Here is a 71,894-nt window from a genome sequence, read left to right as displayed (position 1 = left end):
TCTTTATACAGAAATACGTGAAATAAGTTACCTGGAGTATGGAATGCGAGGACATGAAATGAAGGGGTCTACAAACATTACATTGGTGACATACTGAGATAGTAACAGGCACGCGGTTATTGCCCGCGCTCCATCCATTTACTGAGAGATTGCGCAATCAGAGGGGAGGCTGAGCGTGTCGCTGCCTCACCCCTCGTCTCTTCCTGTATTTGCAGCAGAGCTCCTCAAATTTGGCGATTTAGACTATAAAAATGATTGGAATCGTACAGAAATTACATTTATAACAGATCAGTGGAAAAATCTTAATATTTATTTCATTAGATTTTTAGTTTTTTTTACCTTTTTTATTATTTCACATCACTGTGAAATAACACACAAAGTTATCAACTCCAGCAAGATTAATTTATCTTAAAAAAATATAAACAATTAAAAGTCGCCCATCTTCCAAGCAACATACTGCAATGCATTTTGTTTGACAATTGTGTGTTGAGTGGGACATCATTGAACGAGAGGTATAAGCATTGTAATCAGGTACAGGCGATATCCCTCGAATCACAAACGTTTCGGTTAACGAAGTTTCGCGTGAACGCGATTGAGAAATGACAGACGCTGTTTTGGTTTTTTGAGTAATACGAAACCATTTATTTAATATTTTAACCAGGTGTTGGGCCCCACTACTGAACTGGTGTAGCTTACACTTTCTCCGGTCATTCCAACATGCAGCAATTTGTTTTATTAATAGTTCTTTAAAACATATTGTTATTATTTAATCGTTGTAATATGCACGTTTTTTTATAAATTTATTACACATTTTTTGCATCCTCAAAAGTTACGAAGATTTATTGCATTTTTTTTTCGATTTGGAATGACTGTCCGATACACCCCACCCGAAGTTTAAGTATTGAACCAAACGGGTAAAGCCGTTGCGAATTACAAATTTAGTTTTACGCGAGTGAGTCTGTTTTTTTAGATGTTCGAGAAACGCATCCCATTCGGTAAATTGAGCGGAACCTTGTACATGTCATTGGTAAGGGTCACACAAATCTGCTACCCCACCCACCACCCCAACCTTGAGTATAGGACTTCCTTTCACCCCCCAATCATCCGCACACTCTCTGAACACCCTACGTGACCTGTTCCCAGTCCAGGTTAAAGACCTTCCCATTATCTTCTGCCATACAGGATCCACTGTCTAGCTCTATATAAGTGATGGTATATCATTCCCCACTTGGGTAACTGTATGATGAGTCTCTGGGTCTCTGTGTAATGAGTCTTTGAGTCCCGGTGTGATGAGTCTACTCATTTCGATGTATTTGTACATTGAACTTCTTTAGCAGCATAATGCAACAATCTAGACGATTTAAACGTTGTACAGCTCCAATGGTGGAAGCGTTGTGAGACAACCGAGTGGAAGGGGAAAGTGATTGGACCGAACCCAGGCACGTGGGGGGGGTGCGGTTGTGACGTCACGACCTACACCAGAGCCCTGCTGACCACGACGCTGATGGCCACGCCCATCAGGGCCAGGGTCACGTGAGCTGCGCCCAGCGGGCGAGGGGCGGCGTTGCCGTTGCAGCCGTCGCTCTGGCAGCACATGGTTCTCAGCGTAGCTCCGTTGTAGTCGTTATCGAGTAATTTGATGGCGTCGCAATAGACCTTGGGGAGGCAACTCTTGAGGAGGACGTAGGCTGGGCAGAAGGGAAAGCATGCGGGTCTCATTGTAAGAAAAACACATATCATTAAAAACAAGTGAAAATGTATTTTAATTGTTATTTTACCAGGTGTATGACCCGTTGAGCTTCCATGTAGCCCTTTCTCAGAAGTGACCTGTACGTGTGTGTTGAACTTCTTTCGTGCCGTACGTAGCCAACCGTGCTAATCTATAGGTGTCTATAGGTCTGTTATGGTTGTTTGTAGGACTCTATATTCGTATGCGTGTATGTTGAACTTCTTTCGCACCATACATAGCCCACCATACTAACTGCAAGTGCGCGGGGAAGGAAAACAAACTAAAACACAAAAAGCAGTTTTAAGAAATGGGTGTCAATCGAGGTGATGATTTAAAAGTGCATAGCTCTCAGTGGCTTCCTAATATTGGAAGGAAGAGCGTTCCAGATGGCCGCAGAAGCAACGCATCCGAAAGCCAAAAGCCGCAACTACAAATGGTGGCTGACATCATCATCATTATCATCACGTGAAATGTATAGCAGCAGCCGAATACTCCGAACGCCATAACGTCAAATCAAAAATGTGAAGGGGGAAAAACCGGATGACCCCAGAGAAAAATGAAAACATTGGGGAAGAGCCTCCGATGGGGATGCAGAAACCCATGAACTCATCACGTAAATAAACCCATAGACTCACCAGACGGAGACCCCATAGATTCACCACACAGAGACCCACAGACTCACCATACAGAGACCCATTGACTCAACACACAAAGACCCAATAGACTCATCAAACACAGAGACCCATATACTCACCAAACAAAGACATATAAACTCATCACACACAGAGACCCATAGACACGCCACGCAGATACCTATAGACTCATCACACAGAGTTCCATAGTCCCATCACACACAGAGAACCCTAGAATCATCACACACACATAGACCCACAGAAGCATCACACACATGGACCCATAGACTCACCAAACAGAGACCCACAGACTCACCACACAGAGACCCATATAAACATAATACACATAGACCCATAGACTCTCCACACAGAGACCCCATAGACTCATCACCCACAGAAACCCATAGAGTCATCACACACAGAGACACATAGACTCACCACACAGTGACCCATAGGCTCACCACACAGAGACCCATCCATATAATCAATACACAGAGACCCATAGACTCATCACCACACAGATACCCCATACACTCATCACACACAGAGACCCATAAACGCACTACACAAATACCCATAGACTCACCACAAAGAGACACATTGACTCAATACACAAGTACCCATAAACTCATTACACACAGAGCCCCATAGACTCACCACCCAGAGACCCCATAAACTCATCACATACGGAGACCCATAGAATCATCACACAGAAACCCTTAGACTCACCACACACACAAAGACCCATATAAACATCACACACAGAGACCGATAGACTCTTTACACAGAGAGATGCATTGACTCACTATACAGATGTAATGTAGTAACTTGGCGGGAGACGACCTTACGGGTAGCACACTCTTTATTAACACCAACTTATATTACACGGGTGGCTAACTGCAGCCTTAACCCACGGGGTTCCCCTGGCTACACCCACACGGCCTCTTACGCCCCGTAGCCTCTCGGAACCCACCCGGCTGGGGTGTCCGTCTCGACTCTGGGTCCCACAGTCTCGCCCCACATGGACGTCAGACCACGGGTCCCACAGTCTCGCCTCCGAGCCACACAGGGTCCCGGCCCTTACAAGGACAGCGGGACTAGGGGTCTCAGGGCCCTACCTCTTCAACTCCGTCTTCGATCTTCCACTGGTTATCAACTCCCAGAGTGCTCCCGCGCGTCCCCCTTTATAGTCCTTCATGCGGACGTCGCTGAGAGCACCCACCCCAGTTGACCAATCACTGCGCGCTGCCCACGATCTTATTTCCCACCTTGTGTCAGCGTGCACAACCACGCACCCCGCGCCGCCCCGTGATCTATCACTGTCGTCGCGCGTCAACACCACCACTACATCACCCCCTACCACATAGCTCGCAGCCGACCCGGCTGCTATAAAAAAAAAATATTACCCCCCCCCCCCGTGTGTGCCCCGTAACACAAGCAACAATCAAAACAACACAACAAGAACTCCGCCATCCGCAAGAATCAGAACATTATGTACAACCCGGCGAGCGACAACAATAAATGTGTATGCAAAGCAAAAAAAAATGTCTCGTGCAGCGTCCCGTCATTTCCGAGCGCCCCTTGAACGGGACATTATACCGGGCAGAAGGGGAACGCGGCGACGAGCTGCAACCTCGGGCCCCCCCTCTTTTTTTTTTTTCATGAAAAGTGTCGTGTCTTAGCACGAGTCCGCCTGGCCGGTCCGTCGTACGGCACCAGACGCGGTTGACCGTCCGGTGGCGGCGGCAGTCCAGGAAGGCACGGGCCAGGCATCGGAAATCCGCGCGTGCCTCGGGGTTCCGGTTCACGACGGTCAACAGCCGTCAGGTCCGAGACACCTGAGAGTGGGTTAGGTGGAGACACGTGAGGATCAGACTGCGACACATCCCTCCCCGAGTCGACGGCCACATCACACGCTCGGTCGTTACGGCACAAAGGGAGGCCATGTGGTGCCGCGAAGTGTTTCAGCCGGGAGGGGTGTACGTACCAACGGCGTTTTTCCCATTTAATCTGGATACTCTGGGGTCGCGCAATATGCACGATTTCCACCGGTCCCCTCCATGGTCTCAACAATTTAGGGGACGGAGCCAACGGTGCATGTGGGCAGTGCAGCCAGGCCTTATCGCCTGGTTTCCAATCGTGCGTATACACCTTTCGTGCATGCAATCTTTCGTTAGCGATCTGGCGAGACCTTGAATTCAACCTCGCAGCCTCTCGCGCTTCAGCCAGTTTGGCAATATTAAATTTGATGTGGTCGGCCAATTTCGATTTCGCACGTGGCTGGGAAATCCCCAGTTGGACATCCATGGCCGGATCGGCATCCCGCCCATACATGAGAAAAAATGGGGAAAACCCCGTCGCCGCATGGGGGGCCATTTGATAGGCCGCGAGTACCCCAGGTACCTGTAAGTCCCAATCAACCTGATCGTTGCAGACCTGTTGGCACAGCATAGAAGTAATCGTCCTGTTTAGACGTTCAACCATTCCATCAGTCTTCGTACCCAACAGGTCGCACACCTCGCGCAACAAAATGCTCGAAAAAAGATTTCCTTGGTCCGTCATCAAGCGTTCGGGGGCGCCTTTGTCCAAAACATAGCCCTGGACAAAGGCGTCCGCCACTGCCGCAGCCGACTGGTTGGCGAGTGGCCACACCATGGGCCATCGGGTGAAGTATTCTACGCCAACCAGCAGGTACTTGTTACCCCTAGGTGTAGCGGGAAAGGGCCCCAAGATGTCGAGCGCAACCAGTTCGTTCGTGCGCGAAACTTGAATGGATTGTAGCGGTGGATTAGCCGCTATTGGTGGCGGTTTTCTTTGAGCGCACCCCACACATCCCTTGAGGATGTTTGCCACGTCGCTGCCCATACCCGGCCAATAATAGTCCCGTTGGAGTAGGGCGAGCGTTTTATGAAATCCCAAATGCATGAGTCGTTCGTGAGCAGCCAGAACGACCCTACCCCGCATTGCAGACGGCACAACGAGCGTATGACGCCGGGACATATTGTCCCACTTCATCAGGAGGCCCTGTCTGACCACCCAGGAACCGACCCGCGTCTCCCCCCCCCCGGGAGCGTCTGCCTTCCGACGCAACGTGAGTAGGGAGCTGTCGGCCATTTGGAGACGGCCCCACTCGATAAGAGGCAAGGCGAGTAACGAGTCCCCGCCCGTGGGAGCGGCGGGCGCGTCGACCCCCGGAGCGTCAGTGGCGGCGAGCAAAACTTCCGCGGGGACGGCGACAGGGGGTTTACACCGCGCCGATCCCAGAAGATATGCGCATTCCGAGCGAGGCGACAACCGCGACAAGGCATCTGCATTTGAGTGCCGCAATCCCTTACGGTAAATCGTCGTGAATTGGTAGTCTTGGAGGACCTCCAGCCATCGGGACAATTGGCCGGAGGGTTGCGCCACCCGCATAGCGTATTGGAGAGCCGCGTGGTCCGTACGAACAGTAAAATGACGGCCGTAGAGATACGGCCTAAATTGCTGTATAAAAAAACTATCGCTAGCAATTCACGACGTGTCACACAGTAGCGTTGTTCCGCAGGTGACAAAACTCTGCTACCGTAGGCGACCACCCGTTCGACCCCCCCGACCACCTGTGAGAGCACTCCCCCGATACCCGTGTTACTGGCATCCGTGTCAAGCAGGAACGGTTGCGTGAAATCGGGGTAACACAAGGGAGGAGCCCGCACCAAGGCGTCCCGAAGGGAGCAGAACGCAGCCTCCTCTTCCGGCCCCCAGTGAAACCTTACCCCTTTAGCCGTCAAAGCGTGTAGGGGCCTGGCTATGGTGGCAAAATGTTCGACAAAACGGCGGTAGTAGGAGGCGAATCCTATGAAGCTGCGGACTTCAGTGACTGAGGTTGGCGTTGGCCATGAGCTTACGCAGTGCGTCTTAGCAGGGTCTGTAGAGATCCCTGAACGGCCAACGATATGCCCCAAGTACCTGACCAATTCCCGAAGCAGGTGACATTTAGCCGGTTTAAATTTTAATTTAGCGGAACGCATCCTGAGGAACACCCCTCTCAATCGCTGGAGGTGCTCCTCGAAAGTCCGGCTGAAAACGATGATATCATCGAGGTAAATCAAACAGGTGTCCCATTGGAGTGCTGACAAAACCAATTCCATGAGCCTCTGGAACGTGGCGGGAGCGGAATGTAAGCCCATGGGCAATCGATTGAATTCAAATAGGCCTCCTGGTGTCCGGAAAGCGGTCTTTGGTTTCGATTCCTCATCGAGGGGCAATTGCCAAAATCCCGAAAGCAGGTCAAGCGTCGAAAAAAACAGTGCTCCCGCCAAGGCATCCAGCGACTCATCCATCCTGGGGAGTGGATACGCGTCGGCCATCGAGATTTTATTTAGGCGGCGGAAATCCACACAAAACCGCAAGGACCCGTCCTGTTTTTTAACAAGGACGATGGGAGCACCCCACGGACTGGAAGAGGGCGAAATGATGTCGGTAGCCAACATGTCATTAACAGCCGACTGCACATGCTCCTTCTCGGCTGGGCTGAGCCGGAAGGGATTCTGCCGAATAGGGGCCGCGTCACCCGTCGCTATGTGGTGGCGCAACAGGTCCATGCAGCCAATATCGTACTTGTGTCTGCTAAACACGTCAGCGAATTCGAGTAGCAGGCCCCTAAACGCTCCCAACTGCACACTAGACAAGTTACTAGACCCAGCACACAACGAGTCCAACCATTCTGTCCCCTCTTCCAATGGAGGATGCGTATCGAGGCTAGAATCCGCATGTGCAACGAGCTGTTCATCAACGGGTAGCGGCGCCACGTGAGCCAGCATCGTACCCTGTGTAATTACAGCTGGCCGCGACCCCGTATTCAGAACCATAACGAACGGATCCCTGTCCGCCCGCACCATGGTCTGAGCTACCGCTAAGTCGAGGCCCCCAACAGCTCTGTTTGACGGCCCCAACAGAACACCTTGTTCCGCCGCATCCACCCGAGGGGTTTTCGCAATCGAAGGGGTACCAACATTTGCGATCCCGGGGGCACCCGCACAGTCTGAGTTGCCAGCGCCTGAACCGTTGCACAAACCGTGCGTATTTTGGTAGGACTCGTTAAAAATGCAACCCGCCGACCCGAGGGAAGCTCAATGCAGGCCTGATCGACGAGAATTTTAATGGGCATTTTAGCCAGAAAGTCCGTACCCAGTAAACAAGGAACTGCCAGAGATGATGACACAAAAATAGGACCCGCCAATTTGATATCGCCAATACAAATAGTCGCCCGAATCTGTCCGATGATTCCCAAAGATCCCCCATTCGCCGCGTAAAACGGTACGTCCACCAGAAGAAGGGGTCGACATTGGACGGGGAGGATGTTATAAATAAGGTCCGAAATGATAGTGGCCGACGCACCCGTGTCCACCAGCACCCGGACCTCAACCCCGTCAATAAAACCCGTTACTACGGACGACCCGGCCGACGCAGCCACTATGCTGTGGGCCAACTCGGACCATTTGACTGCTCCCGGGCCGTGTACGAACCCCCCTCGCCGAACCGAATCCCCGGTACCCATACGCGGCGACCCGAGTGTGCCGTGTCTTGCCGGGGTTAGCTGGGACGACTTGGGGCCTTGGTCGTCGTCCGGACGTGGTCCCGTGGCGCGCTAACGCGGAGCCCGGCACCCGGACGCGACGTGACCCCGAAGGCCGCAGTTTTAACACATGACGAGGGACGTCGTAGGTTTCGGTTGCTCCAGCTTGCGGGACGATTGTATGGGCGAACGACCTCCCGATCTCCATTCCCTCGGTCTCGACATGGTGAAGGCCTCCTCCCGAGCCGTAGCAGTCTGAGGCTCGGCGACCGTCGCGGCAGGTGTCGCGATCCCCGCCGATGCACAGACGACCGTCCGCTTGCGCTTGAGGACCTCGTGTGCGTGGATACTTGTAGCAATCCCCAAGGAGCAGATGTCCATTTCGTCCGCCGTATTGATGGGGACTCCCAGGTCGTGAGCCAACGCCAGCAGCTGCTCTGTCACCATGGCGTCCTTCCCCTCCTTGTCCATGCGGGGAAAAGCGGCGTCCACCAGGGCGAGCAGCGACGTGCGATAGGCGAGCGTAGTTTCTCCATCCATCTTACATCGTTCGTAGAACTGGTGGCGACAGGTCGAGGGCGGTCCGAACACCTTAGCCATGAGATGTAGCGCGGCCTGAAGCGTTGAGAGGGACGACCTTGGGGCGGATGTGAAGGCCGCAAGTGCGTCGTCGTCGAGCGTCGCCGGCAGCACGCGTAGGGCAGTGGTGTCGGACCACCCCGACATCTCTTGATGTGCGAGGAACCCCCAGTCGCCCCCGTCCGCCTTGAACGCCGTCAGCGCGGGCAGTCTTTGTTGGAAGACCTGGTTGTCGTCCTCCGATGAATGCTTTTCCCGCGCGCCGCTGTGGTTGACGAAAATGTCGGCTCCGTCGGCAGGCGCCTGGTGGAGAGTTTTGGCGCGCGCCGATGACGCGGGCTGTGTAGAGTGGAGGTCTCCGACCACGTGGTGTCCACGCTTCCCGCCAATCGATGGTGGACCCTCAAAGATGGCGCCAATTTCAAAACTTTCGGCGCGGAGCGCGTTCTGGCGGGATCCCTCCGGCCGCGCTCCCTCCTCCAACCTCGTAGTCGTCCTCCCGCCTCCTGAAGCGGTGATTTCTGCCAAAATTGAAGCGGCGGCGAGCAGTAACTCCGCCAGGCGGGAGTGTGCATCCTGGAGGCCGGTGTCGGAGGCGAGCGGAGCGTCGGCCATCGCCGCGAAGTGCTGCATCGGCGGCATCTCTTCGTCCTCGCCTTCCGAGGCTTGTGGCTCCGGTACGCCGTCGTCTTCCCGATCTCGCTCGTGGGTACGGGTAGTCTTCCTAGTATCCATCCTTTTGAAGACAGGTTTACTTCTGACGCCAGTTGTAATGTAGTAACTTGGCGGGAGACGACCTTACGGGTAGCACACTCTTTATTAACACCAACTTATATTACACGGGTGGCTAACTGCAGCCTTAACCCACGGGGTTCCCCTCGCTACACCCACACGGGCTCTTACGCCCCGTAGCCTCTCGGAACCCACCCGGCTGGGGTGTTCGTCTCGACTCTGGGTCCCACAGTCTCGCCCCACATGGACGTCAGACCACGGGTCCCACAGTCTCACCTCCGAGCCACACAGGGTCCCGGCCCTTACAAGGACAGCGGGACTAGGGGTCTCAGGGCCCTACCTCTTCAACTCCGTCTTCGATCTTCCACTGGTTATCAACTCCCAGAGTGCTTCCGCGCGTCCCCCTTTATAGTCCTTCATGCGGACGTCGCTGAGAGCACCCACCCCAGTTGACCAATCACTGCGCGCTGCCCACGATCCTATTTCCCACCTTGTGTCAGCGCGCACAACCACGCACCCCGCGCCACCCCGTGATCTATCACTGTCGGCGCGCGTCAACACCACCACTACACAGAGATCCGCAGCCTCACTACACAGATACTCCATAGACTCAACGCAGAGAGACCTCATAGACTCATAACCACACAGAGACCCCACAGACTCATCACACACAGAGACCCGCCACACACAGACTCCATAGACTCAAAGCACAGAGATACCATAGACTCATCACCACACAGAGACCCATAGACTAGCCACACAGAGACTCTATAGACTCAAAGCACATTGAGATCGGACGCTCGTCTTGTGAGTGCATCATGGGCCTGGGAGTCATTTCTGGACACAAGGGGTCCACCCCCAACCCGCACTTTGCGAGAATAAGCAACACGCTTACTGGAGCCGTGGTATACTAGAATTGTCGCGCAGGTGTCCAGCGATGCGAGGGGACACGTGGTGGGGCCGCCCGCGTCGCACGCCGTATTGTTGGTGCTCGTGCTGCACGAGTAGCAGTTGAGGCTGTGCCCTGTATATCCACAGACACAAGACACAAGATCAACACCGATCATCATGATCATCACGGGAGACGATCATCATTATCATCACGCAGACGATCACCACCATCATCATCATCACAGCAGACAATCACCACCATCATCATAACGCTGCTGCACTACGAACCGGGCGACCCGAGTTTGATTCCCGCTCCCGGCCGCCAACACCGCAGGTGGCGATCATCTGAAGCGGTACCCTGGGGCCTTCTCCCACGAGGTCGACTCATCCTCAAATGGGTTCCTGGTGCAGTGGTGGTGTGTAGTAAACATCGCCACTGGGGAAACAAAGGTGGCCGGGCGTGGGGCTGGCCACCCACCACCTGGTGTTTCCTTGCCGGCCTTCGTAGGCGCTGCTACTCGCTAATGGCGCTTGCCTCAACAATCTGTTCAGGCTAAACGGGGGATTTGTGTCTTTGTACGCGGTGTGTGCAAGGTTTGTGCAGGAGGCTCGTGAAGGACGCTCCTACTTTGGCAGCTGGAGGCAGTCGCCCATCCAACAACAAGGGAGGGCAGGTGAAGCGATGCTCACAACGGCGAGCGGAGCATCGGGTGGATAAAATGTTTGCGCAGTTTGGGGGCACAGGTGGTGCATCTGCACAGTCATCTCAGTCGGTCAACCCATGGCACCTGCAGGGTCTGACCCCTGACCTCCCCCTTCACCTGGCTTGGCACAGAAGTCAACTTATGGCACCTGCAGGGTCTGTCCATTGACCTCCCCCTGCTCCTGGCCTGGCACAGCAGTCAACCCACGGCACCTGCTGGGTCTAACCCGAGACCTCCAGTCAGCGAGCCATCGACACTTCACGTGATAGCCTCAAAGTGCACCTAGTCTGGCACAGGCTGCCATCACCGCCGCTTAATGGCTTTCGCGAACAAATTTTCGCAACTCGCCGCCTGATGAATCTGCTGGTTGTTGTTGTTGTTGCTGTTGTTGTTGTGGCTGTTTTGGTTGTTGTGGTTGTTGTTGGTGTGGTTGATGAAGACGGCTTGTGTTGCGAAACGTCGTGTGTTTTTTTGCTTTTTTTATTATCAATTTATTATATTGTTTTTTACTTTAATATTTGTATTTGATCCTATTATTTTTATTTTAAATGTTTTGTTTTCTATTTACGTGACTTTACCGAAAGAACCAAGAATATGAACTTCTCTTTTCGTTAAAGAGTACAAGTTCAAGTGTTGAAACATTCATCAATTGTGTTTCGTCTCGAATCAATCACAGTCCGTTTTTATTTTTACATCTTGTCATATTAACGAACTCTTCACTTCACTAACTATTTTTGTTTTTAATTGTACCAGGGGTAAGGCGCCACTGAGGCTACGTGTGTAACTCAGTGTGTGTTGTTAAACTCTCCACCACCACCGCCACCTGACACAGCCAATCAGTAAAGGGGAGGTTTGTGCCACGTCACGCAACACGTGCCGATGTGGTTGACTAGTACAGCGCTAATTCAGACGCTGTATTTCCGACAGACCTGTTCTTCACCTGAGGACGGCTGCTTGCGTTGTGGCCGAAACGTCGTGAGAATTGTATTTTATTACGTTTTATTTTTATTTCATCATTTCCCTTCAACGTGACTTTAACGAAAGAACCAAGAAGATAAAGCGCTAACCCGGTTGTTCTGTTGTTGTGTGTTGGAGAGTTAAACGCACAACACGCCTTTATACACTCCTGTCACCATGATGTTCCGCTCGGTGTGATTACAATAAGAATCACAACCTAGATTTGAAGTTTTCGTGACTGCAGGGATCCATACTATTCAGTTCTTTCGGTAAAGTCACGTAGGTATAAAATTTACTTTATATTTTATATCTACGTGACTTTACCGAAAGAAGCAAAGAGTAAGAATCACAACAGCAACCACAACAACATCCACAACAACAACTACAACCACAACAACCACTTTTCTCTCCGCCTGATGAAGATCGCTTGTGTTGCGATCGAAACGTCATGGGTTTTTTTGCTTTTATTATTTTAAATTTACTATCTTTTTTATTTACTTTAATTATTTTTACTTGATCTTATTATTTTTATAAAATAATTTTTACGTTACTTTACCGAAAGAACCAAGAGTATGAATTTCTTCAGTCACGAAAGTTTTAAGTTGAAAAGAGAAATCAACTTAATTTCACAAGGGAATGCAAGTGTAATAAAAGACTCCGTCAGGCGATGCTGGTCTCCGTTTGTCTTTTATTTAGGTTCTTCTCCGCACCCCCCACTGGCCTCCTCTCGGACCAGTGTCGTCTCACGCGCGCCCCGCGCACACTCCCTCTCGCGTGCCACGCACGCTCCTCCGTTAGCTCCTCTATTCCCGCACTCCGCACACCGCTGGCCGACGGCGTGCTGAGGTCCTTCGGCCACATGGCCGATGGCGCGGATCTTTCCTCACCACCCAACATGGCTCAGCCTCTTAACTTCCCCGACTGCCCCGATCTCTTCCGGGCTCCCACTTATATACATTCCCCCCACGTGACCCTGACTCCTCCCCTTCCCATACTACCCCGCTGGCTCCGCCCCCATTCACCTCGTCTCCCATTGGAGCCGAGGTGAACGGTGGCCCCTCCCACACGCCCCGCAGACCAGGCACCGCCCCCCAATACCCCGGGCCGTGTGATTGGACCCGAGCACAGCAACAACCCCATTTACGCTCGCATTACACAAGCGTGCATACGCAGCACCAAACACGTCCAACACACAGGGTGTACCGAATAGGTCTTAACGATTTGGGGAAAATATCTCATTGCGATTTTTCTGACAGATATTGCGATTAGATTTGCGATGAAACTTATTTGAGTCAAGCTTCAGTTCAATATTCACTGTGTAATAGATTTAAAACATGTGATGGAGCATTACCAGATGATACCATCAAAATATGAACTGCTCTATATATTCTCATGCAAGGATGATAACTTAAAAGGTATGAATTGCTTTCAACATGTATTGATTTAAAAAAAATTGAAATATAAAAATCAAACAGAGAACAATTGTTAAGTTCAATAAATAAAGTTACAATAAAAATAAATAAACAAGAAAAATAAGAAAGTAATAGGACTTTTCAAATCGCAAAAAATCGCAGCCTTTGCGATTTGCTAATCGTATTGTTTCAAATAGCGATTTGGATTTGAAATCGATTAATCGTTCAGCCCCTGGATTACCGAAACTAAACAAACCAAAACATTAAAACGTGAAATAGCTGTTGATGCTGGAAATGCTGCGGTGACATCGATGTAAATTATACGCGTTAGATTTACTATGTCGTTGTAACTTGTTGTGGAAATTTATTGGGTACTTTCTGTTTCTGATACAAGTCATGTACAGCAGCAGGCATCGTCAGGGTCCGGGATCGATCCCACGTGCTCCTGTATACAAGTCAAGGTAGTTAAATCTCCACGGGGAGAGAGACACACACAGAGACTCCAAATATACAGCAGTAGACATTATCAGAGTCCGTGATCGAAGCCACGACCTCCTGTATACCACGCGAGGTACTTAACATCTATATATATCGCAGTATCGGCGTTGCTTTGGTGTTGTTGCAACAACAAACAACTCGCCACGCAAAAGTTGTCTCACCTCCGCGCACGAACAGCAACGCCACGAGGAGCAGACCCGGCAGGTAGCAAGTCATGGTTAGAGTCGTGGAGCCTGGCGTTGTGGCGCCTTTGGGATGGAAAGTCGGCGAGTTGAGTGAGACAGAGTTGAAGAGTCAGAGAGAGAGATATCCCTGGAGCAGTGAATGCGTCGGCGTGGTGAACTGGTAGACTTTATAAGCCCCAGAGACTAATGAGATAGGGGAAGACACTCCTACAAACATATTTGCATATCCCATAAAAATAGTTACGGGTGGTGTGCAAATATATTTGTCTGAGCTCTTTGCTCAACATCAGCAAATGTAGCTTGCAAGCTAACTGGAGTAGGTCGCAAAGAAACAAACGCATCTGCATATACACACACTCACACTTGAATGTACACACACACGCCTGTACATACACACAAACACACATACACACACACACCTGTACTTACACATACCTACATATACTCACACCTGAATGTACACACACTCACACCTGCACGTAGGCACACCTGCATATACGCCCACACCTGCATGTACACACACACCGGAAAATATATATATATACACACACACCTGCATATGCACACACTCACACCTGTATGTACACACACACCTGCATGTACACACATAGACACCTGCATGAACACACACTTGCATATACACTCACACTTTTAAATACACATACCTGTACCCATACACTCAGACCTTCACGTACACACACCTGTACATACACACACCTGTACATATACAAACATAAAGGCAAATACAAAGATCCCTCGTATAGCCTTGGCAGACTCTCGGGGCAAGTGATATTATCGAGCACCTATGAAGGCCGGAACGGCACGCAAGTGGGTGGTTGTCCAACACCACGTAGCGATATTTATACATCGCTACTGGTCCTCATTTGAGGCTGAGTCAACCGAGGGGAGGCCCAGTACCGGTGTAGATAATTGCCACTGGTGTTGGCCGTGAGCGGGAATCCAACTCGGGACGCCTGGTTCGCAGCGCAGTGTAGCGCAATCTATTGCTCTAACGCTACACACACACAGACCCTATAGACTCACCAGACAGAGACCTATAGACTCATCACACAGAGACCCGTAGACTCATCACATAGAGACCCACAGACTCATCACACAGAGACCCATAGACTCACCACACAGAGACCAATACCCTCACCACACAGAAACCCGTAGACTCACCACACCGAGACCCTTAGACTCATCACACAAAGACACATAGACACACGACACAGACACCCATAAACTCATCAAGCATAGACACATAGACTCACCACACATAGTCCCATAGACACATCACACAGAGACACATAGACTTACCACACACAAATCCATAAACTCATCACACAGACCCCGGCTTATATTTAAGATCTGTTTCGAGAGGTGAGTTGGTGTGACATCGATGGGAGTGGCATAACTCTGATGGGAAGAGAAGTGAACTAATAAAATACCGTGCCTGCAGGTTGGCTTTCAAAGGTTTTTGTGTATGTTGAACTTTGGCAACGTATGTACGTTTAATGGCCTCGAGGGTGTCACCATGGTGTAGCAACAGTGCCGAGTGAGGAGTGGTACTCTAAGGGCGGAGCCCGGGTGTCATTGAGAAAGAGTTCGCGTTAGGACGTGACAGCGAGGTGAACCCGAGAGGGCACGTGACCGGACGAGAGGGGCAGGGGGACCCCCAGTTGGGGGTGAAAGGATCACGTGACGGGGACCTAGAGTCCCCACGAGGGTTTGGGAAGGGGGGCGTGGCCAAGGGCAGGAGCCCGGCCACGCCAGAGAAGTTATAAGCGCGGTCCCGAGAGGGATCCCGGCAGTTCGACTCTGGGAATGATGTTGCCCATAGACTCACCACACAAAGACCCATGTACAGTGAGGGAAAAAGTATTTGATCCCCTGCTGATATTGTACGTTTGCCCACTGACGAAGAAATGATCAGTCTATATTTTAATGGTAGTTTTATTTGAACAGTGAGAGACAAGAATAACAACAACAAAATCCAGAAAAACGCATGTCAAAAATTGAATAAATTGATTTGCATTTTAATGATGGAAATAAGTATTTGACCCCTCTGCAAAACATGACTTAGTACTTGGTGGCAAAACCCTTGTTGGCAATCACAGAGGTCAGACGTTTCTTGTAGTTGGCCACCAGGTTTGCACACATATCAGGAAGGATTTTGTCCCACTCCTCTTTGCAGATCTTCTCCAAGTCATTAAGGTTTCGAGGCTGACGTTTGGCAGCTCGAACCTTCAGCTCCCTCCACAGATTTTCTATGGGATTAAGGTCTGGAGACTAGCTAGGCCACTCCAGGACCTTAATGTGCTTCTTCTTGAGCCACTTTTTTGTTGCATTGGCCGTGTGTTTTGGGTCATTGTCATGCTGGAATACCCATCCACGACCCATTTTCAATGTCCTGGCTGAGGGAAGGAGGTTCTCACCAAAGATTTGACGGTACATGGCTCCGCCCATAGTCCCTTTGATGCGGTGAAGTTGTCCTGTCCCCTTAGCAAAAAAACACCCCCAAAGCATAATGTTTCCACCTCCATGTTTGACGGTGGGGGTGGTGTTCATGGGGTCATAAGCAGCATTCCTCCTCCTCCAAACACGGCGAGTTGAGTTGATGCCAAAGAGCTCCATTTTGGTCTCATCTGACCACAACACTTTTACCCAGTTGTCCTTTGAATCATTCAGATGTTCATTGGCAAACTTCAGACGGGCATGTATATGTGCTTTCTTGAGCAGGGGGACCTTGCTGGCGCTGCAGGATTTCATTCCTTCACGGCGTAGTGTGTTACCAGCTGTTTTCTTGGTGACTATGGTCCCAACTGCCTTGAGATCATTGACAAGATTCTCCCGTGTAGTTCTGGGCTGATTCCTCACCGTTCTCATGGTCATTGCAACTCCACGAGGTGAGATCTTGCATGGAGCCCCAGGCCGAGGGAGATTGACAGTTGTTTTGTGTTTCTTCCATTTGCGAATAATCGCACCAACTGTTGTCACCTTCTCACCAAGCTACTTGGCGATGGTCTTGTAGCCCATTCCAGCCTTGTGTAGGTCTACAATCTTGTCCCTGACATCCTTGGAGAGCTCTTTGGTCTTGGCCATGGTGGAAAGTTTGGTATCTGATTGATTGATTGCTTCTGTGAACAGGTGTCTTTTATACAGGTGTAGTTGAGTTAACTACTCGATGTTCACAAACTGGGAGAGCAAATCGTTGACAAGGTTTTCCCGCTCAAACTAACGGTCAGGGTCTCACAAGCTGTGAGAGCTGACCGTTAACAAGGTTTTCCCGCGCGACCAAACGGTCAGGGTCAGATAGGGTGAATTGGGATCCAAAAGCAGATTGGGAACGACCAATCACAGGGTTCCACAAGGTGGCCGGGGATTGGACAACCCGGCCACGAACAAGTATAAAGCCAGAGCGCTCAGAGCTCTGGGGGAGTTCGGCTACACAAAGACCCAAGACGGCGGAAGAAACCTAGGACCCTGGACCAAGCCCTCCAGCCCTTATAAGGGCTAGGGTTCAGTGTAACCAGTGGTCGGGGAGACATCCCCTAGGTGCAGTCAGAGGACACTGAAAGAGTAGGATATTAAGTAGCCTGTAGGGTGCGGATGCTTGTACCTTCTGAGTGTAACGGGTGAGGGGACCGTATACCCCTCAGTGCATAGGGACTGTGTTCATAAGACAAATAAAGGTGTGTGCTACAAAAGACGTTGAGGAGTCCGTCTGTACAACACTACATTTGGTGTCAGAAGATGGAAACAAGACGAACGAACCGTACGCGAAGTCCCGACGATGCAAGCTCCGACTCACCCGTGGGTGCTGAGGGCAGCGCTGAAGACGCTGGCGTGTCTCCAGCCGTCCCACCACCAGCAGTGCAGCCGACTGCCGCGAACGACGGCATCCAGGCTGCTCACGCCCGTCTCGCCCAGCTACTGCATGCTGCAGCAGCCATCCTGGAGGAAATTACCCTGGGGGCTGCGGGCGGAGCGGAGCGGCCGACAGCGAACGTTTCCGCCATCGCAAGCCCGGAGGAGGTCGGCCTTCCCGCCGATGGGTCACCTGGTTCCGCCGGAGGCGGAAGCCAAGTGCATGCTGGGACCTCCGGGGGCCAATCACGACACACCGCGTCATCAGAGAGCGACCTCTGCAGGACCCTCCAGCAACGCCACGTCATCACGGCTGCGACGCCGTACAGTGCATGTCATCGACCAAGCGATCGCCGCGTTCGGGACCGAGTCCGACCTTGATGAAGACGACGACACAGCTGCTCTACAGCAACGACTGCCTGTCTTTCGCGAATTCTCGTCCACAGGGGGCGACTGGGCGGCATTTCAGCGTCGCTTCCTCAGCCACCAGGAGATGGTGGGCTGGTCGGATGCACAAGCCCTTCGTGCACTGCCAGCCACCTTGGACGACGACTCTCTCACTCCACTCATCTCCATTCCCAAGCGACAAAGAGCGACACTACAAGCAGCACTTCGGCGGCTGTCCGATGTCTACGGACCTCCTTCCGCCACAAGCCACCAGTTCTACGAGAGACGGTGCAAGCCAAGGGAGTCGCCATTGGCATTCCGCACCGCGCTACTCGCCATGGCAAGAGCGGCTTACCCCCGCATGGACGATGAGGGTATCGACGCACTCGTCCTACAGAAGCTGTAGGAGATGGCGAGGGGACTGCGCCTTGTCATCCAGGCCATGGATGATGAGGATATGTGCTCGCTGTGAGCTGCCCGGAGCATTCATGCTCACTTGATGCTCGACCAGGACGAGACCATCACCACATCGGCTACGACAGTGGGGCCTGCCAGCAGGGACAACGCTCGCTCTCCAGATCGAGTCTTCTCGGCGCTCAGCACGACGCTCCAGCGTTCACCGGATCGCATCGGACGCCGCGACGACCGGGAGCGGGGACGGTCCTTCCCCCCCAGCAACGTGACGTGCTTCAACTGTGGCCACCGAGGCCACGTTTCTTCCGACTGCCGTGCACCTCGCCGCCGCTTCTCCGGATCCCGAGACCGGGACTACAGAGCTTCCAGAGCGGCGCAGCATAACCAGGCGAGTCACGCCACCCCTCACGCTCGGTCCTCATACATACCACAACACACCATTGACTTCGCTCGGAATACGGCGTGTGACGCGCGGCGTTCGGGTGACTTTTCGCGACCACTACGACCCGGGCAGTGGTCAGAGCTGGCCCATAGAGTGGTTGCAGCGACGGCGGGTTCCTCGGTGGTTGTTGGTTCGATCGAGTGGGTAGAAGTGCGCGTGCTTGTCGATACCGGTGCATCGGCCACTATCATCTCCGAGTTAATTTACAACATACTGCCCATGCAATGTTGATCATTGGAAAAGGTTTCCGTTCTGTTTTTTGCCGCAAATGGAAGTTCGCTAGGGATTCTCGGGCAAATTCGGGCGCAAATTGCCGTTGGTGATATTAAATTGGCCGGCCCTGTTATTGTGTCTTCTTCCCTTGCGGTGCCGTGCCTTCTGGGAACCGATTTTCTTGCCAAAATGCCCATTAAAATCCTTATCGATCAGGGATGTATTGAACTTCCGTCGTGCCGGCGGATGGCATTTTTACCCGCAAGCACGCATTCACGGACGGAAAATGACTCCGTACAAGCTTTTGCGGCTTGCGCCGTACGCATTCCGCCAGGGGCACAAATGCTCGTACCCTTGCGGTTAAAGAAACCGCTCGCTCCCACCGCCTCGGTAAATGGCATTTTATTGGGACCTTCCAACACAGCAGCTAAGAGCCTATCGTTGGTGGCCGCACAGACTCTTGTAGCGGGTGTTAGGGAGCCATTTATGCAAGTTTTGAATGTCGGTCTGTCCGACACCGTCATTCCGCAGGGGACAGTGCTCGCTCATGCGACGGTGGCGCCCCTGGGGACCGGGGTTGTTGGACACGTAGCGAACAATCAACAGCCTTGCCCTCATAACGTAGACGAGGGATGGATTGACGCTCTTTGCGCTGATGCCAGCGATTTATCCGTGTCACAGCAAAGTAAATTGCGAGCTCTTTTGCGGGAATTCTCGGATGTGTTCAGCAAATCACAATTTGATATTGGCTGCACCAAGCTGCTGCATCACCACATTGACACTGGTGACGCTGCCCCTATCCGCCAAAACCCGTTTCGGCTCAGCCCTGCGGAGAAACAGCATGTTAAATGGGCAGTTGACGACATGCTGGCGTCTGATATCATTTCTCCTTCCAACAGCCCCTGGAGTGCTCCGATAGTGCTGGTCAAAAAGCACGATGGCAGTCTTCGATTCTGTGTAGATTTTCGATGCCTAAATACAATTTCCGTGGCTGACGCATATCCTCTTCCACGTATGGATGAGTCATTGAATGCTCTGGCAGGGGCGCATTATTTTTCCACTTTGGACCTTCTGTCAGGGTTTTGGCAACTCCCCCTCGACGAAGCGTCAAAGCCAAAGACTGCTTTTCGGACACCACAGGGCCTTTTCGAGTTTAATAGATTGCCCATGGGGCTCCACTCGGCTCCAGCGACGTTTCAGAGGCTCAGGGAGCTTTATCTATCTTGATGACGTTATCGTCTTTGGCCGCACGTTCAACGAACACATTGAACGGTTGCGCGCTGTTTTCGAAAAGATGCGAGCTGCGGACCTCAAATTCAAACCACAGAAGTGCCACCTTCTGCGTGAGTCTGTGCGCTATCTAGGCCACATAGTCAGCCGCTCGGGTATTTCCACAGACCCTGAAAAGACTAAATGTGTCAGCCAATGGCCTACCCCCACCTCTGCTGGGGATGTTCGCAGTTTAATCGGGTTCGCGTCGTACTACCGACGCTTTGTGGCTGGTTTCGCAAAAATCGCCAAGCCACTACACGCTCTTACAGCGAAAGGGCTGAAATTTCGTTGGGGAGACGTGGAACAGGCCGCATTTGACTTTTTACGGAACGCTCTAGTAGCAGCACCGCCCCTGGCTTACCCCGATTTCGCAAAGCCGTTTATTCTGGACACCGATGCCAGTAACACCGGGATCGGCGGGGTGCTGTCCTAAATCATGGATGGCGTTGAGAGGGTGGTTGCCTATGGAAGCAGGGTTTTGTCCCCTGCAGAGCAACGTTATTGCATAACCCGACGCGAGCTGCTGGCCATTGTTTACTTTATACAACGATACAGGCCATACCTGTATGATCAACGGTTTACCGTGCGCTCCGATCATTATGCGTTACAATACGCTTTGCGCATTGACCAACCGTCTGGCCAGCTCTCCCGATGGCTTGAAGTCCTCCAGGACTACAATTTTATGGTGTTTTACCGGAAGGGTACACAGCACAATAATGTCGACGCGCTATCTCGCCTCCCGTCAGAGGAATGCGCCTGTTTTACGGGTTCTGGCCGGTGCAAACCGCAAATAGTACGCCCGGTTGCACCTCCTGAAACGGTTTCTGCTGCCCTTCCTTCCGATCCTGCGCCAGGTGCGGACCACGAAAATCCGCCAGCAAGTGACGACTTGCTGGGGATAACGTTGGACGAATGGGGTCGGCACCAAATGAACGATGCGTCATTGTTGCCTCTGCATCGTCGCACATGTGATTCGTCCTCACGTTCAAATAAATCGAACTCTTTTGCCATGCGCCGCGGTCTGCTCATGCATTGGGATGCTGATTCTTGCCAGTACAAAATTGTAGTGCAATCGGCTTTGCGGTGTACGGCTGTGTACGCGGCACACGAGCGATTGTCGCACCTGAGTGTGCACAAAACCATTGGGTTGCTAAGATTACAATTATACTGGCCGGGCATGCTTCGCGACGTAACTGATATTTTAACGGGCTGCACCCAATGTGCGCAACGTAAACCTCCAGCGAAGCCGGCATGCCCACCGCTGCAGCCCATCACGGTATCCCGTGTGAACGAGCTGGTTGCTCTCGACATTTTGGGGCCTTTCCCTACGACGCCTCGTGGTAACAAGTACCTTCTGGTTGGGGTGGAGTATTTTACACGGTGGCCTATGGCCTGGGCCCTCCCCAACCAGTCGGCAGCAGCTGTGGTGGACGCCTTTGTTCAAGGCTATGTGCTGGACAAGGGCACTCCAGAACGGTTGCTGACCGATCAGGGAAGACATTTTTCAAGTACCCTGCTGAGTGAGGTATGCCGCCTGTTGGGCACTAAGAAGGTGCGCACTTCGCCCTATCACCCCCAAACAGATGGCATGGTGGAGCGGTTGCATAGAACCCTCACTTCTATGCTATGCCATCAGGTTGACGAATCCCACGTAGACTGGGACCTGCAGATACCAGGGGTCCTCGCTGCTTACTGCATGGCGCCACATGCAGCGACAGGGTTCTCCCAATTTTTCCTAATGTATGGCAGGGAGGCCATTCCCCCCGCTGACGTGCGGCTTGGGATAGAGCAGCTTCCACGGTCGTCGAAGCTCACTGACCATTTGCGGTTCAACCTACAAAAGCTGTCTGAGGCTCGTGATGCGGCGATCGAAAATTCCGCCTCCCGCCAGCGGGCTAATTCAAGGTTGCAAGCCCCTCGCACGTCCGTGCATCAGTGGGCTCCAGGTGATATGGCGTGGCTTCATTGCCCCCAGGTGCCGGTGTCCACATCGGCTAAACTCCTTAAACCATGGCGGGGTCCGGTTGAGGTGGTCCAGATAATGCGCCCACAATGTGTTAAAATCCGTTGGAGACGACGTCGCTGGTTCGTGCACCCCTGTCGTCTGAAGCCATTTGTTGCTCCGCGCGGCTCTGCGTCATACTCAAAACACGAGGGCCGAGCGTGTGATATGCCCGATGAGCCGGATGTGGCCCCGTTAGTACCTAACCCACAGCGCAGACGTGTCATTCCTCCCGCAGATGATGCGCGACTGAGGGAGCCGGGCGAGCCACGAGTCTCTGCAGAAAGGCCTCTGGGCCCACCCAACATGTTTGCCAGGTTGCCCGACCCACCCAACATGTTTGCCAGGATGCCTGACCCGTCTGCACCAAGAGTCTCTGCAAAGAGACCTTCTGACCCACCCAACATGTTTGCCAGGATGCTGACCCGCCCAACATGTTTGCCAGGCTGCCCGACCCGTCTGCTCCAAGGGTCTCCGCAGAGAGGCCTCCTGCCCCTGCTGACATTTTTGCCAGGACGCCTGGTCAGCCTGCAGCCCGGAAAAGGGCACCCATCCCCTACGACGGGCCCGTGAAATACACACGGGCTAGATCGCGTCGCTTTTCTTGATTGCCCATCATTTTTTTTGGGGCAGCTGAATGCTGCATGCGTTATGCGTCGCGAATGTCGTTAATTGTGATTGGTTCTGACCATGTACATATGTTGCGTTGTTGATGGGGGGGGGGAATTTATAGTGGGTGTTCCTGTTCCTGTTGGTTTTGGCACACACTTTGGTTCATTGATTGCGATTTTTCTGCTTGTAACAGCCTGGACGGCTGAGGCTTCCGAAGGGGAGGGTGATGTAGTAGAGTTAACTACTCGATGTTCACAAACTTGGAGAGCAAATCGTTGACAAGGTTTTCCCACTCAAACTAACGGTCAGGGTCTCACAAGCTGTGAGAGCTGACCGTAAACAAGGTTTTCCCGCGCGACCAAGCGGTCAGGGTCAGATAGGGTGAATTGGGATCCAAAAGCAGATTGGGAACGACCAATCACAGGGTTCCACAAGGTGGCCGGGGATTGGACAACCCGGCCACGAACAAGTATAAAGCCAGAGCGCTCAGAGCTCTGGGGGAGTTCGGCTACACAAAGACCCAAGACGGCGGAAGAAGCCTAGGACCCTGGACCAAGCCCTCCAGCCCTTATAAGGGCTAGGGTTCAGTGTAACCAGTGGTCGGGGAGACATCCCCTAGGTCCAGTCAGAGGACACTCAAAGAGTGGGATATTAAGTAGCCTTAGGGTGTGGAGGCTTGTACCTTCTGAGTGTAACGGGTTAGGGGACCGTATACCCCTCAGTGCATAGGGACTGTGTTCATAATACAAATAAAGGTGTGTGCTACAAAATACGTTGAGAAGTCCGTCTGTACACCACTACACAGGTAACAAGCTGAGATTAGGAGCACTCCCTTTAAGAGTGTGCTCCTAATCTCAGCTCATTACCTGTATTAAAAGACACCTGGCAGCCAGATATCTTTCTGATTGAGAGGGGGTCAAATACGTATTTCCCTCATTAAAATGCAAATCAATAGATAACATTTTTGACATGCGTTTTTCTGGATGTTTTTGTTGTTATTCTGTCTCTCACTGTTCAAATAAACCTACCATTAAATTATAGACTGATCATTTTTTTGTCAGTGGGCAAACGTACAAAATCAGCAGGGGATCAAATATTTTTTCCCTCACTGTACGAACCACACAGATACGCATAGACACACCACGCAGATACCCATAGACTCATCACACAGAGACCCATAAACGCATCACGCAGAGACCCACAGACTCACCACACAGAGACCCATAGTTTCACCACCCAGATACCCAAAGACACACAACGCAGAGATCCATAAACTCATCACATAGAGCCAATGTATTCGGCGAAGAAACGGATGAATACATTGACAGCGTCCATGTATTGTAGGCATGTAAACCATTTTAGGACTGCTAAGGCCATCTAAATTTTTAACTAAAAGATTGCTGATGCAATCTGAAGGCCCATACAATGGTATACGTGACTAATATACCAGACAATAAATCCCGCGTACTGAAGTCAGGTGCATAATCTATACACGGTAGGAGATATATGAGTCAGCAAGCATAACGGTGCTGAGGCAGTGGAAGTCTACACAGAATCTCAGTGACTCGCCTGACTTTTTGACTAGGACCACCGGAGCCTGCCATGGACTTGACGAAGGGGAATTGATGTCGGCCTGCAGCATCTCCTGCACCGCTTGCTGGTTGTGCCCTTTTTCCATCGGGCTAATCCCATATGTGTTTTGGCGCAGGGGTGGGGCACCCCCCGTGCTGATGTTGTGCTGCAGCAGATGCGTGCGTCCCCGGCTGAACACGTCGGAGAACTCGTGGACCAATGAGTGCAGCCAGTGGGCTGCAAATCTGGCCATGGCTCCGCCATCTGGTCCATCCACGCGTCGTCCCCTCTGTCCTCGGATTTGCCAACACTTCCCACGAGCTCTGGCCCCTTCCCAGGGACTCTCATTGACAAGGGACTGACGTGGTCCAGAACCGTTCCCGCCCGCATTGTCGGTTGCCCTGTCCGAGGTGTTCAGCACTTGAATGGACAGATGCTGATTACCCTGGACACAATCGATCCGTGGCAGCTTGTGCTGGAGACACCAGGATGGGGGAGTCCAGTTGGGACAGTCACGATGGGGGACCAATATCGCAGCGGTCTTAGTATCTGGGCTCCCGTGGGAATGGAGACAGATTCACTGACCAGAGGCTGCACGTGCGTGCGGTACCCCCCGGCTGGCTCCTTCCACCTTCAGGAAATGGAGATGCGTTCCTTGGACTTCCATCCGATCATCGATTTTCATCGGCATTTGCCTCAGAAAATCCGTCGCCAACAGGCGGGGCACGGGCAACCTTGTGGAAACAAGTGTAATGTGAGGTTATATCCGGGTCGTTGACGGATTACAACTCGTCACGACGATTGGCTCTGCCGGTCCTGGTTCATAGCCAATGGGGGGAAGTCTAGGGGCGTGGCCCTGACATAATGGAAAGGTGACAGCTGGTTGTAGAGGATTGGTTCTGCTGGCTTTAGCCACAGCCAATGGGGAGACGAGTCAGGGGCATGGTTCCGGGAGACTCTGGAATATTCCATAGAGGCTAACCAGGATTGGGGGAAACGTAGCACGTGACCCGGGTATTAAATAGGGTGGAGACGAACGACACTTGGTCAGAACGGGAAGGAACGGAGGAAAGGGGCCACGCGTTAGCGGGGCTCCGGGTTGCCACGTGGCAGTGCGTCTCTCTCTATCTATCTATCCCTCTCACGCTGCCTGTCAGAAGCGTGAAGAAAAGCTGTAATGCAAAGTTGAATAAAAGACCGGATTCCAGAAGTCGCCTCAACGACCTTTATTACACAAGGATGGGTCCTGCTACCGACAACTGCCCAATTTATATAGGGGCCTCAACCTGGCCCAGGAAGCCCATATTCCCTCCGTTGGCCACGAAGAACGTCGTCTTGGACCCCTCGTTGTGGTGCGGGGTGGGCCCCCCATGTCATGTGGGTTGGGCCCACCATGTGGTGTGGTGTGGGCCCCCATTTTTGGCGTGGGGTGGGCCCCCCATTGTGGTGCAGGGTGGGCCCCCCATTGTGTAAGCGGTGGGCCCCCCATTGTGGTGCAGGGTGTGCTCCTCATTGTGGTGTGGGGTGGGCCCCCCATGTGATGTGGGGTGGGCCCCACATATTATTTGGGGTGGGTCTCCCATGTGGTGTGAGCCCCCAATCGTGGTGTAGGGTGTGGGTGCCCCACCCAGCCCACCCGCCCCACCTGCCTTTTTCAGGCCACGTCTCGCGCCGCCACATTTGCGAGGGCACGGCGGTGCACGAGAAGGCACTGCGGCGTGCCACTGAGCATGTGTGCTATTGCCGCACCGGGGGGCATTGGCCCTGGCTACCCACCTGCGTCACCGATAAACATCGTCAACACTTCCCTTGGCGAAGTCAACACCGGGTCCCGACGTCACCCCCGGCCCAAATGCCACCACTGGCCCCAACGCAACCTCGGGACCCGACTCCACCCCCGGGCGGAATGCCACCCGCAGTGATGGCTCCGACTCAGCTGCTGGAGGTCCGTCCTGAGCTGCCGTGGTGACAGCACGCGGGCAGTGGTTCAAGCATGGCGGTTTGTGTCAGTGGCCCTGGTAACGCCACGGTAAATGGGCCGACTGCTCCCTCCCACGGTGCCCACCACCTGGCCCACCAGTCGCGCCCAACCCATGACCTGTTCATGGGCCGACAGGATCCGGGCGGCCTACAGTGAGGTAAGCTCGTCGGGCGTCACCACCGGCATAGCAACGCCGGCACGGCAAGCGTAGGCGGCAAGGTGCTTGACCACGAGGTTCTCGAGTGCCTCGTCGGCCAGGCGAGGGAAGGCTCTCCTTGCCAACACCAGCAGTGCACCCCTGTAGGCTAGAGTTTAACTCTCTGGCAGAGGTCGCAAACGGGTTTTGATTCCTTACCCGTACCCGGCCGCACCAGGGTCGCAAACGGGTACCCGTAGCCGTACCTGGCCGTACCCGTACCCTACCCGTGTCCGGCCGGGTACGGATAGGGTACGGGTATCGGGTACCTGATTGCGACCTCTGGGATGAAGCCATGTTGCAGGCGCGGGTGGGTTGATTCTATGAACTTGAATTGTGAGAAGAGACAAGACCTTGGGAAATGAGTGACAAACAGTTACTCACCAGTGAATCACTGTTTACCCGTACCCATTCCCGGCCACACCAGGGTCGCAAACGGGTACCCGTAACCGTACCCGGCCGGGTACGGGTAGCCGGGTATCGGGTAGGGTACGGATATCGGGTACCCGGTTGCGACCTCTGCTCTCTAGCCCCCACTGGCGGTCCTGAAACTGTCTGAAGGCGCCCCAGGCAGGTGAGTAGATTTCCTTCAAAGCCTCGTAGGCTGCCTGTAGCGTGGTCTTGCTGCGCACGGGAAGGGAGATGTAAGAGGCGAGCACATCATCATCCAGAACGGATGCCAGCACTCATAGCACCTCCTGTCCGACCATTTCATTCACATTTTTGTAACTTATTTGTTTGCCTTTCCTATACTTTGCACTGCTATCGCGTTTGTATTGTTAATTGTTGCTGTAACGATCTGACTCCCGTGCCCCTGACTGGACGTCAGTGAAAAACACATTTATTGATCATCGAATTTACAACCCCAACCTAAATAAGTAATCTGATTCTGACTGATTTCCACCACCTGTTACAAGGGGCGTCGTTGGCGACGTTTCATCACCGTGAAATGACAAGAAAAGTTGCAAACTCGAGCAAGATGAATTTAATTTCAAAAAGCAAAACAATTAAAAGTCGCCCATCTTCCAAGCAACATACTGCATGCATTTTGTTTGACAACTGTGTGTTGAGTGGGAGATGATAGAACGACAGGTATATGCATTGTAATCAGGTACAGGCAATATCCCTTGATTCATGAACGTTTGGTTTACGAAGTTTTGCTTGAACGCGATTTACAAATGACAGACGCTTTTTTGTCTTTCGAGTGAAACTAAACAATTGATTTGGTATTGTAACCAGGTGTAAGGCCCCACGACTGAGCTGGTGTAGCTCTCTTTCAGAAGCGACCTGGGCCATCACAAACGATGGCAGCTTAACCAAATGGCATGACGTCATCATCATCACCTGGAAATTTCTAGCAGCAGGCAAAAACCCTGAACGCACGATGATGTTGATACTAAGTGTGAAGATGAAACATGAAACATCGGATGACCACGGAGAGAGAGACACGCAAATTCCAAATACAGCAGCAGGCATCGTCAGGGTAGGGATCAAACTCATTACCTTCTGTAGACCAGGCAAGAGAAGTTAACAGCTCCCTAGCCATGGTGGCGCAATCAACTAAATCGAATTTCGACTTAATCGAATTTCCTACAACACTCGCCCATCTAACGAGAAAGCCACCCGAGAGGCTACGTCATCAGACATCTGCGACAAAGAGCTGCGTAGGTCATCAGATTTCCTCCCCCTCTCCGTCTAAATAAAGATTCCGATCCGCGACAGTATTACGGTGTCCCTATACAGTGTAACGGTAACGTCTCCACAGCAGCCTTTTCCAGGCATTCCAACATGCAGCAATTTGTGTTTATTAATAGTTCTTTCAAATGTATTATTATTTAATCGTTTTAATTATTCACGTTATTTAATAATGTTAGTACGCCTTTTTTTAATCCTCAAAAGTGACAAAGATGTGTTGCAATTTTTTGGTTGGAATGACTGTCCGATACACCCCCCAAAGTTTTAGTATTAAACCAAACGGGTTAAGCCGTTGCGAATTACAAATTTAGTTTTATTTCCATTAGTCTGTTTTTTAGATGTTCGGAAAACGCATCCCATTCTGTAAATCGAGTGGTACCTTGTACATGCCATTGGAAAGGGTCACACAAATCTGCTACCCCACCCACCACCCCAACCTTGAGTATAGGACTTCCTTTCACCCCCCAATCATCCGCACAATCTCTTAACACCCTACGTGACCTGTTACCAGTCCAGGTAAAAAACATTTCCATTCTCTTCTGCCATACAGGATCAACTGTCTGGCTCTCGATAAATGATGGTATGTCATTCCCCACTTGGGTATCTGTGTATTGAGTCTATGGGTCTCTGTGTGATGAGTCTATGGGTCCCTATGTGGTGAGTCTATGGGTCTCAGCGTGACGAGTCTACTTGTCTCTATGTATGTACATTCGTATGTTTAACAATCAAGACGATTTAAACGTTGCACAACTCCACTGGTGGAAGCGTCGTAAGACAACCGAATTGAAGGGGAAAAGTGATTGGACCGAACCCAGGCACGTGGGGGGGGGGGAGGGGGGGGTGCGGCTGTGACGTCACGACCTACACCAGAGCCCTGCTGACCACGACGCTGATGGCCACGCCCAGCAGGGCCAGGGTCACGTGAGCTGCGCCCACCGGGCGAGGGGCGGCGTTGACGTTGCAGCCGTCGCTCTGGCAGCACGTGGTGATCACTGTGATTCCGTTGATGATGCCGTCGTTTTTCTTGGTGGTGTCGCATGCAGCCTTGGTCAAGCACTGCTTGTTGACGGCGTAGTCTGGGCAGAAGAGAAAGCACGCGGTCTCATTGTAAGTATAACGAAAATATCGTTAAAAACACGTAACAAATATTTTTTATTGTTATTTTACCAGTTGTAAGCCCAGCAGTGCTGCCATGTATCCCTTTCTCAGAAGTGACCTGTACGTGTGTATTGAACTTATTTCGTGCCGTACGTAGCCTACCGTGCTAATCTGTGGGTGTCTATGTAGCCACCACAGCGGCTAAATTGGGGCTCTGGATGGGTGCAATGGGCTGGTAACACCTCCAGCTTCAATAAATTACCACTAAACCACATCTAAAATATATAATGAATTAGCTTGTGCCGGAGGCCCCGGAGGGGATAGGCGTCTATGATATCTCCTGGCCAAACCCAATTTGGCAGAGCCAGGAGATTGAATCTTTATCCTCGGGGCTCCTCCAGAAACAACGAAAAGCCACTACGGATGGCCACGTGGAATGTTTGAATGCTCACTGCGGAGGAGAGGCTGCCACTCCTCTGTTGGGAGCTGGACTGGTACTGCCTGGATCTCTGTGGCATTCAGGAGGTCCGGTGGACCGGCTCTGGCTCCTGCCACCATGAGGGGTGGACAGTCCTCTACTCGGGGCAGGAGACTGCCAAACAACAGGGTGTGCCTCTTCTTTTGAACAGCGTGAAGGGGGCGTGGGAGCGTGGCGGTGAGGTGTGGGAAGCTGTAAGCCCCAGGCTACTTTGGACTCGCCTTCCCATCAACCGGAGGCGAGGAGTGGTGGTCGTGGTTACTTAGGTTACTTATGCCCCCACCGAAGACGAACATCCATTGGGGGATGTAGGCAAGGCCGATGAGTCAGATGCCTTCTATGACCTCCTGTCACAGGTGCTGGCTAAAGTGGCCTATCAATGCCCGAGTTGGTCATGATGCTGGCACCTGGTCTGGAGTTATTCAAAGGCATGGGCCAGATCAGCTCAATAATAACGGTAGGAGGCTGCTAGATTTTGGGCAGCCCATGTGCTTGTAATTACCAACATGCTGTTCTGGCATCGGCGCATCCACACAACATCATGGATGCATGCTGGGTCCAATCAAGAACATATGCTGGACTACATAGTGACAGAACAGCGGATGCGAGTCCATGTTCTTGACACCAGGACCTACCGTGGAGCTGAACTGCCCTCTGACCATCAACTTGTCATCTGTAAGATGCACCTGCCATTCTTCCACTCCAGTGGTGGGTGTACACCCAGAACTCCATTTCAACTTAAGGTGGCCTGGTCTCAGCTAGCTGATTAAAGTTGCAAGCGAGAATTTCATCATCGCTTGCAGCTGGGGTTGGCATCGTCTCCTACTCCTCCTGATGTCGAGGGTAAATGGGCGAGGTTTAGGGCTGTGACTCATGCAGCTGCAATGGCTTCTTTGGGTACGCGGTCCAGACATCCTCAGAAACCCTGGCTGACAGAGGAGGTGTTCAGGATTGTTGAAAAAAAGCGACAGGCCCACTCTAATCGTCTACAGAATTCAACGTCAGAGAATGAAGAGGCTTACCGCAGCCTTTGGTCAGAAGTTGTGGAGAGATGTGAGGCGCTGCAAGGATGGGTGGTGGTCGCAGATTGCTAAGGAAATCGAGTCTGCCTCAATGGCCCGCAATCATAAATCCCTATTTAACTCCATCAAAAAGTAACCTGCAGCGCCACACCTCTTAATATCATTAGGGGAAAGAACAGTGATCCAATTTCTGACCCCCAGGAACAGGTTTGCAGATTTGCTGAGCATTTCTGTGAAGTCCTGGGATCGTGGAAATCCCTGGACATGGAAAACATCGTGGGCCAAAGTGGGGATGACTCTCCTGAGGCTGCGGTGCCTCAAGTATTTGAAGAAGTCACCCCCTGTGAGTGGCTGGCTGAGGTGCCAACTTTTGAGGAAGGCGATCCAGAGTCTGAGACCAGGAAAGGCACCGGGCAGAGATGATCTCCCAAGCGAAATGCTGAGCGAGGGTGGCGTTTCTGCACAGACTGCCCTACATTATAACAGTCTGGACCAGTGGACGGGTTCCACAGGATTGGAAGGGTGTCCTTGTGGCCCCCCTCTTTAAGAAGGGGGACTGAACAGACTGTAACAACTACAGGGGCATCTCACTCCTCAGTGTGCCGGGAAAGGTCCTGGCAAGGATTATTCAACATCGCCTTGCAAGGCACGCTGAGGAGAGGCTTGTGGAGCCCGAAATGTGGTTTCAGGAAAGGGCGGTCCTGCAAAGATGCCATATTTTCTGTCCGTTTGCTACAGCAGAGGTGTAGGAAATTCCAACAATACCTACATCTCTGCTTTATTGACCAGGTCAAGGCCTCTGATACCATCAGTAGGCCTGGGCTCTGGGTTGTTCTTCGTGCTTTTGGAGTCCCTGACCATATGCTCACGATCATTAAGGACCTTCATGATGGTGAGCAGGCCCGGGTTAAACTACGTGGCCGGGAGTCGGAGTCATTCCCTGTTCACCTTGGGGTGCGACAGGGATGTCCTCTGGCTCCCACATTATTTAACATCTTTTTCGTTCACGTAGTCCATGAAGCCTTTGATGGCTGTACAAGAGGAATTTACATACAATGGGAGGCTGATCGATGCCCAGGTGCGGTCGAGGGATGGCTCCTTATTGGTCAACCATGTTACGTATGCCGATGATCTGGTAATTGCCGCTCACTCAGAGGAAGAGTTGGAGGCGCTGCTGCTGAAACTGGATCGTGCCACTAAGAGGTGGGGCCTTACCATCAGCCCGACCAAAACTAAGCACCTGCCTGGGTATTTTGCACCATCGGATACTCCACCCCCACAACTCCCAATCAGTGATGGGGCAGTTGTGGAGAGAGTGGAGAGTTCCCATACCTGGACAGTGTGCTCATGATCTGCTCCGGTGTGACAGCAGAGGTCTCACTCAGAATCAGTGGAGCGGCATTATCTTTTCATCGGTTGCGTAACGCTGTGTGGAAGCTACCTAGTCTGTCGCTCCGCACGAAGCTTCAAGTCTTCTCGGCCACGGTCATTTCATCCCTTCCCTACGCTTGCGAAACTTGGACCCCCCTAATTGAGCATCTTCGTAGATTGGAAACTATTAGGCTAGCCTGCCTACGATCTATCCTGGGTTTAACCAGGCTGGATTGTGTGAGGAGCTCAAAAATTCTTGAAAGATCTGGGCAAAAACCCATCGGTGAGCTCCTCCGGCAGGGAAGACTGCATTGGCTGGGTCATGTAGCCCGCATGCCCAGTCACCGCGTGCCTAAATAGCTTTTCTTCGGCCGGATAGAGGGGGCTAAACGGTCGCGGCATGGGCTAGAAAATAGATTGAGTGACGTGGTATAGGAGGATGTGGAGCTGAGTAGACTTGCCGATGACTGGTACCAGCGGTGTCAAGATCGGCCTCTGTGGAGGAGGCTCGTGACGGACGCTACTGGGCAGTTGGAGGCTGTCTCCCTCCAACAACAATGGAGGGCGGAGGAGCGACGCTCACAACAATGAGTGGAGTGCCGGGTGGCTAAAACACAGCAAGTTGGCAGAGTAGGGGGCACAGGTGGTGCATCAGCTAGTCATCTCAGTCAGTCGACCTGTTGTACCTGGGTCTGCCCCGTGACCTTCTGCCAGCGGGCGTTCGACACTTCACGTGGCCTCAAGGTGCACATAGCCTGGCACAAGCGTCGTTGTGACGTCAATGCCACTTAGTGGCGAATGGTGATTGTTGTTGTTTAGATCTCTGTATATATATGTGTGTATGTTGCACTTCTTTCGCACCAAACATAGCCCACCGTGCTAACTGCAGAAGCGCGAGGAAGGAGAACAAACAAAAACACAAAAATATGTTTTAAGAAATGAGTGTCAATCTTGATGTTGATTTAAAATTGCACAGCCCTCAGTGGCTTCCTAATATTGGAAGTAAGAGCGTTCCAGAAAGCCGCAGAAGCAACGCATCCGAAAGCGCCGTGTGATGATGCTGTGGCCAACTTTGTTCGACAGCCAGCCAAAAAGCCGCTACCACAAATGGTGGCTGATATCATCACCATTATCATCGCATGAAAATGTATAGTAGCAGCCAAATACTCGGAACACCGTGATGTCAATAAAAAAACACACACACATAGACCCACAAAAGCATCACACACATATACCCATAGACTCAACACACAGACACCCACAGACTCATCACACAGAGACCCATTGACTCAACACACAGAGACCCCATAGACTCATCACCGCAGAAAGACCCATATTCTCACCACACAGAGACCCTTAGACTCATCACCACAAAGATACCCCATTAACCCATCACACACAGAGATCCATAGGCTCGCCACGCAGACTCCATAGACTCAAAGCACAGAGACCCCATAGACTCATCACCACACAGAGACCCCATAGAATCATCACCACACAGAGACCACATAGACTCAAAACACAGTGAGGGCGGACGCGCGTCTTGCGAGTGCATCATGGGCCTGGGAGTCACTGCTGAACGAAAAGGGTCGACCCCCAACCCGCGCTTTTCGAGAATAGCAAAGCGCTTACAGTAGCCATTGTAGGCTAGGATTGTCATGCAGGTGTCGTACGATGCGGGACACGTGGTGGGACCGCCCGCGTTGCACGCAGCATTGTTGTCGTTTGTGTTGCACGTGTAGCATTTGAGGCTGTGCCCTGTATATTCACAGACACAAGACACAAGAACAACACCGATCATCATCATTGTTACGGCAGACGATCATCATCACGGCAGACGATCATCACCATCATCACAACGGCAGACGATCATCATCACGGCAGACGATCATCATCATCACGGCTGAAGATCACCATCATCATCACGGCAGACGATCATCATCATCACGATAGACACTCATCATCATCACGGAAGACGATTACCATCATCATCATAACGTTGCTGCACTACGAACCGGGCGACCCGAGTTTGATTCCCGCTCACGGCCACCAACACCGCAGCTGGCGATCATCTGAAGCGGTACCCTGGGGCCTCCTCCCACGAGGTCGACTCGTCCTCAAATGGGTTCCTGGTGCAGTGGTGGTGTGGAGGAAACATCGCCACTGGGGAGACAAAGGCGGTCGGGCGTGGTGCTGGCCACCCACCACCTCGTGTTTCCTTGCCGGCCTCCGTAGGTGCTGCTACTCGCTAATGGCGCTTGCCTCAACAATCTGTTCAGGCTAAACGGGGGATGTTTGTCTTTGCACGGGGTATTTGCAGGGTATATAGAGGAGGCTCGTGAAGAACGCCATCACTTTGGCATCTGGAGGCAGTCGCCCATCCAACAACAACGTATGGCAGGTGGAGCCACGCGGGCGGATACAACTCAGCAAGTTGGCGCAGTTGGGGGGCACAGATGGTGCATCTGCACAGTTATCTCAGTCGGTCAATGCATGTCACCTGCGGGTCTGTCCCGTGACCTCCCACTGCACCTAGCCTTGCAAAGCAGTCACCCCCCTGGCACCTGCAGGGTCTGTCCCCGTGACCTGCTCCTCATGCACCTAGCCTGGCACAGTAGTCAACCCATGGCACCGACAGGGGTTGTCCGTGACCTCCCCCTGCACCTAGCCTGCCACAGAAGTCAACTTATGGCACCTGCAGGATCTGTCCCGTGACCTCCACCTGCACCTAGCCTGGCAGAGCAGTCAGCCCACGGCACCTGCTGGGTCTGACCCGAGACCTCGAGTCATTGAGCCTTCGACACTTCACGTGATAGCCTCAAACTGCACCTAGTCTGGCACAGGCCGCCGTCACCGCCACTTAGTGGCATTTTCGAACACATTTTCGTGACTCGCCGCCTGATGTAGCTGCTGATTGTTGTTGCTGTTGTAGTTGTAGCTGTTTTAGTTGTTGTGGTTGTTGGTGTGGTTGATGAAGACCGCTTGCGTTGCAATCGAAACGTCGTGGGTTTTTTTATTTTATTATTTTCAATTTATTATTTTTATTTTATTTTATTATTTTTATTTTATCATGTTTTTTTTGTTTTTAATTTACGAGACTTTACCGAAAAAAACAAACGTATGAATGCCTGCAGTCACGAAAGTTTAAATCGAAAAGAGAAGTCCTCAACTTAATTTCAAAAGGGAATGCGAGCGTGCATACGCAGCACCAAACACGTCCAACACACAGGGTGTACCGAATAGGGCTTAACGATTGGGGGGAAATATCTAATTGCGATTTTTCTGACATATTTATTGCGATTTGGTTTGCGATGAAACATTTGAAGTCAAGCTTCAGTTCAATATTCACTGTGTAATAGATTTAAAACGTGTGATGGAGCATTGCCACATCATACCATCAAAACATGAACTGCTCAATATATATTATCATGCACGGATGAGAACTTAATATATATTAATTGCTTTCAACATGTATTTATTTTAAAAAAATCATTTGAAAAAGAAAAATCAAACAGAGAACAATTGCTAAGTTATATAAATAAAGTTATAATAATAATAATAATAAATGAAACAATTCCAATAAGAAAGTAATAGGACTTTTCAAATCGCAGCCTTTGCCATTTGCTAATCGCATTGTTTCAAATTACGATTTTGATTTTAAATCTATTAATTGTTCAGCTGCCTCAGCAGCAGATCATGCTTTCACACCTGATGGCGGACGCTTGTGTTGCGCCCGAAACGTCGTGATTTATTTTATTTTATACCTACGTAATTTTACCGAAAGACCAAAGATTATGGATTCTTGCAGTCACGTAAGCTTCAAATTAAGATTGGGTACTTTCTGTTTCTGATACAATGACAAGTACGGTCATGTACAGCAGCAGGCATTGTCAGGGTCCGGGATCGAACCCACGACCTCCTGTATACCAGGCGAGGTAGTTAACATCTCCACAGGGAGAGAGACACGCAGAATCCAAATATATAACAGCAATCATTGTCAGAGTCCAGAATCGAACCCACGACCTCCTGTATACCACGCGAGGTACTTAACATCTATATATATCGCAGTATCGGCGTTGCTTTGGTGTTGCTGCAACAACAAACAACTCGCCACGCAAAAGTTGTCTCACCTCCGCTCACGAACAGCAACACCACGAGGAGCAGACCAGGCAGGTAGCAAGTCATGGTTAGAGTCGTGGAGCCTGGCGTTGTGGCGCCTTTGGGATGGAAAGTCGGCGAGTTGAGTGAGACAGAGTTGAAGAGTCAGAGAGAGAGATATCCCTGGAGCAGTGAATGCGTCGGCGTGGTGAACTGGTAGACTTTATAAGCCCTAGAGACTAATGAGATCGGGGAAGACACTCCTACAAACATATTTGCATATCCCATAAAAATAGTTACGGGTGGTGTGCAAATATATTTGTCTGAGCTCTTTGCTCAACATCAGCAAATGTAGCTTGCAAGCTAACTGGAGTAGGTCGCAAAGAAACAAACGCATCTGCATATACACACACTCACACTTGAATGTACACACACACGCCTGTACATACACACAAACACACATACACACACACACCTGTACTTACACATACCTACATATACTCACACCTGAATGTACACACACTCACACCTGCACGTAGGCACACCTGCATATACGCCCACACCTGCATGTACACACACACCGGAAAATATATATATATACACACACACCTGCATATGCACACACTCACACCTGTATGTACACACACACCTGCATGTACACACATAGACACCTGCATGAACACACACTTGCATATACACTTACACTTGTAAATACACATACCTGTACCCATACACTCAGACCTTCACGTACACACACACCTGTACATACACACACACCTATACATACACACACGCCCGTACATATACAAACATAAAGGCAAATACAAAGATCCCTTGTATAGCCTTGGCAGACTCTCGGGGCAAGTGATATTATCGAGCACCTATGAAGGCCGGAACGGCACGCAAGTGGGTGGTTGTCCAACACCACGTAGCGATATTTATACATCGCTACTGGTCCTCATTTGAGGCTGAGTCAACCGAGGGGAGGCCCTGTACCGGTGTAGATAATTGCCACTGGTGTTGGCCGTGAGCGGGAATCCAACTCGGGACGCCTGGTTCGCAGCGCAGTGTAGCGCAATCTATTGCTCTAACGCTACACACACAGAGACCCTATAGACTCACCAGACAGAGACCTATAGACTCATCACACAGAGACCCGTAGACTCATCATATAGAGACCCACAGACTCATCACACAGAGACCCATAGACTCACCACACAGAGACCTATAGATTCACCACACAGAGACCTGTAGATTCACCACACAGAGACCCGCAGACTCATCACACAGAGACCCGTAGATTCACCACACAGAGACATGTAGACTCATCACACAGAGGCCCGTAGACTCACCACACAGAGACCCGTAGACTCATCACACAGAGACCCATAGACTCACCACACAGAGACCCGCAGAATCATTACATAGAGACCTGTAGACTCATCACACAGAGACTCATACATTCACCACATAGAGACCCGTAGCCTCATCACACAGAGACCCATAGACTCATCCAAGGCCGTAATTATATTCACATATGCTCAAATATTTTTAAACAGTGAAAATTGCAATGCTATGTAAATAAAAACAACTATTTGCGAAACCTTGGCCACAATATGTGGACTTGTCTTCACATGATTTATGTTAATATGATTGTGGTTATATGCTTGATTTGAAGCTGTCGTGACTGCAGGAATCCATACTCTTTGAGGCAGACTGATACTGCTGAGGCAGACTGCCTCAGCAGCAGATCATGCTTTCCCACGTGATGACGGACACTTGTGTTGCGCCCGAAACGTCGTGATTTGATTTATTTTTTAACTACGTGACTTTGCCGAGAGAACCAAAGAGTATAGATTGTGGTTATGGTTGTAATTTATTAATCCCTAATCTCTGCCATTACATACAATGAAGCAAGAAAAGGTAAAACAAGAAAAACAGAACAATGTAATACAATACACTATTAGACATTATTGTAAAAAATAAATAAAAAGTCCATCCCATGTGTTGGTGAATTTTTAAATATTTTAGGCAGGAAATTAGTTATCAAATTTAGACTTTTTTTCTGAGGGGGACCCCGAGACGGCCTGGAGGATTTGGTCCCCTCCAATGTTGACTCCATGGCTACGGCCTTGGACTCGTCACACATAGACTCACCACACAAAGACCTGTACACTCATCACACAGAGACCCGTAAACTCATCACACAGATCCCCATAGACTTAACACACAGAGACGCATAGATTCACCACACAGAGACCTGTAGACTCATCACACAGACACTCCTAGACTCATCACACAGAGACTCATAGACACAACACACAGAGACGCATAGACTCACCACCCAGAGACCTGTAGACTCGTTACACAGAGACACATAGATTCATCACATAGAGGCCCATATACTCATCACACAGACCCCGGCAGATATTTAAGATCTGTTCCGAGAAGTGAGTTAGCGTGACATCGATGGGAGTGGCATAACTCTGATGGGAAGAGAAGTGTCTTTCAAACTTTGAGCGGAAGTTGAACTTTGGACTCTCTCAAGGTATTGACGTATGCATGCTAAAATATCACAACGTCCATAGTGTGTATGTGTCTACCCATAAACACACCACGCAAAGACCCATAGACTAATTTTGCAGAGACCCTTAAACTCACCACACAAATACCCATAGACTCATAATGCAGAGACCAATAGACTCACCACACAGAGACCCATACCCTCACCACACAGAAACCCGTAGACTCACCACACCGAGACGCTTAGACTCATCACACAGAGACACATAGACACACGACACAGACACCCATAAACTCATCAAGCATAGACACATAGACTCACCACACATAGTCCCATAGACAAATCACACAAAGACCCATAGACTTACCACACACAAATCCATAAACTCATCACACAGACCCCGGCTGATATTTAAGATCTGTTTCGAGAGGTGAGTTGGCGTGACATCGATGGGAGTGGCATAACTCTGATGGGAAGAGAAGTGAACTAATAAAATACCGTGCCTGCGAGTTGGCTTTCAAAGGTTTTTGTGTATGTTGAACTTTGGCAACGTATGTACGTTTAATGGCCTCGAGGGTGTCACCATGGTGTAGCAACAGTGCCGAGTGAGGAGTGGTACTCTAAGGGCGGAGCCCGGGTGTCATTGAGAAAGAGTTCGCGTTAGGACGTGACAGCGAGGTGAACCCGAGAGGGCACGTGACCGGACGAGAGGGGCAGGGGGACCCCCAGTTGGGGGTGAGAGGATCACGTGACGGGGACCCAGAGTCCCCACGAGGGTTTGGGAAGGGGGGCATGGCCAAGGGCAGGAGCCCGGCCACGCCAGAGCAGTTATAAGCGCGGTCCCGAGAGGGATCCCGGCGGTTCGACTTTGGGAATGATGTTGCCCATAGACTCACCACACAAAGACCCATGTACAGTGAGGGAAAAAAGTATTTGATCCCCTGCTGATATTGTACGTTTGCCCACTGACGAAGAAATGATCAGTCTATAATTTTAATGGTAGTTTTATTTGAACAGTGAGAGACAAGAATAACAACAACAAAATACAGAAAAACGCACGTCAAAAATTTTATAAATTGATTTGCATTTTAATGATGGAAATAAGTATTTGACCCCTCTGCAAAACATGACTTAGTACTTGGTGGCAAAACCCTTGTTGGCAATCACAGAGGTCAGACGTTTCTTGTAGTTGGCCACCAGGTTTGCACACATATCAGGAGGGATTTTGTCCCACTCCTCTTTGCAGATCTTCTCCAAGTCATTAAGGTTTCGAGGCTGACGTTTAGCAGCTCGAACCTTCAGCTCCCTCCACAGATTTTATATGGGATTAAGGTCTGGAGACTGGCTAGGCCACTCCAGGACCTTAATGTGCTTCTTCTTGAGCCACTCCTTTGTTGCATTGGCCGTGTGTTTTGGGTCATTGTCATGCTGGAATACCCATCCACGACCCATTTTCAATGTCCTGGCTGAGGGAAGGAGGTTCTCACCCAAGATTAGACGGTACATGGCTCCGTCCATAGTCCCTTTGATGCGGTGAAGTTGTCCTGTCCCCTTAGCAGAAAAACACCCCCAAAGCATAATGTTTCCACCTCCATGTTTGACGGTGGGGATGGTGTTCTTGGGGTCATAAGCAGCATTCCTCCTCCTCCAAACACGGCGAGTTGAGTTGATGCCAAAGAGCTCCATTTTGGTCTCATCTGACCACAACACTTTTACCCAGTTGTCCTTTGAATCATTCAGATGTTCATTGGCAAACTTCAGACGGGCATGTATATGTGCTTTCTTGAGCAGGGGGACCTTGCGGGCGCTGCAGGATTTCAGTCCTTCACGGCGTAGTGTGTTACCAACTGTTTTCTTGGTGACTATGGTCCCAACTGCCTTGAGATCATTGACAAGATCCTCCCGTGTAGTTCTGGGCTGATTCCTCACCGTTCTCATGGTCATTGCAACTCCACGAGGTGAGATCTTGCATGGAGCCCCAGGCCGAGGGAGATTGACAGTTGTTTTGTGTTTCTTCCATTTGCGAATAATCGCACCAACTGTTGTCACCTTCTCACCAAGCTACTTGGCGATGGTCTTGTAGCCCATTCCAGCCTTGTGTAGGTCTACAATCTTGTCCCTGACATCCTTGGAGAGCTCTTTGGTCTTGGCCATGGTGGAAAGTTTGGTATCTGATTGATTGATTGCTTCTGTGAACAGGTGTCTTTTATACAGGTGTAGTAGAGTTAACTACTCGATGTTCACAAACTGGGAGAGCAAATCGTTGACAAGGTTTTCCCGCTCAAACTAATGGTCAGCGTCTCACAAGCTGTGAGAGCTGACCGTAAACAAGGTTTTCCCGCGCGACCAAACGGTCAGGGTCAGATAGGGTGAATTGTGATCCAAAAGCAGATTGGGAACGACCAATAACAGGGTTCCACAAGGTGGCCGGGGATTGGACAACTTGGCCACGAACAAGTATAAAGCCAGAGCGCTCAGAGCTCTGGGGGAGTTCGGCTACACAAAGACCCAAGACGGCGGAAGAAGCCTAGGACCCTGGACCAAGCCCTCCAGCCCTTATAAGGGCTAGGGTTCAGTGTAACCAGTGGTCGGGGAGACATCCCCTAGGTCCAGTCAGAGGACACTGAAAGAGTGGGATATTAAGTAACCTGTAGGGTGCGGATGCTTGTACCTTCTGAGTGTAACGGGTGAGGGGACCGTATACCCCTCAGTGCATAGGGACTGTGTTCATGAGACAAATAAAGGTGTGTGCTACAAAAGACGTTGAGGAGTCCGTCTGTACAACACTACACAGGTAACAAACTGAGATTAGGAGCACTCCCTTTAAGAGTGTGCTCCTAATCTCAGCTCAACACTACAACACTACATTTGGTGTCAGAAGATGGAAACAAGACGAACGAACCGTACGCGAAGTCCCGACGATGCAAGCTCCGACTCACCCGTGGGTGCTGAGGGCGGCGCTGAAGACGCTGGTGTGTCTCCGGCCGTCCCACCACCAGCAGTGCAGCCGACCGCCGCGAACGACGGCATCCAGGCTGCTCACGCCCGTCTCGCCCAGCTACTGCATGCTGCAGCAGCCATCCTGGAGGGAATTACCCTGGGGACTGCGGGCGGAGCGGAGCGGCCGACAGCGAACGTTTCCGCCATCGCAAGCCCGGAGGAGGTCGGCCTTCCCGCCGATGGGTCACGTGGTTCCGCCGGAGGCGGAAGCCAAGTGCATGCTGGGACCTCCGGGGGCCAATCACAACACACCGCGTCATCAGAGAGCGACGCTGTCTCTGCAGGACCCTCCAGCAACGCCACGTCATCACGGCTGTGACGCTGTACAGTACATGTCATCGATCAAGCGATCGCCGCGTTCGGGACCGAGTCCGACCTTGATGAAGACGACGGCACAGCTGCTCTACAGCAACGACTGCCTGTCTTTCGCGAATTCTCGTCCACAGGGGGCGACTGGGCGGCATTTCAGCGTCGCTTCCTCAGCCACCAGGAGATGGTGGGCTGGTCGGATGCACAAGCCATTCGTGCACTGCCAGCCACCTTGGACGACGACTCTCTCACTCCACTCATCTCCATTCCCAAGCGACAAAGAGCGACACTACAAGCAGCACTTCGGCGGCTGTCCGATGTCTACGGACCTCCTTCTGCCACACGCCACCAGTTCTACGAGAGACGGTGCAAGCCAAGGGAGTCGCCATTGGCGTTCCGCACCGCGCTACTCGCCATGGCAAGAGCGGCTTACCCCCGCATGGACGATGAGGCTATCGACGCACTCGTCCTACAGAAGCTGTTGGAGATGGCGAGGGGACTGCGCCTTGTCATCCAGGCCGTGGATGATGAGGATATGTGCTCGCTGCGAGCTGCCCGGAGCATTCATGCTCACTTGATGCTCGACCAGGACGAGACCATCACCACATCGGCTACGACAGTGGGGCCTGCCAGCAGGGACAACGCTCGCTCTCCAGATCGAGTCTTCTCGGCGCTCAGCATGACGCTCCAGCGATCACCGGATCGCATCGGACGCCGCGACGACCGGGAGCGGGGACGGTTCTTCCCCCCCGGCAACGTGACGTGTTTCAAGTGTGGCCGCCGAGGCCACGTTTCTTCCGACTGCCATGCACCTCGCCGCCGCTTCTCCGGATCCCGAGACCGGGACTACAGAGCTTCCAGAGCGGCGCAGCATAACCAGGCGAGTCGCGCCACCCCTCACGCTCGGTCCTCATACATACCACAACACACCATTGACTTCGCTCGGAATACGGCGTATTACGCGCGGCGTTCGGGTGACTTTTCGCGGCCAATACGACCCGGGCAGTGGTCAGAGCTGGCCCATAGAGTGGTTGCAGCGACGGCGGGTTCCTCGGTGGTTGTTGGTTCGATCGAGGGGGTAGAAGTGCGCGTGCTTGTCGATACCGGTGCATCGGCCACTATCATCTCCGAGTTAATTTACAACATACTGCCCATGCGATGTCGATCATTGGAAAAGGTTTCCGTTCCGTTTTTTGCCGCAAATGGAAGTTCGCTAGGGATTCTCGGGCAAATTCGGGCGCAAATTGCCATTGGTGATATTAAATTGGCCGGCCCTGTTTTTGTGTCTTCTTCCCTTGCGGTGCCGTGCCTTCTGGGAACCGATTTTCTTGCCAAAATGCCCATTAAAATCCTTATCGATCATGGATGTATTTTTACCCGCAACCACGCATTCACAGACGGAAAATGCCTCCGTACAAGCTTTTGCGGCTTGCGCCGTACGCATTCTGCCAGGGGCACAAATGCTCGTACCCTTGCGGTTAAAGAAACCGCTCGCTCCCATCGCCTCGGTAAATGGCATTTTATTGGGACCCTCCAACACAGCAGTTAAGAGCCTATCGTTGGTGGCCACGCAGACTCTTGTAGCGGGCGTTAGGGAGCCATTTATACAAGTTTTGAATGTCGGTCTGTCCGACACCGTCATTCCGCAGGGGACAGTGCTCGCTCATGCGACGGTGGCGCCCCTGGGGACCGGGGTTGTTGGACACGTAGCGACCAATCAACAGCCTTGCCCTCATAACGTAGACGAGGGATGGATTGACGCTCTTTGCGCGGATGCCGGCGATTTATCCGTGTCACAGCAGAGTAAATTGCGAGCTCTTTTGCGGGAATTCTCGGATGTGTTCAGCAAATCACAATTTGATATTGGCTGCACCAAGCTGCTGCGTCACCACATTGACACTGGTGACGCTGCCCCTATCCGCCAAAACCCGTTTCGGCTCAGCCTTGCGGAGAAACAGCATGTTAAATGGGCAGTTGACGACATGCTGGCGGCTGATATCATTTCTTCTTCCAACAGCCCCTGGAGTGCTCCGATAGTGCTGGTCAAAAAGCACGATGGCAGTCTTCGATTCTGTGTAGATTTTCGACGCCTAAATAAAATTTCCGTGGCTGACGCATATCCTCTTCCACGTATGGATGAGTCATTGAATGCTCTGGCAGGGGCACGTTATTTTTCCACTTTGGACCTTCTGTCAGGGTTTTGGCAACTCCCCCTCGACGAAGCGTCAAAGCCAAAGACTGCTTTTCGGACACCACAGGGCCTTTTCGAGTTTAAAAGATTGCCCATGGGGCTCCACTCGGCTCCAGCGACGTTTCAGAGGCTCATGGAGCTTTTTCTATCTTGATGACGTTATCGTCTTTGGCCGCACGTTCAACGAACACATTGAATGGTTGCGCGCTGTTTTCGAAAAGATGCGAGCTGCGGACCTCAAATTCAAACCACAGAAGTGCCACCTTCTGCGTGAGTCTGTGCGCTATCTAGGCCACATAGTCAGCCGCTCGGGTATTTCCACAGACCCTGAAAAGACTAAATGTGTCAGCCAATGGCCTACCCCCACCTCTGCTGGGGATGTTCGCAGTTTTATCGGGTTCGCATCGTACTACCGACGCTTTGTGGCTGGTTTCGCTACAATCGCCAAGCCACTACACGCTCTTACAGCGAAAGGGCTGAAATTTCGTTGGGGAGACGTGGAACAGGCCGCATTTGACTCCTTACGGAACGCTCTAGTAGCAGCACCGCCCCTGGCTTACCCCGATTTCGCAAAGCCGTTTATTCTGGACACCGATGCCAGTAACACCGGGATCGGCGGGGTGCTGTCCTAAATCATGGATGGCGTTGAGAGGGTGGTTGCCTATGGAAGCAGGGTTTTGTCCCCTGCAGAGCAACGTTATTGTATAACCCGACGCGAGCTGCTGGCCATTGTTTACTTTATACAACGATACAGGCCATACCTGTATGGTCAACGGTTTACCGTGCGCTCCGATCACTCTGCGTTACAATACGCTTTGCGCATTGACCAACCGTCTGGCCAGCTCTCCCGATGGCTTGAAGTCCTCCAGGACTACAATTTTATGGTGTTTTACCGTAAGGGTACACAGCACAATAATGCCGACGCGCTATCTCGCCTCCCGTCAGAGGAATGCGCCTGTTTTACGGGTTCTGGCCAGTGCAAACCGCAAATAGTACGCCCGGTTGCACCTCCTGAAACGGTTTCTGCTGCCCTTCCTTCCGATCCTGCGCCAGGTGCGGACCACGAAAATCCGCCAGCAAGTGACGACTTGCTGGGGATAACTTTGGACGAATGGGGTCGGCACCAAATGAACGATGCGTCATTCTTGCCTCTGCATCGTCGCGCATGTGATTCGTCCTCACGTTCAAATAAATCGAACTCTTTTGCCATGCGCCGCGGTCTGCTCATGCATTGGGATGCTGATTCTTGCCAGTACAAAATTGTAGTGCAATCGGCTTTGCGGTGTACGGCTGTGTACGCGGCACACGAGCGATTGTCGCACCTGAGTGTGCACAAAACCATTGGGTTGCTAAGATTACAATTATACTGGCCGGGCATGCTTCGCGACGTAACTGATATTTTAACGGGCTGCACCCAATGTGCGCAACGTAAACCTCCAGCGAAGCCGGCATGCCCACCGCTGCAGCCCATCACGGTATCCCGTGTGAACGAGCTGGTTGCTCTCGACATTTTGGGGCCTTTCCCTACAACGCCTCGTGGTAACAAGTACCTTCTGGTTGGGGTGGAGTATTTTACACGGTGGCCTATGGCCTGGGCCCTCCCCAACCAGTCGGCAGCAGCTGTGGTGGACGCCTTTGTTCAAGGCTATGTGCTGGACAAGGGCGCTCCAGAACGGTTGCTGACCGATCAGGGAAGACATTTTTCAAGTACCCTGCTGAGTGAGGTATGCCGCCTGTTGGGCACTAAGAAGGTGCGCACTTCGCCCTATCACCCCCAAACAGATGGCATGGTGGAGCGGTTGCATAGAACCCTCACTTCTATGCTATGCCATCAGGTTGACGAATCCCACGTAGACTGGGACCTGCAGATCCCAGGGGTCCTCGCTGCTTACTGCATGGCGCCACATGCAGCGACAGGGTTCTCCCAATTTTTCCTAATGTATGGCAGGGAGGCCATTCCCCCCGCTGACGTGCGGCTTGGGATAGAGCAGCTTCCACGGTCGTCGAAGCTCACTGACCATTTGCGGTTCAACCTACAAAAGCTGTCTGAGGCTCGTGATGCGGCGATCGAAAATTCCGCCTCCCGCCAGCGGGCTAATTCAAGGTTGCAAGCCCCTCGCACGTCCGTGCATCAGTGGGCTCCAGGTGATATGGCGTGGCTTCATTGCCCCCAGGTGCCGGTGTCCACATCGGCTAAACTCCTTAAACCATGGCGGGGTCCGGTTGAGGTGGTCCAGATAATGCGCCCACAATGTGTTAAAATCCGTTGGAGACGACGTCGCTGGTTCGTGCACCCCTGTCGTCTGAAGCCATTTGTTGCTCCGCGCGGCTCTGCATCACACTCAAAACACGAGGGCCGAGCGTGTGATATGCCCGACGAGCCGGATGTGGCCCCGTTAGAACCTAACCTACAGCGCAGACGTGTCATTCCTCCCGCAGATGATGCGCGACTGAGGGAGCCGGGCGAGCCACGAGTCTCTGCAGAAAGGCCTCTGGGCCCACCCAACATGTTTGCCAGGTTGCCCGACCCACCCAACATGTTTGCCAGGATGCCTGACCCATCTGCACCAAGAGTCTCTGCAAAGAGACCTTCTGACCCACCCAACATGTTTGCCAGGATGCTGACCCGCCCAACATGTTTGCCAGGCTGCCCGACCCGTCTGCTCCAAGGGTCTCCGCAGAGAGGCCTCCTGCCCCTGCTGACATTTTTGCCAGGACGCCTGGTCAGCCTGCAGCCCGGAAAAGGGCACCCATCCCCTACGACGGGCCCGCGAAATACACACGGGCTAGATCGCGTCGCTTTTCTTGATTGCCCATCATCTTTTTTGGGGCAGCTGAATGCTGCATGCGTTATGCGTCGCGAATGTCGTTAATTGTGATTGGTTCTGACCATGTACATATGTTGCGTTGTTGATGGGGGGGGGGGGGTATTTATAGTGGGTGTTCCTGTTCCTGTTGGTTTTGGCACACACTTTGGTTCATTGATTGCGATTTTTCTGCTTGTAACAGCCTGGACGGCTGAGGCTTCCGAAGGGGAGGGTGATGTAGTAGAGTTAACTACTCGATGTTCACAAACTGGGAGAGCAAATCGTTGACAAGGTTTTCCCACTCAAACTAACGGTCAGGGTCTCACAAGCTGTGAGAGCTGACCGTAAACAAGGTTTTCCCGCGCGACCACACGGTCAGGGTCAGATAGGGTGAATTGGGATCCAAAAGCAGATTGGGAACGACCAATCACAGGGTTCCACAAGGTGGCTGGGGATTGGACAACCCGGCCACGAACAAGTATAAAGCCAGAGCGCTCAGAGCTCTGGGGGAGTTCGGCTACACAAAGACCCAAGACGGCAGAAGAAGCCTAGGACCCTGGACCAAGCCCTCCAGCCCTTATAAGGGCTAGGGTTCAGTGTAACCAGTGGTCGGGGAGACATCCCCTAGGTCCAGTCAGAGGACACGGAAAGAGTGGGATATTAAGTAGCCTGTAGGGTGCGGAGGCTTGTACCTTCTGAGTGTAACGGGTGAGGGGACCGTATACCCCTCAGTGCATAAGGACTGTGTTCATAAGACAAATAAAGGTGTGTACTACAAAAGACGTTGAGGAGTCCGTCTGTACAACACTACACAGGTAACAAACTGAGATTAGGAGCACTCCCTTTAAGAGTGTGCTCCTAATCTCAGCTCATTACCTGTATAAAAGACACCTGGCAGCCAGAAATCTTTCTGATTGAGAGGGGGTCAAATACGTATTTCCCTCATTAAAATGCAAATCAATAGATACAATTTTTGACATGCGTTTTTCTGGATGTTTTTGTTGTTATTCTGTCTCTCACTGTTCAAATAAACCTACCATTAAATTATAGACTGATAATTTTTTTGTCAGTGGGCAAATGTACAAAATCAGCAGGGGATCAAATATTTTTCCCTCACTGTACGAACCACACAGATACGCATAGACACACCACGCAGATTCCCATAGACTCATCACACAGAGACCCATAAACGCATCACGCAGAGACCCACAGACTTACCACACAGAGACCCATAGTTTCACCACCCAGATACCCAAAGACACACAACGCAGAGATCCATAAACTCATCACATAGAGCCAATGTATTCGACGAAGAAACGGATGAATACATTGACATCGTCCATGTATTGTAGGCATGTAAACCATTTTAGGACTGCTAAGGCCATCTACATTTTTAACTAAAAGATTGCTGATGCAATCTGAAGGCCCATACAATGGTATACGTGACTAATATACCAGACAATAAATCCCGCGTACTGAAGTCAAGTGCATAATCTATACACGGTAGGAGATATATGAGTCAGCAAGCATAACGGTGCTGAGGCAGTGGAAGTCTACACAGAATCTCAGTGACTCGCCTGACTTTTTGACTAGGACCACCGGAGCCTGCCATGGACTTGACGAAGGGGAAATGATGTCGGCCTGCAGCATCTCCTGCACCGCTTGCTGGTTGTGCCCTTTTTCCATCGGGCTAATCCCATATGTGTTTTGGCGCAGGGGTGGGGCACCCCCCGTGCTGATGTTGTGCTGCAGCAGATGCGTGCGTCCCCGGCTGAACACGTCGGAGAACTCGTGGACCAATGAGTGCAGCCAGTGGGCTGCAAATCTGGCCATGGCTCCGCCATCTGGTCCATCCACGCGTCGTCCCCTCTGTCCTCGGATTTGCCAACACTTCCCACGAGCTCTGGCCCCTTCCCAGGGACTCTCATTGACAAGGGACTGACGTGGGCCAGAACCGTTCCCGCCCGCATTGTCGGTTGCCCTGTCCGAGGTGTTCAGCACTTGAATGGACAGATGCTGATTTCCCTGGACACAATCGATCCGTGGCAGCTTGTGCTGGAGACACCAGGATGGGGGAGTCCAGTTGGGACAGTCACGATGGGGGACCAATATCGCAGCGGTCTTAGTATCTGGGCTCCCTTGGGAATGGAGACAGATTCACTGACCAGAGGCTGCACGTGCGTGCGGTACCCCCCGGCTGGCTCCTTCCACCTTCAGGAAATGGAGATGCGTTCCCTGGACTTCCATCCGATCATCGATTTTCATCGGCATTTGCCTCAGAAAATCCGTCGACAACAGGCGGGGCATGGGCAACCTTGTGGAAACAAGTGTAATGTGAGGTTATATCCGGGTCGTTGACGGATTACAACTCGTCACGACGATTGGCTCTGCCGGTCCTGGTTCATAGCCAATGGGGGGAAGCCTAGGGGCGTGGCCCTGACATAATGGAAAGGTGACAGCTGGTTGTAGAGGATTGGTTCTGCTGGCTTTAGCCACAGCCAATGGGGAGACGAGTCAGGGGCATGGTTCCGGGAGACTCTGGAATATTCCATAGAGGCTAACCAGGATTGGGGGAAACGTAGCACGTGACCCGGGTATTAAATAGGGTGGAGACGAACGACATTTGGTCAGAACGGGAACGAATGGAGGAAAGGGGCCACGCGTTAGCGGGGCTCCGGGTTGCCACGTGGCAGTGCGTCTCTCTCTATCTATCCCTCTCACGCTGCCTGTCAGAAGCGTGAAGAAAAGCTGTAATGCAAAGTTGAATAAAAGACCGGATTCCAGAAGTCGCCTCAATGACCTTTATTACACAATGATGGGTCCTGCTACCGACAACTGCCCAATTTATATAGGGGCCTCAACCTGGCCCAGGAAGCCCATACTCCCTCCGTTGGCCACGAAGAACGTCGTCTTGGACCCCTCGTTGTGGTGCGGGGTGGGCCCCCCATGTCATGTGGGTTGGGCCCACCATGTGGTGTGGTGTGGGCCCCCATTTTTGGCGTGGGGTGGGCCCCCCATTGTGGTGCAGGGTGGGCCCCCCATTGTGTACGCGGTGGGCCCCCCATTGTGGTGCAAGGTGGGCTCCTCATTGTGGTGCGGGGTGGGCCCCCCATGTGATGTGGGGTGGGCCCCACATATGATTTGGGGTGGGTCTCCCATGTGGTGTGAGCCCCCCATCGTGGTGCAGGGTGTGGGTGCCCCACCCAGCCCACCCGCCCCACCTGCCTTTTTCAGGCCACGTCTCGCGCCGCCACATTTGCGAGGGCACGGCGGTGCGCGAGAAGGCTCTACGGCGTGCCAGTGAGCATGTGTGCTATTGCCGCACCGGGGAGCATTGGCCCTGGCTACCCACCGGCGTCACCGATAAACATCGTCAACACTTCCCTTGGCGAAGTCAACACCGGGTCTCGACGTCACCCCCGGCCCAAATGCCACCACCAGCCCCAACGCAACCTCGGGACCTGACTCCAACCCCGGGCGCGATGCCACCCGCAGTGATGGCTCCGACTCAGCTGCTGGAGGTCCGTCCTGAGCTGCCGTGGAGACAGCACGCGGGCAGTGGTTCAAGCATGGCGGTTTGTGTCGCTGGCCCTGGTAACGCCACGGTAAATGGGCCGACTGCTCCCTCCCACGGTGCCCACCACCTGGCCCACCAGTCGCGCCCAACCCATGACCTGTTCATGGGCCGACAGGATCCGGGCGGCCTACAGTGAGGTAAGCTCGTCGGGCGTCACCACCGGCATAACAACGCCGGCACGGCAAGCGTAGGCGGCAAGGTGCTTGACCACGAGGTTCTCGAGTGCCTCGTCAGCCAGGCGAGGGAAGGCTCTCCTTGCCAACACCAGCACTGCACCCCTGTAGGCTAGAGTTTAACTCTCTGGCAGAGGTCGCAAACGGGTTTTGATTCCTTACCCGTACCCGGCCGCACCAGGGTCGCAAACGGGTACCCGTAGCCGTACCTGGCCGTACCCGTACCCTACCCGTGTCCGGCCGGGTACGGATAGGGTACGGGTATCGGGTACCTGATTGCGACCTCTGGGATGAAGCCATGTTGCAGGCGCGGGTGGGTTGATTCTATGAACTTGAATTGTGAGAAGAGACAAGACCTTGGGAAATGAGTGACAAACAGTTACTCACCAGTGAATCACTGTTTACCCGTACCCGTTCCCGGCCGCACCAGGGTCGCAAACGGGTACCCGTAACCGTACACGGCCGGGTACGGGTAGCCGGGTATCGGGTAGGGTACGGATATCGGGTACCCGGTTGCGACCTCTGCTCTCTAGCCCCCACTGGCGGTCCTGAAACTGTCTGAAGGCGCCCCAGGCAGGTGAGTAGATTTCCTTCAAAGCCTCGTAGGCTGCCTGTAGCGTGGTCTTGCTGCGCACGGGAAGGGAGGTGTAAGAGGCGAGCACATCATCATCCAGAACTGATGCCAGCACTCATAGCACCTCCTGTCCGACCATTTCATTCACATTTTTGTAACTTATTTGTTTGCCTTTCCTATACTTTGCACTGCTATCGCGTTTGTATTGTTAATTGTTGCTGTAACGATCTGACTCCCGTGCCCCTGACTGGACGTCAGTGAAAAACACATTTATTGATCATCGAATTTACAACCCCAACCTAAATAAGTAATCTGATTCTGACTGATTTCCACCACCTGTTACAAGGGGCGTCGTTGGCGACGTTTCAACACCGTGAAATGACAAGAAAAGTTGCAAACTCGAGCAAGATTAATTTAATTTCAAAAAGTAAAATCAATTAAAAGTCGCCCATCTTCCAAGCAACATACTGCATGCATTTTGTTTGACAACTGTGTGTTGAGTGGGAGATCATAGAACGACAGGTATATGCATTGTAATCAGGTACAGGCGATATCCCTCGATTCACGAACGTTTCGGTTTACGAAGTTTCGCGTGAACGCGATTTACAAATGACAGACGCTTTTTTGTCTTTCGAGTAAAACTAAATTGATTTTGTCTTGTAACCAGGTGTAAGGCACCACGACTGAGCTGGTGTAGCTTTCTTTCAGAAGCGACCTGGGCCATCACAAACGATGGCAGCTTAACCAAATGGCATGACGTCATCATCATCATCTGGAAATTTCTAGCAGCAGGCAAAAACCCTGAACGCACGGTGATGTTGATACTAAGTGTGAAGATGAAACATGAAACATCGGATGACCACGGTGAGAGAGACACGCACATTCCAAATACAGCAGCAGGCATCGTCAGGGTAGGGATCAAACTCATGACCTTCTGTAGACCAGGCAAGGGAAGTTAACAGCTCCCGAGCCATGGTGGCGCAATCAACTAAATCGAATTTCTACGTAATAGAATTTCCTACAACACTCGCCCATCTAACGAGAAAGCCACCGGAGAGGCTACGTCATCAGACATCTGCGACAAAGAGCTGCGTAGGTCATCAGATTTCCTCCCCCTCTCCGTCTAAATAAAGATTCCGATCTGCGACAGTATTATGGTATCGCTATACAGTACAACGGTAACGTCTCCACATCAGCCTTTTCCAGTCATTCCAACATGCAGCAATATGTTTTTATTAATAGTTCTTTCAAATGTATTATTATTTAATCGTTGTAATTATTCACGTTCTTTAATAATGTTATTACGCTTTTTTTAATTCTCAAAAGTGACAAAGATGTATTGCAATTTTTTGGTTGGAATGACTGTCCGATACACCCCCGAAGTTTTAGTATTAAACCAAACGGGTTAAGCCGTTGCGAATTACAAATTTAGTTTTATTTCCATGTCTGTGTTTTAGATGTTCGGGAAACGCATCCCATTCTGTAAATCGAGCGGTACCTTGTACATGCCATTGGAAAGGGTCACACAAATCTGCTACCCCACCCACCACCCCAACCTTGAGTATAGGACTTCCTTTCACCCCTCAATCATCCGCACACTCTCTGAACACCCTACATGACCCGTTCCCAGTCCAGATTAAAGACCTTTCCATTATCTTCTGCCATACAGGATCCACTGTCTAGCTCTATATAAGTGATGGTATATCATTCCCCACCTGGGTAACTGTATGATGAGTCTCTGGGTCTCTGTGTAATGAGTCTTTGAGTCCCGGTGTGATGAGTCTACTTGTTTCTATGTATTTGTACTTTGAACTTCTTTAGCAGCATAACGCAACAATCTAGACAATTTAAACGTTGTACAGCTCCAATGGTGGAAGCGTTGTGAGACAACCGAGTGGAAGGGGAAAGTGATTGGACCGAACCCAGGCACGTGGGGGGGGGTGCGGTTGTGACGTCACGACCTACACCAGAGCCCTGCTGACCACGACGCTGATGGCCACGCCCAGCAGCGCCAGGGTCACGTGAGCTGCGCCCACCGGGCGAGGGGCGGCGTTGACGTTGCAGCCATCACTCTGGCAGCACGTGGTGAGCACTGTGATTCCGTTGATGGGGCCGTCGAATCTTTTGGCGGCGTCGCATGCAGCCTTGGTCACGCACTGCTTGCTGACGGCGTAGGCTGGGCAGAAGAGAAAGCACGCGGGTCTCATTGTAAGTAAAAAAAGTATGTAATTAAAAACACCTAAAAAATATTTTTTATTGTTATTTTACCAGTTGGAAGCCCAGCAGAGCTGCCATGTATCCCTTTTTCAGAAGTGACCTGTACGTGTGTATTGAACTTATTTCGTGCCGTACGTAGCCTACCGTGCTAATCTGTGGATGTCTATATAGCCACCACAGCGGCTAAATTGGGGCTCTGGATGGGTGCAATGGGCTGGTAACCCCTCCAGCTTCAATAAATTACCACTAAACCACGTCTAAAATATATAATTAATAAGCTTGTTCCGGAGGCCCCGGGAGAACAGGCGTCTATGATATCTCCTGGCCAAACCCCATTTGGCAGATCCAGGAGATTGAATCTTTATCCTCGGGGCTCCTCCAGAAACAACGAAAAGCCACTACAGATGGCCACGTGGAATGTTCGAATGCTCACTGCGGAGGAGAGGCTGCCACTCCTCTGTCGGGAGCTGGACTGGTACTGCCTGGATCTCTGTGGCATTCAGGAGGTCCGGTGGACCGGCTCTGGCTCCTGCCACCATGAGGGGTGGACAGTCCTCTACTCGGGGCAGGAGACTGCCAAACAACAGGGTGTGGCTCTTCTTTTGAACAGCATGAAGGGGGCGTGGGAGTGTGGCGGTGAGGCGTGGGAAGCTGTAAACCCCAGGCTACTTTGGGCTCGCCTTCCCATCAACCGGAGGCGAGGAGTGGTGGTCGTGGTTACTTATGCCCCTACCGAAGACGAACATCCATGGAGGGATGCAGGCAAGGCCGATGAGTCAGATGCCTTCTATGACCTCCTGTCACAGGTGCTGGCTAAAGTGGCCTCTCAATGCCTGAGTTTGTCATGATGCTGGCACCTGGTCTGGAGTGATTCAAAGGCATGGGCCAGATCAGCTCAATAACAACGGTAGGAGTCTGCTAGATTTTTGTGCAGCCCATGGGCTTGTAATTACCAACATGCTGTTCTGGCATCGGCGCATCCACACAACATCATGGATGCATGCCGGGTCCAAGCAAGAACATATGCTGGACTACATAGTGACGGAACAGCGGATGCGAGCCCATGTTCTTGACACCAGGACCTAGCGTGGAGCTGAACTGCCCTCTGACCATCAACTTGTCATCTGTAAGATGCGCCTGCCATTCTTCCACTTCAGTGGTGGGAGTACACCCAGGACCCCATTTCAACCTAAGGTGGCCTGGTCTCAGCTAGCTGATTAAAGTTGCAAGCGAGAATTTCATCATTGCTTGCGGCTGGGGTTGGCATCGTCCCCTACTCCTCCTGATGTCGAGGGTAAATGGGCGAGGTTTTGGGCTGTGACTCATGCAGCTGCAATGGCTTCTTTGGGAACGCGGTCCAGACATCCCCAGAGACCCTGGCTGACAGAGGAGGTGTTCAGGATGGTTGAAAAAAGCGACAGGCACACTCTAATCGTCTACAGAATTCAACATCAGAGAATGAAGAGGCTTACCACAGCCTTTGGTCGGAAGTTGTGGAGAGACGTGAGGCGCTGCAAGGATGGGTGGTGGTCGCAGATTGCTGAGGAAATCGAGTCTGCCTCAATGGCCCGCAATCATAAATCCATATTTAACTCCATCAAAATAGTAACCTGCAGCGCCACACCTCTTAACATCATTAGGGGAAAAACGGTGATCCAATCTCCGACCCCCAGGAACAGGTTTGCAGATTTGCTGAGCATTTCTGTGAAGTCCTGGGATCGTGGAAATCCCTGGACATGGAAAACATCGTGGGACAAAGTGGGGATGACTCTGCTGAGGCTGCGGTGCCTCAAATATTTGAAGAAGTCACCCCCTGTGAGTTGCTGGCTGAGGTGCCAACTGTTGAGGAAGGCGATCTAGAGTCTGAGACCAGGAAAGGCACCGGGCAGAGATGATCTCCCAAGCGAAATGCTGAGAAAGGGTGGCGTTTGTGCACAGACAGCCCTACATTATAACAGTCTGGACCAGTGGACGGGTTCCGCAGGATTGGAAGGGTGCCCTTGTGGTCCCCCTCTATAAGAAGGGGGACAGCATAGACTGTAACAACTACAGGGGCATCTCACTCCTCAGTGTGCCGGGAAAGGTCCTGGCAAGGATTATTCAACATCGCCTTGCAAGGCACGCTGAGGAGAGGCTTGCGGAGCCCGAAATGTGGTTTCAGGAAAGGGCGGTCCTGCAAAGATGCCATATTTTCTGTCCGTTTGCTACAGCAGAGGTGTAGGAAATTCCAACAATACCTACATCCCTGCTTTATTGACCTGGTCAAGGCCTCTGATACCATCAGTAGGCCTGGGCTCTGGGTTGTTCTTCGTGCTTTTGGAGTCCCTGACCATATGCTCACGATCATTAAGGACCTTCATGATGGTGAGCAGGCCCGGGTTAAACTACGTGGCCGGGAGTCGGAGTCATTCCCTGTTCACCTTGGGGTGCGACAGGGATGTCCTCTGGCTCCCACATTATTTCACGTATGTTTCGTTCACGTAGTCCATGAAGCCTTTGATGGCTGTACAAGAGGAATTTACATACAATGGGGGGCTGATCGATGCCCAGGTGCGGTCGAGGGATGGCTCCCTATTGGTCAACCATGTTATGTATGCCGATGATCTGGTAATTTCCGCTCACTCAGAGGAGGAGTTGGAGGCGCTGCTGCTGAAACTGGAGCGTGACATTAAGAGGTGGGGCCTTACCATCAGCCCCACCAAAACTAAGCACCTGCCTGGGTATTTTGTACCATCGGACACTCCACCCCCACAACTCCCAATCAGTGATGGGGAAGTTGTGGAGAGAGTGGAGAGTTCCCATACTTGGACAGTGTGCTTATGACCTGCTCCGGTGTGACAGCAGAGGTCTCACTCAGAATCAGTCGAGCGGCATTATCTTTTCATCGGTTGCGTAACGCTGTGTGGAAGCTACCTAGTCTATCGCTCCGCACGAAGCTTCAAGTCTTCTCGGTCACGATCATTCCATCCCTTTTCTACGCTTGCGAAACTTGGACCCCCTTAATTGAGCATCTTCGTAGATTGGAAACTATTAGGCTGGCCTGCCCTTCGATCCATCCTGGGTTTAACCAGGCTGGATTGTGTGAGGAGCTCACAAATCCTTGAAAGATCTAGGCAAAGTCCCAACGGTGAGCTCCTCCGGCAGGCAAGAGGCCGATCTTGACAGTGGTGTCAAGATCGGCCTCTGTGGAGGAGACTCGTGAAGAATGCTACTGGGCAGTTGGAGGCTGTCACCCTCCAACAACAACGGAGGGCGGAGGAGCGACGCTCACAACAATAAGTGGAGTGCCGGGTGGCTAAAACACAGCAAGTTGGCACAGTAGGGGGCACAGGTGGTGCACCAGTTAGTCATCTCAGTCAGTCGACCTGTTGTACCTGGGTCTGCCCCGTGACCTCCTGCCAGCGGGCGTTCGACACTTCACGTGGCCGCAATGAGCACATAGCCTGGCACAAGCGTCGTGGTGACGTCACTGCCACTTAGTGGCGAACGGTGGTTGTTGTTTTGTAGATCTCTGTATATGTATGTGTGTATGTTGCACTTCTTTCACACCATACATAGCCCACCGTGCTAACTGCAGGTGCGCGAGGAAGGAAAACAAAAAACACAAAAGTAGTTTTAAGAAATGAGTGTCAATCTTGATGATGATTTAAAATTGCATAGCCCTCAGCGGCTTCCTAATATTGGAAGGAAGAGCGTTCCAGAGAGCCGCAGAAGCAACGCATCCGACTGCGCCGTGTGATGATGCTGTGGCCAACTTTGTTCGACAGCAAGCCAAAAAGCCGCTACCACAAATGGTGGCTGATATAATCACCATTATCATCGCATGAAAATGTATAGTGGCAGCCGAATACTCGGAACACCGTGATGTCAATTCAAAAATGTGAAGGGGGTAAAACCGGATGACCCCAGAGAAATATCAACACATTGAGGAAGAGTCTCCGATTGGGATGCAAAAACCCATGAACTAATCACGTAAATAAACCCAGAAACACATCAGACCCAGATACTCCATCGACTCATCACACAGAGACCCATATACGCACTACACAGAGACCCATATAATCACCACACAGAGACCCATAGACTAACCAGTCAGAGACTCATTGACTCAACACACAAAGACCCGATAGACTCATCACACAGAGACCCATGGACTCAACACAGGGAGACCCATAGACTCATCACACACAGAGACCCATAGACTCACCACCCAGAGACCCCAGAGACTCATCACACACTGAGACCCATAGACTCATCACAAACAGAGACCCCTAGAATCATCACACACACATAGACCCACAGAAGCATCGCACACATAGACCCATAGACTCATCACACAGACACCCACAGACTCATCACACAGAGACCAATTGACTCAACACACAGAGACCCCATAGACTCATCACCGCAGAAAGACCCATATTCTCACCACACAGAGACCCTTAGACTCATCACCACACAGAGACAACATAGACTCATCACCACACAGATACTCCATTAACCCATCACACACAGAGACCCATAGGCTCGCCACGCAGAGACTCCATAGACTCAAAGCACAAAGACCCCATAGACTCATCACCACACAGAGACCCCATAGAATCATCACCACACAGAGACCTCATCGACTCAAAACACAGTGAGGGCGGACGCGCGTCTTGTGAGTGCATCATGGGCATGGGAGTCACTGCTGAACGCAAAGGGTCCACCCCCAACCCGCGCTTTGCGAGAATAAACAACGCACTTACAGGAGCCCTGGTAGCCTAGGATTGTCATGCAGGTGTCCTGCGATGCGAGGGGACACGTGGTGGGGCCGCCCTCGTTGCACGCCGTGTTGTTGGTGTTCGTGCTGCATGAGTAGCATTTGAGGCTGTGCCCTGCATATGCACAGACACAAGACACAAGAACAACACCGATCATCATCATCATCATCACGGGAGACGATCATCATCATCACGGCAGACGATCCTCGACAGACCTGTTCTTCACCTGAGGACGGCTGCTTGCGTTGTGGCCGAAACGTCGTGAGATGGCGGCGCGTACACATGCAGCGGCTCCTCTGTCTCCCATTAGATCGGTGTTTTTATGTTTTTTGTGTTATCCATCTACGTGCATTTGTTCGTCATCATCACGTCGATTAAACGTAAGGCGCACATACTCTCGCGAATTTCTGCTCGCCATCGGCAGAACCACACTCGTGGATATAAACCCAGCAGACGCGGAAGAGCTACTCGACTACGGTCTGCTCCAGAGGCCTGCTCTACCACCGACCCCTACTACTGCAACCAGCCTACAGTGGAAGCGCCACAGGCGGTGTATGAGGAAGCAGAAGAGGGGAAAGCGCGGAGGTATCGAGGCTAGGCGAGCGGCTAGCCCTCACCGGCCGGCTATCCCTACCATCACATTGGCCAACGTACGCTCGCTGGAAAACAAACTGGACTATATCCGCCTTCTTCGTACAACTTCCAGGACTGTGAGTGAGTGCTGTGTCCTTGTGTTTGTGGAGACATGGCTTAACGACAACGTCCCGGACCATGCCATTCAGTTAGCCGGGCTAACATGTTACCGGGCGGACAGAGCGCTCGTCGAGGGGGGGGAAGACTCGCGGCGGGGGACTCTGTGTTTACATCACCGATGCCTGGTGCCGCGACGCTGTTGTGGTCTGCCAACACTGCTCATCATTGGTGGAGTTTATGGTAATTAAATGCCGGCCATTCTACCTGCCGAGGGAATTTAGTGCTATATTGCTGGTGGCACTATACATCCCCCCTGGCTCCGAAAACAACAGGAACGAGGCACTGTATGAACTCCATCAGCACATCGGTGACCAGCAGACAGCCCACCCAGATGCCTTCCTCATTCTGGCTGGGGATTTCAACCATGCCAACCCCAAGAGCGTGTTTCCACAACTCCAGGGACACATCAACTTTCCCACATGAGGAAACAATATCCTGGACAATGTCTACACTACACACAAAGGTGCCTACAAAGCCCGTCCCCTCCCCCACCTTGGGGCCTCAGATCACACCACTGTTCTGCTAATGTCAGCGTACAGGCCGCTGGTTAAAGTCACCAAACCAGTTATAAAGCGGATATGCGTGTGGCCTGAGGGGTCTTCAGAGGCACTCCAGGACTGCTTCTCCACCACCGACTGGAACATGTTCAGAAAGGCAGCCACCTACAACAACACCGTAGACCTCCAGGAGTACACGGAGACCGTCACTTCCTACATGAGGAAGTGCATGGAGGATGTCACGGTCACCAGAACCATCTCCATTCGGGCCAACCAGAAGCCATGGCTGACAGGGGAAGTCCACAGGCTCCTGAGGGCTCGGAACGCCGCCTTCAAAGCTGGCGAGGAGATGGGCCTGAAGACAGCCAGGGCCAACCTGTCGCGTGGCATCAGATTGGCCAAGAGGCAGTACTCCAGGAGGATCGCCGACCGCTTCAATGACAGCAGAGACACCAGGAACCTGTGGCGAGGGATGCAGACCATCACGGACTATAAACCCTCTCCGCAGACCTGTGACAGCTCCACCTCTCTGCTGAACCAGCTGAAGGACTTCTTCGCTCGCTTTGAGGCAGACAACAATACCCCAGCACAGAAGACTCCACTACCTCCCGGCGACCAGGTGCTGACGCTATCCCCAGATAGCGTGAGGAGATCCCTCAGAAGGACGAACCCAAGGAAAGCCCAGGGCCCTTACAACATTCCGGGTCGTGTCCTGATAGACTGTGCGGAGGAGCTCACAGATGTCTTCACCGACATCTTTAACACCTCGCTGAGACAGGCTGTTGTACCCACGTGCCTCAAAGCTACCACCATCATCCCGGTCCCGAAGAAGTCATCTCCCTCCTGCCACAATGACTACCGACCGGTCGCACTCACTCCCATCCTTATGAAGTGCTTCGAGCGGCTAGTCCTACAACACATCAAGTCTGTCCTTCCCCCCGCCCTGGACCCTTTCCAGTTTGCGTATCGGGCTAACCGCTCGACCGATGACGCCATCTCCGCTACCCTCCACTCAGCTCTCACCCATCTGGAGACTAAAGACTCCTACGTCAGAATGCTGTTCATCGACTTCAGCTCAGCATTCAACACAATCATTCCCTAGCAGCTCATCCACAAACTAGACCACCTGGGGCTCAACACCTCCTTGTGCAACTGGCTGTTGGACTTCCTGACAGGGAGACCACAGGCAGTTCGAGTTGGCAGCAACACCTCCAGCACCATCACACTGAACACAGGGGTCCCCCAAGGATGTGTGCTGAGCCCCCTCCTCTTCACTTTGCTGACCCACGACTGCACACCATCATTCAGCTCCAACCTCTTCATTAAGTTTGCGGATGACACAACTGTGGTGGGTGCCATCAAAAACGGTGATGAGACAAACTACAGGAGTGAGGTGAGCAGGCTGGCCACGTGGTGCAAGGACAACAATCTCCACCTGAATGTTGAGAAGACGAAGGAGATTGTTGTGGACTTCAGGAGAGTGCACACCCAGCATACTCCGCTAACCATCAACGGTGCTGCAGTGGAGAGGGTGAGATGCACCAAGTTCCTGGGTGTGCACATCTCTGAAGACCTGTCGTGGAGTCACAACACTGCATCACTGGCCAAAAAAGCCCAACAGCGCCTGTATTTTCTCCGCTAAATGAGAAGAGCAGGAGCCCCGCCCCCCATCATGTACACCTTCTACAGAGGCACCGTTGAGAGCATCTTGACGAGCTGCATCACCGTGTGGTACGGCACCTGCACCGTGTCCTGCCGCAAGACTCTGCAGCTCATAGTGAGAGCAGCTGAGAGGATCATTGGTGTCTCTCTCCCTCCTCTTCTGGACATTTATAACACTCGCATCACCAGCAAAGCAATCAAGATTGCAGGTGATCCCACCCACCCATCTCACAGCCTCTTCAGCCTGCTGCCGTCAGGGAGGAGACTGCGGAGTCTTCGGGCCAAGACCAGCAGGCTCAAAGACAGTTTCTTTCACCTGGCTGTCAGGAGACTAAACTCCCTCCCTGCTCTACCATCACTCCCCCCCTCTGCCCACCCTCCCCCCTTTGCCCCCTGACCCCAACCCCCACACACACATTCACTCGTACATCCTGATCTCTGGACTGCACATTGCACTACATCGCACTACCACACCGGTTTAAATGTCTTATTTCTTTAAATACTTTATTAAATAATATTTTACATTTCATAATTCTTGACTGTTGTTTATTTTAAGTCTATTACATTTTTGATTATTCATCTTGTGTTGATCGCCGATTGTTTATTGTTTATTTATGTCTGTTAATTGTGATTCATTTTTTAATTGCTTGGTTGCACCGTGGGACCAAGAGAGAGGACTGTAATTTCATCTGTGTTGTATGTCATGCATGTAACACACTTGACAATAAAGTGACTTTAAGACTTTAAGACTTAAGATCATCATCACGCCAGACGATCACCATCATCGTCATTCACGCTGCTGCACTATGAACCGGGCGACCTGAGTTTGAATCCCGCTCACGGCCACCAACACCGCAGGTCGCGATCATCTGAAGCGGTACCCTGGGGCCTCCTCCCACGAGGTCGACTTGTCCTCAAATGGGTTCCTGGTGCAGTGGTGGTGTGGAGGAAACATCGCCACTGGGGAGATAAAGGCGGCCGGGCGTGGTGCTGGCCACCCACTGCCTCGTGTTTTCTTGCCGGCCGTCATAGGTGCTGCTTCTCGCTAATAGTGCTTGCCTCAACAATCTGTTCAGGCGAAACGGGGGATGTTTGTCTTTGTACGCGGTGTGTGCAAGGTTTATGTACGAGGCTCGTGAAGGACGCTTCTACTTTGGCAGCTGGAGGCAGTCGCCCATCCAACAACAAGGGAGGGCAGGTGGAGCGATGCTCACAACGGCGAGCGGAGCGTCGGGTGGATAAAACACAGCGAGTTCGCGCAGTTGGGGGGCACAGGTGGAGCATCTGCACAGTCATCTCAGTCGGTCAACCCACGGCACCTGCAGGGTCTGTCCCATGACCTCCTCCTCATGCACCTAGCTTGGCACAGCAGTCAACCCATGGCACCTAAAGGGTCTGTCCGGGACCTCCCCCTGCACCTACCCTGGCAAAGCAGTCACCCCCGTGGTACCTGCAGGGTCTGACCCCTGACTTCCCCCTTCACCTAGCTTGACACAGAAGTCAACCTATGCCACATACAGGGTCTGTCCCCGTGACCTCCTCCTCATGCACCTAGCTTGGCACAGTAATCAACCCATGGCACCTGTAGGGGCTGTCCGAGACCTCCCTCTGCACCTAGCCTGGCACAGCAGTCAACCCATGGCACCTCCAGGGGTTGTCCGTGAACTCCCCCTGCACCTAGCCTGGCACAGCAGTCAACCCATGGCACCTCCAGGGGTTGTCCGTGAACTCCCCCTGCACTTAGACTGGCACAGCAGTCATCCCACGGCACCTGCTGGGTCTGACCCGAGACCTCCAGTCAGCGAGCCTTCGACACTTCACCTGAAAGCCTCAAAGTGCACCTAGTCTGGCACAGGCCGCCATCACCGCCGCTTAGTGGCTTTCGTGAACAAATTTTCGCAACTCGCCGCCTGATGAAGCTGCTGATTGTTGTTGTGGTTGTTGCTGTTGTTGTTGTGGCTGTTTTAGTTGTTGTGGTTGTTATTGGTGTGGTTGATGAAGACGGCTTGTGTTGCGAAACGTCGTGGGTTTTTTTGCTTTTATTATTATCAATTGATCATATTTTTTACTTTAATATTTGTATTTGATCCTATTATTTTATTTTCATTTTAAATGTTTTGTTTTCTATTTACGTGACTTTACCGAAAGAACCAAGAATATGAACTTCTCTTTTCGTTAAAGAGTACAAATTCAAGCGTTGAAACATTCATCAATTGTGATTCGTCTCGAATCAATCACAGTCCGTTTTTATTTTTACATTTTGTCATATTAACGAACTCTTCACTTCGCTAACTATTTTAGTTTTTATTGTACCAGGGGTAAGGCCCCACTGAAGCTACGTGTGTAACTCAGTGTGTGTTGTTAAACTTTTTTCTTCTTGGTTCTTTCGGTAAAGTCACGTAGAAGGGAGGTAATAAAATAATATAAATAAAACATAAAATAATTCTCACGACGTTTCGGCCACAACGCAAGCAGCCGTCCTTAGGTGAAGACCAGGTCTGTCGGGGAGACAGCGTCTGAATTAAACACCACCACGCTTGCTGGAAAGACTGCGGTGACATCGATGTAAATTATAAGCGTTATATTTACTATGTTGTTGTAAATTGTTGTGGATATTTATTGGATATTTTCTGTTTCTGATATAAGTCATGTACAGCAGCAGGCATCGTCAGGGTCCGGGGTCGATCCCACGTGCTCCTGTATACAACTCACGGGGAGAGAGACACACACAGAGACTCCAAATATACAGCAGCAGGCATTATCAGAGTCCGTGATCGAAGCCATGCTCCTCCTGTATACCAGGCGACGTAGTTAACATCTCCACAGGGAGAGAGACACGCAGAATCCAAATATACAACAGCAGGCATCGTCAGAGTCCAGAATCGAACCCACGACCTCCTGTAAACCAGGCGAGATAGTTAACATCCATATATATCGCAGTGTCGGCGTTGCTTTGGTGTTCTTGCAACAACAAACAACTCGCCACGCAGAAATTGTCTCACCTCCGCCCACGAACAGCAACGCCACGAGGAGCAGACCTGGCAGGTGGCAAGTCATGGTTAGAGTCGTGGAGCCTGGCGTTGTGGCGCTTTGGGATGGAAAGTCGGCGAGTTGAGAGAGACAGAGAGACAAGAGTCAGAGAGAGAAAGATATCCTTGGATCGGCGACTGCATTTGCGTGGTGAACTGGGAGACTATATAAGCCCCAGAGACTAATGGGTTCGGGGAAGACACTCCTACAAACATATTTGCCATACAAATCGTTGCGGGTGGTGTCCAAAAATATTTTTCGGAGCTCGTTGCTCAAAATCAGCAAATGTGGCTGTAACGCCAAGTGGGGTGTGGTGGGTGGGATGGGTGCGGTGAGTGACCAGCGCCACGGGCTAACCCAGTGCAATCATCTACACCAAGGCGCATCTGCATGCACACACACAACTGTACATATACACTCACAATTGCATGCACACACACACATACAAACCTGTACATATACACTCACACCTGCATGCACACACACTTGTACAAAAACACTCACACCTGTATGTATACACATACCTTTACATACCAACAACAACCGCCATTCTCCACTAAGTGGCGGTGACGTCACCACGACGCATACACACACCTGTACATACAGATATCTACATAAACACACACCTGAATGTACACACACTCACACCTGCATGTACACACCTGCATACATACACACACTCACACCTGCATGTACACACACCTGCAGGAAAACTCAGACCTGCACTACACACACTCAAACCTGCTTGAACACACACACCTGCATATACACACACACAACTGTACATACATACACACAACTGAATACAAACACTCACACCTGCGTGTACATACACACTTGCATATAAACCCATACCTGCATGTACACACACACCTCCATATACACACATTGACACCTGCATGTACACACATTCGCATATACACTCACACCTGTAAGTACACACGCACCTGCATATACACTCACATTTGTAAGAACACACACCTGTACCTATACACTAAGTCCTGCATGTACACACACACCTGTACATATACAAACACCCGTACATTTCCAAACATAAAGGCAAATACAGAGATCCCCCGTATAGCCTTGACATACTCTCGGGGCAAGTGATATTATCGAGCACCTATGAAGGCCAGAACGGCACGCAAGGGGGTGGTTGTCCAACACCACGCCAGTCTGCCTTTGTCTCCCCAGTGGCGATGTTTACACATCGCTACTGGTCCTCATTTGAGGCTGAGTCGACCTAGGGGAGGCCCATTACCGGTTTAGATCATTGCCACGAGTGTTGGCCGTGAGCGGGAATCCAAATCGGGACGCCTGGTTCATAGCGCAGAGTAGCGCTAACTATTACTCAACCACTACACACACAGACCCATAGACTCACCACACAGACACCCATTACATCTCCACGGGAAGAGAGACGCAGACTCCAATTACACAGAAGGAGGAAGGGTCAGGGATCAAATCCACGACCTCCTGCATACCAGGCGAGGTAGTTAACATCTCCACGGGGAGAATAATTCAAATGTACAATCGGAACAGTCAGGGTCCAGGCCGGGATCGAGCCTTGCATACTGCGAGTCCTGAGACTCCGTGATGAGTGTCATCGACAATCGAGCTGTGGCTAGACCACGGCTCGATTTCAAGTTCTTGTCTTCCCACCCAACTCTCTCCGAGGTGCCCCAAAAGTCTGTTAATGCGATACGGGAGACGTTTATCTTTTTTTCTTTTTCAGCCTGGTTTCTATTCTCTACACGGGCCTCCTATTCATGTCAAATTCCCTCTAAAGCTGTTTTTTAGAAACGCATTCTTTCGTGCTCAGTTTTGTTGTCCTTCCACCCGCACCTCCGATTGGCGCTGTATGTGCATACGCACATACATAGAGACCCGTAGACTCATCAAGCAGAGACCTATAGCCTCACCACACAGATAACTGTAGACTCACCACACAGAGACCAGTAGACTCATTATGCAGAGACCCACAGACTTATTACACAGAGACCCATAGACTCACACACAGAGACCCATAAACTCATCACACAGACACCCATAGACTCACCACACAGAGACCTGTAGACTCTTTACACAGACACACGTAGCCTCATCACACAGATCCATATACTCATCATACAGAGGCCCATATACTCATCACACAGACCCCAGCTGGTATTTAAGATCTGTTCCGAGAAGTGAATTGGCGTGACATCGATGGGAGTGGCATAACTCTGACGTGAAGAGAAGTTAACTAATATAAAACCGGTTGGCTTCCAAATGTTGTATGTTGAACTTTTGCAACATATGTACGTGCGTATGTTGGACTTTCACAACTTATTGACGTATGTATGTTGAACTTTTGCAACGTCCCTAGTATGTATATATCTACCGATAGACTCACCACACAAAGACCCATAGAAAAATTTTGCAGAGACCCAAAGACTCACCACACCGAGACCCATAGACTTATCACACAGAGACACATAGACACATGACACAGAGACCCATAAACTCATCAAGCAGAGACCCATAGACTCACCACACATAATCCCATAGACACATCACACGAAGACCCATAGACTCATCAAGCAGAGACTTATAGCCTCACCACACAGATACCTGTAGACTCATCACACAAATACCCGTAGACTCATCACACAGAGACGTATCGACTCATTACGCAGACACCCATAGACTCATCGCACACAAATCCATAAACTCATCACACAGACACCGACTGATATTTAAGATCTGTTCCGAGAAGTGAGTTGGCGTGACATCGATGGGAGCGGCATAACTCTGATGGGAAGAGAAGTTAACTAATATTAAACCGTGTCTGCGGGATGGCTTTCAAAGGTTTGTGTGTATATTGAACTTTGGCAACGTATGTACGTTTAATGGCCTCGAGGGTGTCACCATGGTGTAGCAACAGTGCCGAGTGAGGAGTGGAACTCTAAGGGCAGAGCCCGGGTGTCATTGAGAGAGAGGTCGCGTGAGGACGTGACAGCGAGGTGAACCCGAGAGGGAACGTGACCGGACGAGAGGGGCAGGTGGACCCCCAGTTGGGGGTGAGAGGATCACGTGACGGGGACCCAGAGTCCCCACGAGGGTTTAGGAAGGGGGGCGTGGCCAAGGGCAGAGCCCGGCCACGCCAGAGCAGTTATAAGCGGGGTCCCGAGAGGGATCCCGGCGTTTCGACTCCGGGAATGATGTCACCCATCGACTCACCACACCGAGACCCATATACTAACCACACAGATACGCATAGACACACTACGCAGACTCATAGACTTCAATGGCTTGAGCTTTAAGTTTGCATTCTGGAACCGCAGGAATAACTGATGCAATCGGCCAATGTGTAATGCGAGCGTAAATGGGCTTGTTGCTGGGCTCGGGTCCAATCACACGGCCGGGGGTATTTGTGGGCGAAGCCTGGTCTGCGGGGCGAGTGGGAGGGGCCACCATTCACCTCGGCTCCAATGGGGCGAGGTGAATGGGGGCGGAGCCAGCGGGAGAGAGAGAGATAGTATGGGAAGGTCGGATCTGAGGATCCGGAAGAGGAGGAGTCAGGGTCACGTGGGGGGAATGTATATAAGTGGGAGCCTGGAAGAGATCGGGGCAGTTGGGGAATCTAAGAGGCTGAGCCACGTTGGGTGGTGAGAGGGATCCGCGCCATCGACCACGTGGCCAAAGGACCTCTGCACGCCGTTGTCCAGTGGTGTGCGGAGTGCGGGAATAGGGGAGTTAACGGGGGAGTGTGCGGGCAAGAGAGAGAGAGAGGGAGAGAGCGTACGCGGGGCGCACGCGAGACAGGACTGGTCCGGGAGAGGGAGAGAGAGCGTACGCAGGGCGCACGTGAGACAGCACTGGTCCGAAGAAGAGGCCAGTGGGGGTGCAGAGAAGAACCTAAATAAAAGACGAACGGAGACCAACATCGCCTGACAGAGTCATTTATTACAAATGTATTCGGCGAAGGACCCGATGAAAACATTGACATTGTCCATGTATATTAGGCATGTAAACCATTGTAGGACTGCTATGGCCAACTAAATTTTGAGCTGTAACATTATCGATGCAATCTGAAGGGCCATACAATGGTATACTTGACTAATATACCAGACAATCAATTCCACGTACTGAATAAGTTTTCTCCCGCCAAAGTGTCAAGTGCGTAATCTATACACGATAGGGGATATGCGTCAGCAAGTGAAACGGTGATGAGGCAGTGGAAGTCTACAAAGAATCTCAGTGACTCGTCTGACTTTTTGTAAAGGACCACCGGAGCCTGCCATGGACTTGACGAAGGGGAAATTACGTCGGCCTGCAGCATCTCCTGCACCGCTTGCTGGTTGTGCCCTTTTGCCATCGGGCTAATCCCATATGTGTTTTGGCGCAGGGGTGGGGCACCCCCCGTGCTGATGTTGTGCTGCAGCAGATGCGTGCGGACACGTCGGAGAACTCGTGGACCAATGAGTGCAGCCGGTGGGCGGCAAATCTGGCCATGGCTCTGCCACCTGGTCCATCCACGCGTCGTCCCCTCTGTCCTCGGACTTGTCAACGCTTCCCACGACCTCTGGCCATGTCCCAGGGATTCCCATTGACAAGGGACTGACGTGGGCCAGAACCGTTCCCGCCCACATTGTCGGTTTCCCTGTCCGAGGTGTTCAGGACTTGAATGAACAGATGCTGATTCCCCTGGACAATGGTCTCGGCCCCCACCAGTGCATGGCGATCGGTGATGGCTGGCGCTGCAGACATCAGGACGAGTCCAGCTGGGACCGTCACGATGGGGGACCGATATCACGGCGGTCTCAGCATCTGGGCTGCCGTGGGAATGGAGATAGACTCACTGACCAGAGCCTGCACGTGCTGTACCCACCGGCCAACTCCTTCCGCCTTCAGGAAATGGAGATGCGTTCCCTGGACTTGCATCCACCAGTTGTCCAGATTGATCTTCATCGGCATTTGCCTCAGAAAGTCTGTCGCCAACAGGCGGGGCATGGGCAGCGTTGTGGTGACAAGGATGTGTCCTGCTACCGATAGCTGCCCAATCTGTATAGGGGCCTCAACCTGGCCCAGGAAGCTCATACTCCCTTCATTGGCCATGACGAACGCCGTCTTGGACCCCTCATTGTGGTGTGGGGTGGGCCCCCATTGCGATATCAATCCTCTCTACCCGCCCCACATGCCCCACCCGCCCCAACTGCCCTTTTCGGCCATGTCTGGCTCCACCGCATTGCTAAGGCTCTGCGGCACGCCAGGAAGCGCGTGTGCTACCACCGCCCCGGGGCCATTGGCCCTGACGACCTACCACCATCACCGATAAACAGCGGCATAACCTCCAGCCGCAAAGTCAATACCAGACCCCGATGCCACTACTTGGCCCCGACACCACCCCTGACCCAGATGCCGCCTGCAGCGATGGCTCTGGCGCAGCTGCTGGAGGTCCGTCCTGAGCTGCCGCGTAGACAGGGGGGTAGTTCAGGCCCGGCGGTTTGTATCGCTGGCCCTGGTAACGCCGTGGTGATGGGCCGACTGCTCCCTCCCATGGTGCCCACCACCTGGCCCACCAGTCGCGCCCAGCCCATGACCTGTTCATGGGCCGACAGGATCCGGGCGGCCTACAGTGAGTAAAGCTCGTCGGGCATCATCACTAGCATAACAACGCCGGCACGGCAAGCGTAGGCGGTAAGGTGCTTGATCACGAGGTTCTCGAGTGCCTCGTCAGCCAGGCGAGGGAAGGCTCTCCTTGCCAACACCAGCAGTGCACCCCTGTAGGCTAGAGTTTAACTCTCTGGCAGAGGTCGCAAACGGGTTTTGATTCCTTTCCCGTACCCGGCCGCACCAGGGTCGCAAACGGGTACCCGTAGCCGTACCTGGCCGTACCCGTACCCTACCCGTGTCCGGCCGGGTACGGATAGGGTACGGGTATCGGGTACCTGATTGCGACCTCTGGGATGAAGCCATGTTGCAGGCGCGGGTGGGTTGATTCTATGAACTTGAATTGTGAGAAGAGACAAGACCTTGGGAAATGAGTGACAAACAGTTACTCACCAGTGAATCACTGTTTACCCGTACCCGTTCCCGGCCGCACCAGGGTCGCAAACGGGTACCCGTAACCGTACCCGGCCGGGTACGGGTAGCCGGGTATCGGGTAGGGTACGGATATCGGGTACCCGGTTGCGACCTCTGCTCTCTAGCCCCCACTGGCGGTCCTGAAACTGTCTGAAGGCGCCCCAGGCAGGTGAGTAGATTTCCTTCAAAGCCTCGTAGGCTGCCTGTAGCGTGGTCTTGCTGCGCACGGGAAGGGAGGTGTAAGAGGCGAGCACATCATCATCCAGAACGGATGCCAGCACTCATAGCACCTCCTGTCCGACCATTTTATTCACATTTTTGTAACTTAATTGTTTGCCTTTCCTATACTTTGCACTGCTATCGCGTTTGTATTGTTAATTGTTGCTGTACCGATCTGACTCCCGTGCCCCTGACTGGACGTCAGTGGAAAAACACATTTATTGATCATCGAATTTACAACCCCAACCTAAATAAGCAATCTGATTCTGACTGATTTCCACCCCCTGTTACAAGGGGCGTCGTTGGCGACGTTTCATCACCATGAAATTACAAGAAAAGTTGCAAACTCGAGCAAGATGAATTTAATTTCAAAAAGTAAAATCAATTAAAAGTCGCCCATCTTCCAAGCATCATACTGCATGCATTTTGTTTGACAACTGTGTGTTGAGTGGGAGATCATAGAACGACAGGTATATGCATTGTAATCAGGTACAGGCGATATCCCTCGATTCACGAACGTTTCGGTTTACGAAGTTTCGCGTGAACGCGATTTACAAATGACAGACGCTTTTTTGTCTTTCGAGTGAAACTAAACAATTGATTTGGTATTGTAACCAGGTGTCAGGCCCCACGACTGAGCTGGTGTAGCTCTCTTTCAGAAGCGACCTGGGCCATCACAAACGATGGCAGCTTAACCAAATGGCATAACGTCATCATCATCACCTGGAAATTTCTAGCAGCAGGCAAAAACCCTGAACGCACGATGATGTTGATACTAAGTGTGAAGATGAAACATGAAACATCGGATGACCACGGAGAGAGAGACACGCACATTCCAAATACAGCAGCAGGCATCGTCAGGGTAGGGATCAAACTCATGACCTTCTGTAGACCAGGCAAGGGAAGTTAACAGCTCCCGAGCCATGGTGGCGC

The 71,894-nt window shown here is 51.8% G+C and overlaps 3 protein-coding genes across 4 annotated transcripts; all 3 read right to left on the bottom strand.

Moving 5' to 3' along the window:
- Positions 1-388: 388 nt before the first annotated feature.
- Positions 389-14,025, bottom strand: LOC144737415 (uncharacterized). Its single transcript, XM_078620095.1, has 3 exons — positions 13,850-14,025; positions 10,122-10,250; positions 389-1,688 (listed from the first exon to the last, which is right to left on the bottom strand). The coding sequence occupies exons 1-3, from the start codon at positions 13,902-13,904 to the stop codon at positions 1,474-1,476; spliced, it is 399 nt and encodes a 132-aa protein (XP_078476221.1). The 5' UTR covers positions 13,905-14,025; the 3' UTR covers positions 389-1,473.
- Positions 14,026-28,974: 14,949 nt separating this feature from the next.
- Positions 28,975-36,920, bottom strand: LOC144737380 (lymphocyte antigen 6D-like). Its single transcript, XM_078620050.1, has 3 exons — positions 36,629-36,920; positions 34,131-34,256; positions 28,975-29,605 (listed from the first exon to the last, which is right to left on the bottom strand). Exons 1-3 carry the CDS (start codon positions 36,681-36,683, stop codon positions 29,391-29,393), a joined length of 396 nt encoding a protein of 131 aa, XP_078476176.1. The 5' UTR covers positions 36,684-36,920; the 3' UTR covers positions 28,975-29,390.
- A 15,230-nt stretch (positions 36,921-52,150) lies between these two features.
- LOC144737379 (prostate stem cell antigen-like) lies at positions 52,151-64,806 on the bottom strand. Of its 2 annotated transcripts, none has more exons than XM_078620048.1 (3): positions 64,646-64,806; positions 58,717-58,845; positions 52,151-53,927 (listed from the first exon to the last, which is right to left on the bottom strand). In XM_078620048.1, the coding sequence occupies exons 1-3, from the start codon at positions 64,698-64,700 to the stop codon at positions 53,713-53,715; spliced, it is 399 nt and encodes a 132-aa protein (XP_078476174.1). In that variant the 5' UTR covers positions 64,701-64,806; the 3' UTR covers positions 52,151-53,712. The 2 variants fall into 2 exon arrangements, with proteins under 2 accessions (XP_078476174.1, XP_078476173.1); XM_078620047.1 differs by lacking the exon at positions 64,646-64,806 and adding an exon at positions 58,958-59,895.
- Positions 64,807-71,894: the final 7,088 nt, after the last annotated feature.

Source organism: Lampetra planeri, chromosome 69, assembly GCF_965212315.1.
Source record: "Lampetra planeri chromosome 69, kcLamPlan1.2.h2, whole genome shotgun sequence".
NCBI classification, from domain to species: domain Eukaryota; kingdom Metazoa; phylum Chordata; class Hyperoartia; order Petromyzontiformes; family Petromyzontidae; genus Lampetra; species Lampetra planeri.
Note: the sequence above shows the minus strand (reverse complement) of the source record. Positions and strands in the feature narration are given on the sequence as shown.

What these genes read in the sequence shown, in the direction of transcription:
- LOC144737415 (XM_078620095.1), bottom strand. Translation starts at nt 13,904, where the DNA reads ATGACTTGCTACCTGCCGGGTCTGCTCCTCGTGGCGTTGCTGTTCGTG. An exon ending in GTTGCTGTTCGTGCGCGGAG is followed by an intron (nt 10,251 to 13,849) that starts GTGAGACAACTT and finishes GTGGATATACAG; the next exon opens with GGCACAGCCTCAACTGCTAC. An exon ending in TCTAGTATACCACGGCTCCA is followed by an intron (nt 1,689 to 10,121) that starts GTAAGCGTGTTG and finishes CCTTCTGCCCAG; the next exon opens with CCTACGTCCTCCTCAAGAGT.
- LOC144737380 (XM_078620050.1), bottom strand. Translation starts at nt 36,683, where the DNA reads ATGACTTGCTACCTGCCTGGTCTGCTCCTCGTGGTGTTGCTGTTCGTG. An exon ending in GTTGCTGTTCGTGAGCGGAG is followed by an intron (nt 34,257 to 36,628) that starts GTGAGACAACTT and finishes GTGAATATACAG; the next exon opens with GGCACAGCCTCAAATGCTAC. An exon ending in CCTAGCCTACAATGGCTACT is followed by an intron (nt 29,606 to 34,130) that starts GTAAGCGCTTTG and finishes TCTTCTGCCCAG; the next exon opens with ACTACGCCGTCAACAAGCAG.
- LOC144737379 (XM_078620047.1), bottom strand. Translation starts at nt 59,015, where the DNA reads ATGTGTACGCGCCGCCATCTCACGACGTTTCGGCCACAACGCAAGCAG. An exon ending in ACGCAAGCAGCCGTCCTCAG is followed by an intron (nt 58,846 to 58,957) that starts GTGAAGAACAGG and finishes GTGCATATGCAG; the next exon opens with GGCACAGCCTCAAATGCTAC. An exon ending in CCTAGGCTACCAGGGCTCCT is followed by an intron (nt 53,928 to 58,716) that starts GTAAGTGCGTTG and finishes TCTTCTGCCCAG; the next exon opens with CCTACGCCGTCAGCAAGCAG.